This window comes from Heterocephalus glaber, unplaced genomic scaffold, assembly GCF_053883595.1.
Source record: "Heterocephalus glaber isolate CG9 unplaced genomic scaffold, H.glaber_assembly_v1.0 deba00001444, whole genome shotgun sequence".
Taxonomy (NCBI): domain Eukaryota; kingdom Metazoa; phylum Chordata; class Mammalia; order Rodentia; family Bathyergidae; genus Heterocephalus; species Heterocephalus glaber.
In genome coordinates, this window is record NW_028258297.1 from 1650897 (window position 1) to 1721704 (window position 70808).

At 49.2% G+C, this 70808-nt stretch overlaps 1 long non-coding RNA gene across 1 annotated transcript; it reads left to right on the forward strand.

Moving 5' to 3' along the window:
* The first annotated feature begins 45900 nt into the window (after positions 1-45900).
* On the forward strand, positions 45901-58578 carry LOC147827436 (uncharacterized). The gene is made up of 3 exons (XR_015452188.1): positions 45901-46097; positions 56916-56978; positions 58359-58578. It is a non-coding gene; the product is annotated as an uncharacterized LOC147827436 (long non-coding RNA).
* Positions 58579-70808: the final 12230 nt, after the last annotated feature.

Sequence of the window (70808 nt, forward strand, 5' to 3'; positions counted from 1 at the left end):
CAAGTGCTGCCATTCCCATAAGGTTGCTAATAGTGTTGATTTAGCTACTCTGCATAATGCATCGACCTGGGCGCACAATTCTCAATCATTGTTGTGTGGATGGACGAGGATACGGAGGGATGCATGACAGAGAGTGAGAGGGAGGACAGATAGTAGGTGGATGGATGGGTGGGAGTGTGAAAGGATGGATAGATGGATGGAGGATGAACAGGTGGGTGGATGAGAAAGTGAATGAATGGATGGTTGGATGGGTGAATAGATGGATGGGTGTGGATAGGTGGATGGGTAGATGGATAGAGGATGAGTGGGTGAAAGGATGGATGAGTGGATAGACGGATGGATGGATGGGAGGATGGACGAACAGGTGAATGAGTAGGTGGATGGCTGAGTTGGTGGATGTCTACTATGGAAGTTTTTCCTGCAATATGCTAAAACTGACAAAGTCTCAATCCTCCTGGTGTTTACAGTATAGCAGGATAAATGGACGTTATTCAAATAAACCCAGGAACAAATGGAACATTGCAACTGTGATGTGTGCTGTACCCAATTCTTTGTAGCTCTGTCCCAGGGCACTGCACCTAGTGTAAAAGCCAGAAAGTCTTCATGCCAAGACAACTTTCAAAGTTGAAGGGTGGGTAGACAAAAAGGAGAGATGTGAGGTATGCCTTCAGGCAGGCACCCTAGAATCGCATGCAGGAGCAGAGCAGGGTGCTGGCTGAGAACGATTCCAGGCTCTGAGAGATGGCCAGGACCAAGTCGGATGAGCATGGCACTAACTGGAGACAGGAAGGGACTGAGAGGCATTGGGGAGGTTCTTGGATTTCAGGCACCATCTCCAGGGCAGTGGTGGTGACTCCTTGAATGAAGGGAGGAGTCTCGAGCTGGGATTGGACTTGAGCCAGGCGCCTTGAGGCATTCATAGGAGGTGCCGGCAATGGGCAGATGCAGGGGGAGTTGGAGCTGGAGGAGGAAGGTGGGTGTCTGCTTGTGGTCCACACCTGGAGCTGCAGATAGAATGAGATCATCTGTACAGAATGCAGGGAATGTGAGCAGATGTCACTTTGGCCTGAGGAGCTCCTCACATAGTGACTGGCCAAAGCCTGAGCCACACCAGAGAGAAGGTGCATGGGACAGGAGGAGGCAGGAGGGCGGTGGGGAGTGGCCGGCAAGAGGACAGGGCTACAGGGACGACTGCCCTACAGGGCAGAAGCAGGAGAGATGGCAGCAGCGAGCAGGAGACAGGAGCTGTGGTGATGTCTTCAGACCCTGCTCTTCTCAGACTCACTTCTGACTGAGGCCACCTTCCAAGTTGATCATGCCAAGCATGCCAGAGCCTTCTCTGCCACCGTTTGTGCAGCTCTGGCCTGGAGGCAGCTGGAGCCTGGAGGGGAGGCCGGTCCTGCTCTCATTTCTCTTGCCGTCTTCTCTTGTGGCAGCATTCCTGTTCACACACATGAGTGCACACACACACGCACACACTGTTGTTTAGTTTGGTAGAGTTCCTCACTTAAAAACTGTATTTCAATTTCTTTCAAATTGATCTATTGCCAAAAATCCTCTAACTTGCTATTACAAAAATAATCATTATAATCTTCATAAATCATAAACGTAGAATGATTATGGTAATCAGGGACGGAATGGTTGTTCTGCTGAGATGGATGGCCTCCCAATCACTCCCCTTCATTAGTGTCTCGGCCGTGACTCTGCGAGGCCTCCCTCCATCCCATCCAGTGCCAAGGCCATCTCTCCCCCTTGATGACACCGTGGCTGGAGCAAGGTCCCTTCCCTACCTCTCCCCACAGCCACACCAGCTACCTCAGCCATCTGCCCCTCCCACAGGCTTGTGCCCCCAGTTTGTACCCAGGATGTCTGCGAATGTGCATTCCATTCACCATGCATTAGCATCCTTTCATCTATCCACACACCAATGCCAGTGCCCCAGGACAGGGCAGAGGAGATAGTTCCAACGTGCCCCACCATCTTTACAGTGAGCAGGTGCCAGGGCAGGATAGCCACCTCCTCCTGAGGGTTGTAGCTGGAGCCAACCCTGCCCAACAGGGCAGCTGTGGAGGGGGAAGCTGTGTGGTCACAAGGGCCTCATGCCATGTGTGCCTGAAGCAAGGGCCAAGGGTGCTTGTCTCCTGAGAGAGTCACCCTCCACATCCTGGTTCTACACGGTGGATCCAATCAACCTCAGGTAGCAATATCCAAAGCATGCTGCTGATGTGTACGATGTGGTCAGGGCCACGATGGCTGTGTCTGTCCTGAGAGGCATATTCTCCTCATCACTATTCGCTGAGCCACAGAGTATGACAAGTGTTTACACAGTGTTCACACTGGGGTAGATGCTGTAGGTCATCAAAAGATGATGTGTAAGTTATATGCAGATACTGTCCATTTTATACAAGAGATTTGAACGTCCTTGGATTTTGATATCCACAAGGTCCTGAAGCCCATGACCCAGAGTAACACATACACACATACCCTCCCCAGAATAAGAGGCCCTCTGTGTGGCCTCACGAAGGCTAAGATAACAAGGAAGGCAGTTTCCAGGACATGGTGACTGGAAGCCAACTTTGGATTGCCACCTCCCTGCCTCTGACTTGGTGACAGCTTATCTTCAGCATAGCCCAGCATCCACTTGTAGGACCCACCCTGCTGGCACAAGTCTTAGTTGGGCACTGGCTGACCTTGGAGCCAGGTCCCCATGCAACTCTCCTGGTGAGTCCAGGTGCCCTGTACCCTGATCCATGGAATCCCAGCCCCCATCACAAGACCATGGGAGATCACAGAGGGTGGGATCCTTTCTTCCTCCATTCCTGTGGCATCTCCAAGACTCTGAAACAATGCCTGGCTAGAGCAGAGGGATAAATAAAGAATGGATGGGTGGCTGAATAGATGGAGAGATGGATGGATGGATGGATCGAAGGCTAAATGGAAGGAAAGATGTATGGGTGGCTGGATGAATGAATAATGGCTAGATGATAGACTGATAAATGGGTGGTTGGGTAGATGGATGGCTGATGAATGATCGATGGATGATGAATGGGTGGATGGGTTGGTGGGTGGATGGGACAATGGATGGATGGATAGATGGGTGATGGATAGGTGAATGAATGGATGAGTATGAGGATGGATGGAGGGAGGGATAATAAGTGGATGATTTTTTGATGGATAGATGATGGGTGAATGAGTGAGTGGGTGAATTGATGGATAGATGATGGGTAGATGGATGAATGAATGGGTGGATGGATGATGGCTAGGTGGATGGATGAATGGATAGGTATGTGGATAGATGGACAGAGGGAGGGATGCTAGCTGGATGGATTTTTGATGGATGGCTGATGGGTGAATGAGTGAATGAGTGGATGGGTGGGAGGAGAGATGAGTGGATGGAAGATGGATGGATGGATGGATGGATGGACAGATGTGCAGACAGGTAGGTGGATGCTTTCCTTCAATACCTTATAGGAAGCAGAATATGGGACATTCAACCTACAGAGAATGAGCACACAGGTGTCCTGGGAGTGGCATGACTACATCATGAGGCCTGGACCCATGGGTCCTTTGGGGCATAGAGATCCCTGGATGTGCCAGTTCTTGGGAACACAGAAAGAATGCCTCCTGTTCCTCCCCCTAGAGCCCACCTCCCTGAGGAAAACTCCCCATTCTCATGTTCTCTTGTAAGAGCCCGAGCAGGACAGGAACTCTGCTATATGTCCAGAAAACAGCTCAGTCATGGTCGCCGTGGATGCTGTGCACAGGGCCAGCAAAGATGGGAACTGGCATGGGGGCCTGAGACCACCTGGCAATCATGATCCCACCCACACATTCTGTGGACTCAGCCCCAAAACTCAGATGACCAAAAGGACAACAAGGCTGTAATTTGGATGCTTCATCGTATTAAAACCCCCATAACTTTATAAATCTAGCTCCAACATAAATGCCTACTCCCTGGGCCAACACAGCCAGTTCCGTCTCTGAGGAACTCATAGGCAGAGAACGGCCCTTCCTGGGAGGTGAGTGGGATTCTAAGGGGGATGTGGTTTTTCCTCCCTCCTCCGATACGGAGCATCTAAGATGACTGGAGTGGACAGTATGGGGGGCACAGGCTGAGGCAGATCCCAGGCTGCAGATTGGGTCAGCAGGGCCACAGAGATGCCAAAGCCAGAGAACTAAATGGACCCAGACTGACACTGTCCTCGCAGTGACTGCAAGCTCAGTGACAAGCAGCAGGTTCTGTGTGTGACTCTGGCTCAGCACTGTGTGGTGAGCAGGTGCCCCCACGGAGGGCGGGAGAGAGCACGGGCCCAGCGGAGCCACCTCTAAGGACCCGGACCCCACTGTACTGCTCTCCTGGACTCATGCCACACCATGCAAGCCACTCTGGCCTCCACTGTGCTCACCCAGAGCTCTCCTCTCTCTCCCCCTCGCTGAGTGCATCAAGCTGCTGTTGCTGCCATTCAGCAGCTAGGAGCCTGCACTCAGCTCCCACAACCTCCTCCCCTGGCCTGCAGCCCCGACCCCACCCATCCTAGTGACCTTTCATGAAGACCAGCTGCTGATTTCACTAACTCACAGGCCCCAAGTGCTGCGCATCAAGCCCACCCTCCTTAGCACAACCACAGAGGCCTTAACTGATTCATCCACTCCCACCTCGTCTGCCGCTGCCCACTCCCTCTGCTGACTCCGACCTGACCACAAGTCCAGGCCCCAAGTCCTGGCAGCCTCGCTCCAGAGAATTTCCTGCCCCTTCCCAGGCTTCCTCTCATCCTTAGGGTCTCAGACTCAGCAGAGTGGGAGCCAAGGGGCCACGTACCCCCAAGCTCACCAGCCCTGCGGTGCAGTGTCAGCTCCCAGCAACGTGGCCCCAGAGCCAGTGCCCAGTATGAGTTCAGAGCCAGAGGAGGCTGCAGTCAGTCATAACCCAGAGCCCTGTTCTTGTCTCTCTTCCATCCTCTGTTCCACCTGGTGTCCACTGGGCTCACTGTGACGACAGCCACACCCTGGGGTGAGGGAGACCTTGAACCTCCATTCTCTTAAAGGAAAAGGGGTCACTGGCTCACAACAACCAGGGCAGAGCAGAGCAGAGCTTAGCCGGCCAGCCTCCCCACACAATGCTCATTTCTGTCTACCCCCGGGTTCATTTTCCACACTGGCTGTCTCAGAGCCACGAGCTTACATGGCTTTTCAGAGATTCTTTGATGTCAGAGGCTGGGGAGCCCCATGCCTGGGTAGGCATGCAATGGGCCAGGCCTAGGCCACCTGGGGGTGCTCCTGAGGTCCTGGGAGGACATGTGCTCTCTGGGATGAAGTGGGTAGCACAAGTGGGACCACTGGGCAGTAGCTGCAAGCAAGCAGTGCCCACGTCACCTCCAATGGCCTGAGCTGTGGCACCTTGCCTGAGTGGCTGGCGGACAGCTGGTGGGGTCATTCCAGCAGCCTGTGGTGGGTCCGACTAGGTAGGCCACACTCCTGGGCCAGTGCTGGTCTCCTTTGCGCATGCTTGGGCTTGGACACCAGGCCCCTCTGTGCCCACACAACTGTGGTAGGAAGACAGGAGCAGTGAGGCCCAAGGACCTCCTTATCTCCATGTGCCTCTGAAGGGGTTCAGACTGCAGGAAGTCTTCTCTGGGTCAGTGCTGCAGATCTCCTCGGGTTTGGGAGGTCTGTAGATGAGAGAAAGGCTTTGTTCTTGTGCACACCTCAGAAAAAGCTGTTGACCATGGATCTCAGCCCTGGTTGACAGGGGTTGGGAGAGGAAGGAGCGTTCCAAATGTCAGAGGTGTTTCTAGGACCCCACACCTATACCCCAGTACTGCTGGGACCCCCACTATGCCACTTACCTCTGCTCTCATGCACAGTGATGCTCACAAAGTCCAAGCCAGGCCATACTGCAATCATTACAGTCTTTGGCTGTTGGCATCTCCCTCTGCCTTGGCTGTGCTGGGAAAGATGTGGGCCAGGCCAGTGGCTCCAAAGGCAGAGCCAGGGATGAATCTCAGCAACAGCAAGAACCCTGCCTTCCACGCAGGGTTCATCGCGCTCCTCAAAGCTCAGGTGTCCTCTATGAGGCAGACAGAAGGACTTGCACCAGGACGGAGAGGGATTGCACCAGGTGGGGATGTGGGGTGACTCCTTCATCTCTCCCAGTCCGCAGGGCCAGCTTCCCCTGGGGCTCGCTGGTCATTTCAGGCAGAAGAGCTGATGAATCTGGAGAAATTTTCCCACCTGACAAGGGCCTGGGACTGCCTGCTCCTTCGTGGACCCGCATCACACAGACAGATAATGATGGGAGGGACGCATTGATTTCTGTGGAAAGGAACACTGAAATTTATTGATCCTGGATTTCCTATTGATTCTCGTGGAAGCAAGGTCAGTATGGGCCTCCCAGGGTAATGGCCACTCCCAAGTAAGAGTCAATATTTGCTCTTTTCAAAGTGTCAATCAGGGGCTTGCCACACTGTCCATGCTCAAGGTTAGTCCAGTCCAGAGCTGGGGGAGGACAGAGTGACACAGAAGACAGCATGGTTCTGAGCTACAAACTTGCAGGGTGAGCTGACAGCACCGGGTTGGCACCCAGGACAGCGCTGTCCAGGTGGACTACCAGGGCAGGTGCACATCCCTCCTAGGGGCCAGTCAAGACCTGTGGTCCTGGTTCTGCCGCCTCCCCCTGCCAGTGAGGTACATGCACCTCTGGGCACCTCAGCCCTCTTGTTTCCATTTTCCTCTGCGGGTCTAAGGCCCTCCTGTGCTCTCCCTCTGCTGGAGCCCTGGGTTTGCCTTTGCGGCCTTCCCACCTTCCTGACGCAAACACATCAGGCTCCCTGGGACTCTTCCTCCCTGCCCACTCTCTGCCTGGGTGGTCTCGAGAACTGTCCAGTCCATGACAATCTCCAGAGCCTGGGCAGCCAGTGAGCTGTGTACTGGGGAAGTTCCTTGCTTGGCAATGTTCATACCTCCTCTCCTGCTTTTCTCTTCTGCCATCTTTCTTACCATGACAAAGGCACATCTCTCCCACAGGGATCATGGGTACCTGGAAACTGGTTTCCTCCGTTCTCTGTCCCTTCCTGCCTCTCCCACCTCCTTATCTCTCCCTCTCCCTGTGTTCCTCCCTGCCTCTTGTTTTCTCTGTCCTCTCAGTGGCTCTTCCCATCCCTACTTCCTCAGACTCTCTCCTGCCCTTCCCTCATCCCTCTCTCTTGGCCCAGTGCTCTCCGTACCCCTTTCCATGTTTGAATGCAAGCATCTTCACGACTACCCCGAGGTGGTGGGTGCCATCCTACTGAAAACATTTGAGCATAGCTGTGAAATCACCTCCTCCCGTGGCTGTGCCCTTGACCCTACCTCCCTGGCCTGAGATTGTTCTGCAGGGCATGCTCCTCTGGATGAGGGCTAAATCTACCCAGCCGCTTGGGTCTGCCACAAATGCATCCTGTGCTCACACTATGGCCTACTAACATCTGCCCAAAGACCCCACTCTGTGGGAAAAATTATCTCACATAAGGCTCACCCAGGACCCACTCCCACTGCCTGCCCAGGAGAGATGGGGAAGTTGGAGACCCCACCTGCAGGACCAGCTGTTACAGGCTCTCCAAGGATGGTCCCAGACTAGTGACTAGTGCAGGAGCTGCTCAGATCCCAGGAGAGGGCCCTGGGCTTAAGGCTTTGTTTTTTATTTCTTATCTGTATTTTTTAGCACTGTTGAGAGGCAGGTGCAGAAGTCTTCTGTGCACCTCCTACCCTACACACACACACACACACACACACACACACACACACCTTCATCAAGCAGCTTCCCCCAAGGGTGATACACTTCTCACAATGTCTGAACTGTACCATTGTCATCAAAGCCCACAGCTTACATGGGAGGTCACACTTGGTTTGCAGAGATCATGCTGAGGGTCTGCATAGGTTACAGTGACATGGGTCTGTCTTTGGCATGTCACACCCTAAGTATCCTCTGAGTTTTGTTTATTCATCCTTGTAACTCCTGGAAAACAAGGATTTTGGGCATCTATAATTTTTACCTTTTCCTGAGTGCCATATTGTTGGAATCACACATTCTGTGGCCTTTTTAGATTACTGTCTTTCACTTAGCAAGATGCATTTAAAGTTTCTCCCTGTCTTACCATGGCTTGACAGCTCATTTCTGTCCAGAGCTGGATAATATCCCATAGTCAGGATGCATCATTTATCCACTCACCTACTGAAGGTTGCTTTCAAGTAGTGACAATTATGAATAAAGCTGCTGTGCAATCTCTGTGTATTTTTGACATAAGTTTTCAGCTTCTCTGCATTAGTACCCAGGAGCATGATTGCTGGGTCACATTGTAAGAGTGTGTTGAATTTAGTAAGGGACTGCCCAAGTGTCTTCCAAGGTGGCTGTGTCTGTCACATTCCCACCAGCAGTGAGGGAGCGTTCCAGTTGACCCCCATCCTCACCAGTGTCTGGCATGGTTCATGTTCTGAATATTACATGTGTGGTATCTCATTGCTGCTCTGGCCTGTTTTTCAGAGCAAATTGGGCTAAATAGTACAGAAAGTGACTGTAAAGCTCACATTCTGAAGCCCTAGTTTCACTGAACGACAGAGAGGGGATTGCACAACCATAACATCCCGTTTCCTAGTCTTTACCATCACATCACCAAAGACCTATCTATGACAGTTCCTTTTATCTGTACATCATGACTAGCTGTCAAGAAAAGAAATTGCAAGACATACTAAAGGGCAAAAAAATGTAAAGACACAGAGCAAATATCAGAACCAGATATTGAGAAGAGGTTGGGATTATCAGACAGGGAATTTGAAACAATGATTAACATGCTAGGGACCCTAATGGATAAAGTAAACATCATGCAAGAACAGATGAGTAATGTTAGCAGAAAGACAGAAATCTCATAAAAGAACCCAAAGGAAATTGTAAAATCAAAAGACCATGACAGACATGAAGAATGTCTGATGTGCTCATCAGTAGCCTGGACCCTGCTGCAGAAAGAATCTCTGAACTTGAGGATATCTAAATAGAAACCTTCAAAACTTATTTTTTTTTAAAGGGAGCAAAACCTGAAATAATAGAAGAGAATGTCCAAGGGCTGTGAGACAACCACAGAAGGGGTAAACATAAATAAAGGTAAATCTAGGAGAAAAATGAGAGTAAAGAACATTGTAAATGTTTGAAATAATAATGAGTATAAAATTCCCCCAAATTAATGGCAGGCACCAATCCACAGATCCAGGAATTTCCAAAACCGCCAAGAAGAATTAGTGTTTCAAAATACTCCCAAAGCGCTACACCTAGGAATATCCAGATTTTATAAAATCAGAAATGAGGAAAAAACAAATGTCTTGGTTAGTTTCCTTGTCACTGGAACAAAATACTCAATGCTTACAACTTAAAGTAGAGGTTTATTTAGGCTCACATTTGAAGGCCATGGTTGGCCAGCTCTAAGGTAGGAAGGCATGGTGGAAAGGTCTGGAGGAGAGCTGCTCACCTCATGGTGTTCAAGAAGCAGAGAGATAGAAGAGGAGCTGCAAAGGGAGCCAGACGCCCCCAGATCACACCCCAGTGACCCACCTCTTCTGACCAGATGCCACCTCCCAACAGCAAGGCAGCTCTGAAGCCCCCATAATCCAGTCACTTTACAAACACATGAGGCTTTGGGGACCCTTTTACATCTAAACCATAACACCAGATGAGTACACAACTTACCTATAGGAAAAATGAAAACAACATCTAGCTTCTCCTTAGGAGTCATGCTTGCAGGAAGGGGCTGGAGGAAAAAAACCCCCACCAATCTAGAGCTCTGCGCTCTGCAAAACTATCTCTGAAGAGTGAAGAAGAAATATATTTAATTTCAAAAGTTTGTATGAATTTTTCTAAAACGTCCCTTGCCATGCCCTGGAAGGTGAGAACACTTCTCAATTCATTTTCTGGGGTCAGCATTATCCGGAAACCAAAGCCAGGTAAAGACTTTCCAGAAAAAAGAAATTGCAGACCAACATTCCTTACGAACATTGGAGTAAAAATCCCCAACAAAACACTAGCAAGCAGAATTCAGCATTATATTAAGAGAATTATACACTCTGGCCAAGCAGGATTTATTCCTGGAACTCCAGGGTATTTCAACATCAGAAAATCAATCACTGTTTGCACCACCTTAACAGACTGAAGGATAAACATACATGACCATGTGGATTGATGCAGGAAAAACATTTGGTACAATTCACTACCCTCTCACAATAAAGACACTCAACAAACTAGAAATAGAAGAACACTAGCTCAACATAATAAAAAAATGCATAATGGGCCTACAAAAAAACATCACAGTAGATGGCGAAATGTTGCTTCTTTTCGCTTGAGTTCAAGAGCAAGGTGGGATACCGCTTTCTCTACTTCTTACAATGCAGTCAGTCCTGGATGTTCTAGCCAAAGCTATTGGGCAAGAAAAAGAAATAAGAGACAGCTAAACCGTGAAGAAAGAGGTAAAATCATTTTTGTTCACAGATTTTTATGCCAGTACATGTAGAGAATTCTAAAAATTCTACCCTCCCCAAAAAATCCAAATTCTAAAAAGTGAATTTATCAAAGTAATAGGATACAAAGTTGATAAGTAATATTCAGTTGTGTTTGTATATGCTAATAATGAATACTCTAAAAGGGAGATTATGAAGTAATTCCAAATACAATAGCATCAAAACGAGTAAAATACTTGGGAATTAATTTAACCAGAGAAGCAAAAGACTTAAAAATGAAAACTACAAAATCAAACTGAAAGAAATTAAAGAAGACTTTAATAAATGCAAACATATCTCAAGTTCATGGATTAAAAGACTCAAAATTGATACATTGTCCAATACCACTCCAAGCAACTTCAGAGTCAATCTAATCCTTATCAAAATCTCAAAGGCAATTATTGTGTGAGTAGAAAATCCATCCTAAAATTCGTATGGAATCTCAAAGGTCCTTGAATAGCCAAAACCATCACCAAAAAGAAGAAAGTTATTTGGAAATTTAATACAAAGCCACCAAAGTTGAAACAGTGAGGAACTTGTATAAAAATAGAATATAGACAAATGACACAGAATGGGAAGCCTGGAAAGAAACCTCCATGGAACTGCTCAGATGGCCTTTGATAAAGGGCTACAGCCGCTCAGTGAGCAATGGTCAGTCTGTGGCAAATGGTACCAGGAAAGTAGGGCATCTACACGCCAGGGGATGAACTTGGACCTTTATCTAACACCATATACAGAAGTCAACAAAGAATAACAACATGGAAATTCTAAAACCAGTAAACAAGACAACTAAGTGTTGTCTTACAGTGAAGGAAAAATAAAAACTTTCTCAGATGAACAAAAACTGAGGAACTTTGTTGCTGGTAGACTTGCCTTGAAAGAAATGTTGAAAGGAATCCTTTAAAGGGAAGTAAAATGGTGAAAGCAGCACTCTGATCTACATCAGGGAAGGAAGGACATCAGAGGAGGGATCAGCAAGGGCAAAATGAAAAGATTCATTTTTATTATTCTTAATTAACTTGACAGATAATGATGTGCTCAAAATGACAGCAGCAAGAATGTATCCAAATGCATATGCTGATAGATGGAGACATAAGTGATGGATAGGTAGCTGATATATAGACAGAGAGGTATGGATCGATGATGGATAGATAGATGTTAATAGACATAGATGATAGATAACAGATACATTCTAGAAAGATAGATAAATGATACATGACTGATGGAAAGATAGAAGATAGATACAATGATGACAGATAATAAGAAATAGGTAAGTAAATGACAGATGGTAGATAAATGAAAGATAGGCAATAGGAAAATAGAAAATAAGGAGCTAGATGCTAGGTACATACATACGTACGTGCAGATAGATCTCTACAGCCTGTCCCTGCGGGGAGCGGAGCCTACGAGGAGAGCGGTGCCGCCTGTCACTGCTTTTGTTAAGGCGGCGCGTGTGGGTGGGCAGTTACCAGCTGCGGAGAGAGTGGAAAGGCCACGCTGTGGGTCCGCTCCATCTCTTCCCGTCCCACATCCACCCTTCACCCAGAAATGGGTCTTCAGACAATACGGGAGTGAAATGCAGTTCATCTGGGGAGATGCGCCTTAGAGTGCATGGAAGCCCTCTGGGATCCTGCATCAGAATAGTCCTGTTCTGGGCGGGGCCTCTGTCCTCAGACACCCAGGGCTGTGTGCCCATAGGGGAGGGTGACATGCATGCCCACAGCCTGACTCTGGGGCAGCAGGGACACCAGAAGGCACTACAGGAGGAAGGGATGGGACACGGACACCAGAAGAAGACTGCAGGGTGGGCTAGGAAGCCACCAGACAGCAGAGCGTGGTGACAGGAGAGGGGAAAGCCTGTGGCACCCTCTGCTCCTCTCTGAGCGCTCTGTGGCTCAAGGAGGCCCTGGTGACAGCAGTGGGCGGTAGAGGCCAGAGTGCACTGAGCCTGGGGTGGGCACAGCCAGGCCTTCTCAGAGCCCCAGCAAGGAGTGAGCCTGGGGATGTCCCCAGCTCTAGCAGGTGTCTCTCACCACATGGCGAAGTCCCTACAACTCAGCATCTCAAAACCATACCAGGGTCTCAGAGAGAACCTGGCTCCGCCACAGAGCTGGGGCTCTGCTCCGGCCCCTCCAGAGGTCAGGCTAGGGCCCCTGCTTCAGCTGAACCCTGTGCCTCATGGGCTGCCACCATGGCTTCCTCTGTTCCCCACCTTGTAGCCCCCAGAGGCAGCACACTGAAGGCTCCAAGAGAGTAGGCATTGGACACAGGGCAGGGGGAGGTGAGTGGCAGTGACCTGAGACCTGCCCTCTCTCCCATGACTTCTGTTAGATGTGACGCCTGAGGTTTGTTCCACACTCTAGAGAAGGACATAGGCACAAGAGCTGGGGATCCTAGTAGTCCTGAAAGAGGCTTCCCCACTGCCAGCCTCAGGGAGGACAGCCTGAGACTGCCCAAGACAGGCAGCCCCACCTGAGTCAATCAGAGGAAATACTGCAGCACCTCTGTCATGGATCAAGGAGCTACGCCTGCCTCAGGAGCTCAGGCTCGCAGGGCTTCCTGGGTAACAGCCCCTGAACAAGCCTGCCTGGCCAGGGCACAACGGACTCAACTCTAAGTGGGTGGATCAGGCAGGGTCCATCTTGGGAGGTTAGGGGAGGCCTCTGGGGAACAGGAGGCCAGATGCAGACCATGGGAAATGAAGCTGAATGCTCACATCTTCCAAGACCCTGAAATGAGATGGAAAAGCAGCAGCTGCTCTGGGCTGGGGTAGAGGTAGTGAGGAAGGGGATTCCTGAGCCCATCCTTCTCCCAGGAAGCTGGGCAGCCGTGGGGAAAAGCCAGGGGGAAATGGGCCAGAATTGGATTTTCTGCTTGCTCTTACTTTTGAGCAAAGAAACAAGCTATGGAGAATGCATGACGGACTGCATTGGATGGGAGGCAGATGAATCGGGAACATCATGGGTTAAGTGGGATAAATAACTCCTGCTTGCTTACAGCTGCTCAGTCTCATGCTGGAGGCAACCAAATGGGAACAGCAGAGGCAGAGACCCACAGCATGTTCCTGCTGGCCTCAGAGCCAGGGAGGTCCTGTACCACGCTCATTGTGAAGCTAGCACTGCACAAAGGCTTCTGTGGCCATGAGGCAAGCCATTCCCTCGGGACAGTGCCCACCCTAATGTCCCCAGGCTCCCCTTCCAGCTGGGCACTGGGCACTGGCAGCAGAGGCAGTGTGTCCCAATTCTAGGTCCTTAGAGGGCCAGGAGCCAAAGCCTGTGGGACGCTGGTCCCTCCTCAGCTCATTCCTAGGCGGCTTGGACCCATGTGGTACCAAGACCATGGAGGCCACAGCAAGAAGTCACAGGAGCAAACATGGCCATCAATGAGCCAACAGCCGCTTCCACAGGGGACAGTGTCACATTCACGGACTGTCCACCAAGGCCCTAGCTCCAGGACCATTTGCCAAATGGGCTGTCATCATCTGTCCAAATAGCCCCCTCCTGCCCAGCCTGCTGGTCCCAGGTCCCAGGAGCACCTCCCTCCTCTTTATGCACGCCCCGATTCTCCCAGGATATGGAGAGGTGCAGAATGCTACGGAAGAGGACAGAGGAATGAGTGGCCACAGCCATCCTGGGAGGTAGAGAACTGCAAGCATGCATATACACAAGCACTTTGCACATGCACAGTCAGATACATCCCCACAAATGCACACACATGCACACAGGCATGAGTACACACCTTTAGCACACTTGCACTCATGTGCAGCCCATGTAAACAAGCACACACACAAGAACACTCGGTTATGAGCACACATGTGTACAGAGGCACATGTGTGCACACTTGGGCATGCACACCTTTGCACACACAGAAAAGCACACATGTGCACCCAAGGCTGGACCGCAGGAGAGGAGAAGATCTGGGCAGAGCCATCACTAGAAGTGAGACACTGCTGGGCAGGCATCCACATAGCGTTCTGGCCCATCAGGAACCAGCCCTGAAATCCTGGTGACCCGCTGAACCCCTCTGTACTCTTGTTTCTGCTCCTCCTCAATAAGGTGAACACAGCAAGTCCTGCCCCATGGACAGAGGCATCCAGCATGGTAAAGGAGGAGGGGACAGGGAGGTTGCCAAGCCCTCTGCTTGCCCTCAGCTTTTCTCCATCCTGAGTGGCTTGAGCTCAGGGATGTTCACCCAGGCGCCACAGAACAGCTGCATTCAGGACACGGAGGCTCCCGTGGTGCCCTCCTCTTCTGGGTACACACCTCTCCCCCTGGTTCCAGCGATTTCCAAAGCAGAACCCCACAAGAGCCAAGGGAGAGATGGGACTCTGTCAAAGCCTTCTCTCTGGCACCATCTCTAGTGCATCTCAGAACTGGTCATTGTCCCAGGGTCCAAGCAGGACAAGCCTGGGTCATGGTCACAGGACCTCCTCAGTCTCTGTCCTGGGCACAGTGCTCTGGACTTGTCCCTCCCCTGCAGGGTTCCCTGGGTCAGCCCCATGCCCTCGTGTGTGCCCTGGCATGGCTTCACACCTCCGGTGCATCAGGAGCCCGTGAGCAGTGAGTGTGGCACCTACACAGGGCTGGACGCGTGGCTGTGATTGTGACACTGAGGGTGGACAGGTTCCAGCCTGTTGCCCAAGATCCACGCTCTCTGTTCCTAATCCACTTCCAAAGCAATTTTCTCTATTAGGGCAAGACTTTCAGCCAGACAGTAGGGGGATTTGAGGAGGATGGAGCCAGTGGTCTTTGCTTTTTAAAGAAATCTAATCTCAAAGCTGAATGGGGCCCACGCCGAAAGCCTACGCCTGGAGACAGAACTTGATAATGCACAACAGCCCGTTAGAAGACACAGTGGGAGGCCAGATCCCACTTACAGCAGCAACAAAGGAGACGAAATGCCCATGAATAAATTTGACAAGAGATGTGCAAGAGCTACATGAGGACGACTTTCAGAGGCTCACGAGAGAAACCCGAAGTAAATTCGAGCAAACGGGATTCACACGGTCAGGGGAGCAGCACTGCAAAGATGGCCTTTCTGAGGTAATCTGTGGATTTAACTCAATCACAATAGAAGAACAGATGGGTTGCCTTCTCCGGGTCAAGATGATTTCAACTTCAGATGGAAAAATAAAAGCAAAGGCAGCCAGGGAAGCAGGAGAGAAGGTGGGCAGGGGCTCGCTCCAGCCCACGGGTCAGCAATAGGGTTGCTTGCTCCTTGGGCCTGATGCCACCAGACTCACAGAATGGATGGAGGAGCCACAGCAAGGCAGGAGGTGCCCACAGGAAGGCCCAAGCTGACCAGAGCCTGGGAAGGGCCCTCGGCCTGAACCCAGAACAGGGCAGGGTGGAGCTGGTGGCAGGAGGCAGGGGCTCAGGATGCTTCTCCCTCCCCAGGGGCCGTGTGAGTGCGTGCACATGTGCGTGTGTGAGGGCATGCATGTGTGGGTGTGCACATGTGTAACTGTGTGAGTGCGAAGGTATGCATGTGTGCAGTGTGTGGGTGGATGCATACAGACATAAGTATGAAGGTGTGCGTGTGTGTCCACACATGAGTGCATGTGTGAGAGTGTGTATGTATGCATTCATGATGTGTAGCTTATTCCAATATATTCACATGTATGAGCTGCACCTATGCAAAGGGATTCACATGCATGTGCATGTACAGTGTGTGTGCCTCACACACATGTGTGTACCCACGAGCATGTCCCAGGCTGCTCAGGGTGCAGGGAAGTGGCCTTGCTCCAGCTGCCATTTCCCCCTGAGGACAGAGTTATCTCCACACCCCCAGGAGTCACTCCCTGGCTCCACGTGCCACCCAGGACCCTCTGCAGGGGACCAGAGCAGGGGCCTCCCCATTGCAGGGTTTGGAGGGTGACCTAGTGATTCCAGTACAGACCACCAAGGAAGGCAGCAGGCATGGTGGTCTCCAGGGGGCCATGATGACCATTCTCCCATCCCCGCATTTCCCTGCACAATATGGGGACAGCCCTGAACACCCAAGAGACCTGGACTCCCTCAGAGAGCACAGGATGGATGCTCCAGGCACTGAGAGTTGAAACGGAGGACTGAAAAGCCAGCAGGGGAGCCCAGAGGCCTGAGCAGGGCCAGCTAGGAGCTCTGGCCAGAGCCAGGGTGGTGCTGGAGGCCCAGACGGTGGGGGAGCACAGGGAGATGTGAGCAGTGTGCAGGGCGGGGTGAAGCGGCAGGTCCGGCTGGACAGACATGGCCTTGTCACCATCGCAGTTTCCAGCAATCAGAACTAAGGAAAACTTATAAATAAAAGAGAGCACAAAGCCCCTCCTTTCCCCTGTGCCCACCTGTCATTCTTTCCTGCCACCCCTTTCTGGGGTTCTCAGCATCACCCAGGGGCCTGCAGGCTGTGGGCCACCTCTGCCCAGGCAGAACTGTCTGTCCAGTTCAGCGGGCTGCATGGCAGAGGTGGCCATCCCTGCCACTGCTGAGGAGCCCCTGGCTCCAAGAAAAGCACCGATCCCCTGGAAGTGGGGACATAATGGGGGAGATCCCAAGGCAGGAAGGATTCAGTAAAATGCCACTTCCCGCCCCCCCCCCCCAGGCCTGACCATAAGGGAGGGACCTGGAGTTTATATTTGTTTTTCTTTTTTTCATTAAGTTTATTGGTACATTTTAGGTATACTACACAGTTACATTCATCATTGGGAACTTGTACCTTTACATGATGTATTTTTCCCCATTCTCCTGCCCTCCCTGGTGTCCAAACTTCCTGGTCTGCCATAGCGCTCCCCAGAGGGTATGAGCAACGCAATTGTATCCCCCAGCCCTCGACTTCAAGAGCTGAGACAGAGGAATGCAGGTGTAAGTGCCTCTGAGAGCTTCTGGTGGCCCCGGGTGCTCCCTGGCCTGGAGATGAGCCCTCCAGCCCTGCCTGTCTCCATGCAGCTCCTCCTGTGTCTCTGTCTCCTCTCCCCTCTCTTGTGAGGATGATGGGGACATGGGCCCCTCCTGAATAATCCAGGACAATCCTTTCCTCCTAAGAATTAATTTCATCAGCAAAGACCTTGGTGCCAACCAAACTCACACTCGGATTTCCAGTCAGGAGTCACACAAATCTTTTAGGGACATCAACCAGCCCAGGAGTCAAATACAGGGTTGCTGACAGCCCGTCTGTCATAGGGGCATGAACTGGAAGCCAGGGGATCAGGGGGCATTCAGAGCAGCTGGGGCCCACAGAGCAGGCTTGGAGTAGGGAACCCCTTCCAGGGTCATAGCGTATCCACCAGTGAGGAAGTCCATGAGAGCCCCAAAGGGGAGAGGTCAGGGGTGGAGCGCTCATAGGAATAAGGCTGCTGAGCCAAAGGGCATGAGGGTGAGAAAGACAGAGGGTCAGAAGTTCTCAGTGGATCACCTTGTGTTGTGCCCCAAAGTGCCTCATGCTAGCAGGAGAAGGTCAGTAAGGTGCTGCTACTGTGGAGAGCAGTGTGAAAGGGAGCACCTACAGCCCATGGTGTCAGCAGGACATACACACCCCAGCTCCTCGGCAGCATGACATGGGATCAGCCAAGTGCACAGCCACAGTGGACAGGACAGAAAATGTGGTGCCTGGACACACCAGGCTCTGGTCAGCCCCAAAGAAGGAAATGCAGCTGTTAGGGATCACTTGGGTGAGTCTGTAGCATTGTGCTACAGGAAATCAGCCAGGCCCAGGATCCTAGACAACTGCAGCTGTTGCTCACATGTGGGATGCAATGCTGTCAACCCACAGGAGCAGAGGGCAGTGCTGAGGTGACCAGATCCTGGGGGTGATGGTGTGAAGTTTCAGTCATGCATGCAGAGTCCTGGAGACTTGCTACACAGCACACTGCCACTGGCTGCCCCTGCGTGCCCACTCTGCCAGCATGCGGGCACCTAGTCCTCCCACTCAGTGACAAGCAGAAATCAGGAACCAAAACAAGAGCATAAGAACAACTTTGGAGGTGGGGACAGTGTGTGCACCAATGGTGCGTGCACACATGGAGCTTCCCCGAGTGCACACAGTGCACATGGGACTCTCTGTGCACACAGACAGCACCTCGGTGGGGCTGCCCACACTGGAGAAACCAAATTTTGGTGAGGAGCATGAGAGATCATGGAGGTGCAGAGGAGACCTGAATTTCACACTTTCAAAACCAGCAGGGACTCCAAGGGCCCTAGTCTGGGCCAGCGCTGCTTGACGTGGCCTCAAAACTTCTAAGCAGGATGCACATCTTCCTCCTGGGCCCTCTGTCCTCAGAGGACAATGGGATCTGTTGAAAGCCTGTCCATATGGGCCTGCTGGACCTGCCATCTGCCGGCTGGAAATGCCACTTCTTCGGGCTCGTGGGGGAGTCGATTCCTCCTGGGACATGCTACTTTGAGTAGAACAGGAATCTGCAGGTTGGGCCAAAAGGGCCCTGGACCTTGGGGCTTTGGAGAACTTGGGCAGGACCCAGCCCACCTGAGCTGAGTAGGTGGAGAGGACGGGAAGACTTGAGCTCTGACCCAAGGGCGCTGCTGCAGCCAGGAGACCAAGATCGCTCCCCACATGCTGTGCCTGGGGAAAGTGGGATCCCAGCCTTGCAGATCACGGAAAGGCACTGAGCTTCACTCCAGACCTGACTGTGCAAGGCCAGGCGGAACCCGTTGTTCAGTTACCTCCCTGGTTCCTTCCTGTGCACACAGCATTCACAGGAGTCCGGCACCTCACCTGATTCTCATGTGCTCACTCATCTATAAGGGAGGGGCCTGAGCCCTACAGCTAATGCCTGGCAGAACCCTCAATGTCCAGACACCTACGCCCCAAACTAAACAAGTTCTGGAAAACAAGGAGAGAAGAGATAACCTGTTTTTGACTTGGCCTTTTACTTTGGAGGGTCTAAGTTATTTTAGTTCTTCATTCTAGATTATTAGTCCTCTGTCCAAGGAATAGTTGCCAAAACTTCTTCCCATTCTCTAGATTGTTCCTTCACTGTGTTGGTTTTTTCCTTTCTTTTTTTTTTTAATTAAATTCTTTTATTGGTACATTGTAGGTATACAAAACAATTACATTTCTCACTGGGAATTGTACCTTTACATAATGCATCTTGGTTCTTATTTTTTCCCCATTCCTAGCCCTCCCTTCACGCCCTCCACCCTTCCCTATTTACAAAGACTTTGTTTCCATTTTTTCCATTTCTCATCATTTTTCCTTTCCTTTCTTTCCTTTCCCCTGCCCCTCCCACTACCCCTACCCCTTTGGACCTTTTCTTCCTATTTTGCATTACCGATTATTCATTCTAATCATTGGTACATTTTAGGTATACAATATAATGACATTCATCATTGGAAATTTGCACCTTTACATAGTCTCTCTTGGTTCTTTCCTTTTTAATTTGATGTGATTCTATTTATTGATTCTTGATGTCAATTTTTGTGCAATCGGCATCCTGTTCAGAAAGTGCTTGCCTATGTCTACGATTTCCAGAATTTTACTTCCCAGCAGGCTAAGGGTTTCTGTTTTAACGTTAAAATGTAGGGGGATTGATCTTTTGTGAATGGAAAGAGGACCAAGTGATGGGGGGAGGGGGAGAGGGGACATGAAAGGAGTTAATATGTGTTGTGTACGTGCACCAATTCCCCATGATGAGTGTAATCATTATGTACTGCAAACATGCAGTAATAAAAACAAAAACAAAAATCAAAAGAGAAAGATAACCCATGCTCCAGCCAGGGCCTGAGGAGAGGAGCAAGTGCAGCCAGGCTTCTGGAAGCCCATGGAGGTCCCTCTACAGGGTCTTCTGCTAATGGTAAGGCAGAGCCAGCTGCGGGCACTGGTGGTCTCCATCAGAGTGGCTGCACCTGCTGCCTCTGACCCTGCCACCCTGACCGTGGTGGGAGCTCCTGTCCTCTCCCATGAGCTCAGCCTCTTGCTCCTTTCACGGTGCCTGTTGCCACCTGAATGTCCCGTGAGGACACGGAGCCGCAGTGGAAAGACCTCATTCTCTCATCACATTTGTGTTCTGAGCAATCCCAACGAGGAGATCTTTAAAGGCATGTGTGCATTCTTAGTAACTGGCCCTTATGCGTTGTCCTTCAACATGTGTGTGGAAAGTGGGGAGGAGCTGATAAAACTTCTCTTAAAGGGTCTCGGGGAAGGAATATAACACCCTTGTTTGTGGAGTGGAATTAATATCTCACTGATAGCATTTGCTACTGTGTATCTGTCTCTCTCAATCTAGCTGCAGGAGGTGACCTCCAAATAAAGTTAATTTAATCTGCAGAAATAACCTCGCAATTGACTTTCCCGAAACTGATATTAGATGAAATCTCTGTTCCGCTGAGTCTGCCTGTCATTAGCTATTCCCCGTGAAAGGCCTAATGTACAGCATTTAAAAATCTCCTCTGATGTTGTCAGGTTTCATAAACGTACTCTTTTATTAAGGAATTAGCAGCAGCATGGGGTGTGGGCTTGGTCAGTGTGGGCAGAGAAGCAGGACCTGCCCTGGGTACATAGGACTGCCTTTAGCGGCCTCAGCAGAGGCACCAGTGCCCCCCCACCCCCAGAGCCCCAAGAGAGCAGAGGGGGAGAGCTGCCTCCCCTGAACTGTGGGTATGCACTGCTGTGTCAGGCTCTGCTGGGGCTCAGGTCACCACAGTCCCAGGCACTTGTCCCCTGGGAGCACAGGACACACACTACCTGCATCAGCCCATCCTCCACCAGCTTCCTTCTGGCCAAGCTTCATCAGATGTCCATTTCACCAGATGGGCAATGTGGCAGGTAGCAGGCCCTGGTACCTCCCAGATATGCTCTCATTCCACCTTGCAGAGCCACAGTGCCCAGTGCCACTCTCAGGGGACTCTGGGCATGTTTGTTCCAGGTTCTGGGGATGGGTTTACCCCCTGAGTCCAGGCACACAACCCTCCCTCCCTCCTAGTGGGAATGAGGGAGCCTGGAGTAGGGCTGGCTTTGACCTGGTTCTGTCCCTCCCTCCCTCCTCAACTTTGAGGCAGTGTCTCCCACCTCTGTAAAACAAGTGGTGTGACAGCCCCATGAGAATGTTAGGGTTCAATGTGGCCACATTGCAAAGAGATGAGACACAGGATGCTTGGAGGAAGGTTCCAGAAGGCTCTTGTTGCCCTCTCATATTATCCACAAGATGTCTAAGGCATGAGCTTGTCCAGGACCCTGCCACTCACTGACACCTGAGGGCACTTGACAGGAACCCACTGGTTCCCAGCCCAGCCCAGTGTCCAGAATAATTTCCACCCACACTTTTGACTTTACCTCTGGAACAATATCCTCGTCACCGTGGAAGGATAACAGAAAGACAGTCAACACTCTTCAGTATGCGCCTTATTACATCTTATCACTAGAACAATAATATAGGGCTTTTTTAATTTTGTAAGACAATTTAGTATTAAATTATATGCAACATAGACATTAAATTCTTGTTGCTTTGATTAGCACTTCTTGCATACTTTTAAAATATACTAGGAACACAGAATAAAATCTTTGTGCTCTAGGGCCAAGTAAAGAAGTCTATAAATGTCAATGGTCAAAATACATCTGTTAAAAGACAGCTTGTCGGAGTGGATTAAAATAAGACCCAAGTCCAGGTTGGCTGCAAGGAAAGCACTTTAGATGTGGAGAAACCTGGGTTAAAAGTGAAGGCTAGAAAAACATCTGCTATGCCAGTTAACACTGGTCAGAAAAACATGGAGAAGCTATAATGATGTCACACGCAGGAGACCTCAGGGCAAGGCACATTGTCAGGGATAAGTAGGGCACTACATAGTGACAAAGGGGTTGTGACAATTAATCTCAATTGTCAGCTTGCCTGGATTAAGAGTCTTCCAGTGGATTAGTAAAGCACCCTCTGGGTGTATCTGGGTGTATCTGGGTGTGACCTTCGGCGTAACATCCGGTCCCTGGCCCTTTCCCTCTGGCTTCTTCACCCTGTGCTCTGCTTTCTGGCCACTGTGAACTTAGCAGATTTGCTCCACCACACCCTTCCCCTATGATGTGTCTGGTTTGCTGCCAGCCACTCAGACTGAAACCTCGGAAAGTACAAGCCAAAACACACCTCTTCTCCTTAAATTGGGAGAGGGGCGTATTTTTTTCCTAGCAACTGAAAAGCTGAGAAACACAGGAGTGAAGAGTCAACTTTGGACATGTAAGTGTTTAACTAACAGCAAAATACACAAGACAGAGGCTGATAGAACTTCAAGGAGACATAAGTGAACCCACTGTTACCATTGAAGATTTTAACATCCTCTATCAGAAATAGACAGATCCAGCTGGCAGAAAATCAGTAAGGACGTAATTGAAACTAACACCACCGTCAGTAGATTGGACATAATTGACATCTGTGGACTGCTTCATCCAATAACACCATCATATGTTGTCTTCTCCTGCATACATGGCACATTCACAAAGATAGACCACATCCTGAGTTATGAAACACCTTAAGAAAAAAAAAAGAAATCACAAATGTCTGCTTTTAGACAAGAGTAGAATTTTTAGACTACTAGTAATTAGTTACAGAGAGATAATTGGAAAATCCCCAAATAGTGGAGATGAAACAACATACTTTTCAACAAAATATGTGTAAAGTAAGAAATATCAAGAGAAATTTTAAATCTTATAAATTAAATGAAAATAAAGATTTAAAATTTGTGGTATGCAGTGAAAGCCATGCTTAGACTGAAATTTATAGCACCGATGCACATATGAGACAAGAATAAAGATCTAAAATCAATAATCTCAGCTTCTACCTAGGAAGTTAGGAAAACAAATCTAAATGAAGCAAAATTAAACAAATAATAAAAATTGGGATGGAGATCAATGAAAACAGGAAATCAGCAAGGCTAATAAGAAAAAAGAAAGATACAAATTACTAACATCTGAATGAAGGGACATCACTACAGATTCATGGACAATGAAAGAGCAATAAGGGAACATTATGAGCAGTTATATATCCCAATTTGACAACCTAGATGAACAGTATCAATCTCCTGAAAGAAAAAATCTGCCAAAATTCACATAAGAAGAAATAAATTATCTGTATAGCCCTGCACCTATTACACAGTTGCATCAATAATTAATTGCCTTTTGAAACAGCAAGAACCAAACCCAAATGGGTTCACTGTTAAGTTCTACAAAATATTTAAGAAAAAAAAATGATGCCAATTTCCTAGAGTCTGGGCCCTTCTATGTATCAGCCATAAACAAGTGGAATTTGAAATTTAAAACAATATCTTTTATTTTAGCAATCTAAAAACAAAACATTTAGGTATAAATCTAACAAAATACATGTGAGATTAATAAGAAGAAAACTCCAAAGCTCTGATGAAAGATGTAAAAGAACTAAATACATGGACAGCTATCCCATGTTCATGGATAGGAAGAGTCAATATTGTCAAGTTATCAATCTCTTCCAACTTGATCTAGTCAATGGACCCCTAATCAAAATCCCAGAAATGTATTCTGTAAGTATTGAAAAATTGACTAACACTTACATATAGTTGACTAACACTTATATGGAGAAGGAAAAATCAAACACAGAGCAGCCCACTCAATAGTGATGAAGAACAAAGTGGGAGAACTGACACTACCTGATTCAGGACTTGCTATAAAGCTGTAGTAACTAGGGCTGCATGGTATTGATGAAAGAAGAGACAAATAGCCCAGGGGACATAACTAAGAGCCCATAATGAACCCACATGAATACAATCAACCAATCTCTTAAAAAGGAGCAAAAGTAACACAACCAAGCAAAGATCATCTTTTCAACAAATAGAGCTGAAACAACTCCACACTCATAGACAAAAGAATGAACCAGAGCTTAGATTGTCACAGAAATGAACTCCAAGTGATCAACTCCAATCATGGGCATAAAAATGTAAAACAATGAAAGTCTTCAAATATGGGAGAAAATCAAAGTGACCTTAAGTATGTTGATGACATTTTAGATATTCTGACAGCAAAGGCACAGTCCATAAAATAATTTAGGGTTGACTTTATTAAATTTAAAAAATAATTTCTTCTGTGAAAGACACTGCCATGAGAATGAGAGAAGAAGAAAAGGCCTGGGAGAAAAACATTTGTAAAATATGCATCCGTTATCTAAAATATACCAATTATCTGAAATACATCTAAACTCAACAGTATGTGGGGAGAGAAGATTAACAGTAGACAAAAGATGAAAACACAAACCTTACCAAAGAAGATATACAGATAGCAAATAATCATATGAAGAAATATTTGATATTATGTATGTCAAGAGGAAATTACAAATTAAAGCAAGATACTGGTACACACCCATTAATGTGGCCGAAATCCAAACCACTGACAACTCTGAATGTTGGCAAAGTGTGAAGCAAGCAGATCTGTGAGGCACTGGTCTGGAGGGAATGCAGCATGGCAGGGCCACCATGAGGGATAGTTTAGTCATCTCTAGCAAGATTAATCACACTCATCACACTATCCAGCAGTTGTGCACTTTGTCCTGCACCCTTGTCCACACATAAACCTGCTCACAGATGTTGGTAACACCTTTGCGAAAGATTGCTAAAACTCGGAAGCAACCAAAATCATTAACTGAACAGCTGAACTGTGGTACATCTTGACATGGAACTTTAATCAGTACTATGAAAGTGAACTGTCAAACCATGAAAAGCCAGGGAGGAACTTCAATTGCATATTATAAAGTGAAAGAAACCAATGTGAAGAGTCTAGGCACTGCGGAATACCAACCATATGGCATTCTGGACAAGGAAAACCTACGGATTCAGTGAAAAGTCCAGCACTGCCCAGGAGTGGGGGAATGGGACTAAGGCAGCAGGGGATTGAGGGCAGTGGATGGCTCTGTGTGACTCTGCTGTGGTGGACTCATGTTATCACATATGTGTACAAATATAGGGAATGGACAACAAGTGGACCCCATGGGAACTGCGGACACGGGATGACAGTGACACAGCCGCGCAGGTTCTGCACTTGTGACAATGGCCCCGTGTCCCCGCCTCGGCGACAAAGGTTAGGGGAAACCTCTGAACATTCCAATCCATTGATCTGTGAACCTAAAACTGCTCTTAAAATAAAATTTTTAAACAAAAATGTGCAAGATACTTCCCATTATTGTCAAAAAACATTACTCAGCAGATTGAAGGAGACAATGAGATTTAAACCCGGACACACAAAAGTAGAAACTGCTGAAAACCAAAGGCACCAAAGAAACATACATTTTGTTAGAGAAAAATGACAGCTGACCTTTAGAAATAGAGACAAAAACTCAGCTGATTCCCAACAGAGTAATGACAAGGAGAAAGCTGTGCAGTGACACCTTCAGGGTGTCTGAAGAACATGGGTTCTGTACCTGGGAGAAGCATCCTTCAAGAATAAGAAAGAGATAAAGTCATGTTCAGACCAAAAAGAAGAGTGGAGTATGGGAGCTACTTCGGCGAAGTGCATTTTGTTACTTTGTTGCTTGTCTAATTCTTTAAAAATGATCCAAAGAGGAAGCTAGAGATGCATGAAGGAATAAAAACAGTGAAAAGTGTAAATATGAAGGCAAATCTAAATGTATATTGATCTTATAGGACACGACCATATTTCTGAGCTGTCTAAAATAAGAATTCAAATACATGGCAATATAGACATAGAAGTTGTAAGCTCCCACAGTTATTAGGGATGAGGATAAGGATGGTCATCACTATTAGACACCCTGGAGCCCAAGCACAAGTTGTTAACATCCATGATGTGTAACAGGATGACGCTAAAGCATTCTACAACTTTCACATCAGAGGAGAAAACTGGAATAATGAAATAACCAACCCAAAATTCAAGAAATGAATGGAAATAGGAACACAGAGCAGGTGAGTCACATATATGATTGCATAATTAATCCCTAATATACCCTTAATTATATCAAATGAAAAGAATCAAATGCTTCACTTACCAGGCAATTAATGTTCTAACTGGATAAAATTGTAACTCCCATATGTGGAGCGTTTACAAGATAAACATCTAAAATGAGAGGAAATTTTAAAGGAAATTTTACAGGTGGAAAATGATAAGCTGTATAAAACACTCAGCAAAATAAAGCTGGGGTAGTTCTGTTGGTATTTATAAAATAGTACTTTGGACAAAAAGGTGTACTAGACACAGAGACAGCTTTCATTGTGATATGAGGCTCAACTTGCTGCTAGATACAACAATTCTAATTCATTGGTATCTATCAGTCAATCAAGGCAAATTTCTATTTCCCTAAAATAAAGGAGAGATTGATCATGATGTCATTCAAAAGCTGTGGGACAAAAAAAAGAAAACTTACACACAAACTCAGAGTAAGTAGCAGAAAACTTCTCAAGATGACAAATGGTGTCTTCAATAACAATGAGAAGATGAAATGAGCAATGTGAATACAGTAAACAGTAAGCATCATCAACGATAGAGATATTTTAAAAGCTTTCTCTCTGAAGCTGGAGACACAGAAAGGAAACCCCCCATCACCTCTCACCCAACAGTGCAGGAGGACAAACAGCAGCAAGTCAAGAAAGATAAAATCTGTAGAGATTGAAAGGGAAGGAATGAAACTCATTATATACACACTATATGATTGTATATATAGAACCTAAGAAATTAACACAAATATTTCTTAGAAGCAATGTGTAAATTTAGCAATGTTGTTGGATAAAAGTAAATATAAATTAAATCAATTATATTTCTATATACTATAATCAGAAAATTTTTAAAAACATAAAATTTACAAAAATATAGAAATACAAGAGATGCAAGATCCCTACACAGAAAATCATGAAACATCAATGATAAAAATTAAAGTTGACCGAAATAAATAGGGAGACATATCATATTATAGATGATCAAAATTACTTCTGCAAATGTTCATCTGATATTATGGAGCCAATTCACTTCCAATTAACTTTCTGGCAAAATTTTGTTTTATTTCTTGTAGAAGTCAAATGTTGATTGTCTATGGAAATGCAGAGTTTAAAATAGGTGAGAAATTCCTGGAAAAGGACAGAGTGGTCAGACTTTTCCACTGGATATCTGGATTTTTTACGAAGCTACAATAATTAGGGGAGTGTTGTTTTAAAACAAGAACAGTCAAATAGAAATTGCAATGGAACAGAGTCCAGAAGCACGTACTCCAGGGAGCTAGGAAAAGGGTGTTTTCAATAAATATGCTGGAGTAATTGGTTTGACCCTTTGCTTGCTCCACACATTACAATTAAATACAGGTGCATATAAACCTACAGTGACAAACAAAACAGTGAGTCCCTGAGATGATAACAGGGAAACACTGGAGCTTCATGACTGATCAGAGAGAGACTTTGTAGACACAAAAGCCAAAACACCCAGACACGATGGAATGAAGTAACTGGCTACAGCACACAGCAACCCAAATTTACTTGATGCTGCAAACCTGAGGACCTCACAGACACACAGTGTGCAGAAGAAGACCATGTGACTGCATGATTTCTGGATGAGTACTGTGCCAGCCTGCAGGGTGCTGCACAGGTGGACAGTGTAGAGGATCCACACGATGTCAGAGCACGGGATCTTCCTGGGAGGACTGGGCAGCTGGGCTCAGGTGGGCCATCTGGGGCACTAGGGCAGGAGCCAGGTCCTCTGTGATCTAGTGTTTATTGCTCATTTGATGAAATTTAGTTAAGATGCATGTTACATTTTATATTTTGTGGCTTTTGATGTATTATTCTTCACAGTAAAATATTTAAATGGTCCCCCATGTAAAAATGTTATTTCCTTTGCATTGTAAATATTGAAACAAAACTATTACATCATCGTTTAAAATGTTTACAATGAAACATAAGGTTTCATCTCATCAATACAATGTATCTTTTTTTCTAGCTGGGTATCACACTCAGGGCCATGCATATACTAAGAAAGCACCCTACTGCTGAGCTACATTCTCAGCCCCTGCATCATGTTTTGTTTTTTTTTAATTGAGTTAAATTCTTACTTTACAATTGAAATTGAAACCAACACACTTATTTTTAAACTTCAGCTCATATTTCTACCACAGTCCTGCACAAAATTATACCCTAAGATAATATAATTTATGTTTCAAAGATTTTCATGGACAGTCTCATCATAATTCCTTATCATAAAATCCACAAATATATATACAAATTGGTATTTTAGTAATTTCCAGCTGCCACTGGGAAGAAATTTCTTCTAGTCTGAATTATTGTTTCAATTATTATTAGCAACACTAGATTAAAACCACAGAAATGTATTATATATTTTAATGAATAATTAGTAAACAGAAGTTATTTTAATGCATCTGATATATGATGAACAAGGCTTCTCCTCACATTTAAATCATGCTTCCTCAGATGCATGTAATAGCTAAAGTGAGACAGGCATTTGGCACCAGTTTTATTCTTAATTTTAAATTTATTTTTTAATCTACTGGAGAAAGTATCCCTGTAAGTAATAGGGGAATGGAAGGAAGTTTTAAATGTGCAGATCCATTGGCACTGGAGGTGGGTGCATACCACGCCCAATGAGGGCTGTCCTCACCTTGGGGTGTGGCTTCCTCTAGGGACTGTGGGGTGTGGGCTATCACCCTCAGTGTTTGCGGGCCTGGGGCCACAGCAGCAGGATGTTTGTGACCTCCAGGCCAGGGCACAGAGGCGATGCGGACTCCACACCCATGAGGATGGCTCATGTAGTAACATAAACAGAAACCAAAATCTGAAAATAACGAATGTTGATGAAGATGCTGAGACATTAGAATCTATGTTCGTGGACAATGAGAATGTAAAATAGTGTGGGAAACATGGTGGAGGTTTCTGGAAATTGAAAGCAGAATTTCCAGGCTATCTAGGAATCCGACTTCGGGGTACAACAGAATCAAAATCAGGGTCAAGGGGAGGTTTGCAGGCTCAGGCTCCTAGCCATACCATTCACACTATGGAGGTCGTGATGGGTGAACGTACCCTGGACCATCCTCTCCATGAGCGTCACTCAGCCTTACAAGGAGGTTGGGACCCACTGCCACCAGGCAAGTGAACCCTAAAGATGTGACCTGTGGGCAGTCAGCCACACACAAAAGGGAACCCTGGAGAGTCCCACTAGCCTGAGGAGCCCTGGCACTGGAATGCAGAGGGACACAGTCACCGGCACCACTGCTCAGGGCCAAAGTGTGGGAGATGGAGCATCTGGAGGGGTTGAAGTGGATGGCCACACAGGCGTGACTGCACCCTGCGCTCAGCTGCGTGCTCAGGAATGGCAGAGACTGCAAGGCTCATACTGTATGTCTCCATCTGCAATTAAACTGCAACTTCTAGATTAAAATTTTTAAAACCAAAGAAAGATTCATAAAATAAATCTGTCTCTTCATAGGTGTGGTTTGTACCCAGTCACTGCACTGGAAGGAGGCCACGGAGGGGTTCTGAGGACAGCCTGTCTGCCACCTTCAGTCACCAGACCGGCCTGCGGGCACAGCCTCAGGGGTCACCAGCACTGGCCACACAGCTGTCTGCAGTGAGGGCCACCAAGCCCAGCAGCTGGGAGAGCGAGTCTCAGGCCTGTGGGCAACTCAGACAACTGTCCACAGCCTGATCGGTAAAATCCACAGGCTCTGTCCAGTAGAATTTCAATGATTATGATGACAAAACTAAAATGGAAATTGCAACTACAGTGCTTTGAAATTTTTGTAATTTATGGGACAGTGGGTTTTGTTCAAAGGGAATAATTAGAACCTCCCCTGCATTTGCAAAATTATTTGTTACTTAATCATTTGAAATTCTTGTTTTTCTTCCCTAAATCAACAATATTTTGAATTGTCCTTTGGTTTGAGCCTCAGCATTTTAGAACAGGTGTCAGAAAATGAGCCTGCCTTTTTATGGATGGCCAGGGGAAGTGGATTTTACCTTTTAAAGGGTTACGTCTACAACAACAGCATGGGTGACAGAGGCTATGTGGCCCACAAAGCCCCAAAGACCTGAGGCCTGGCCTTGACAGAAGCCTGTGTCCACAGCCCTGCCTGGAAAACCCTCTGCCAGCCTCTCGCAGCAAGGCTTCTGTTCTGCCCGGACAGGTTCTGCTCCTCTTTACCTCAAAGGCTGCTGGACATCTCCCCAGAGCCCTGCCCAGCCCTGCAGTGACCCCTTGGCCATCTCACAAGGTGGCTCTTCTCTCTGGCTGCTCTGAGCCCCCTGTCTGTGGCTGGGATGCTCCGTGCCCACCTCAGTGCAGAGCTCTTCTTTATACTCTGCTATTCTGGCTGTCCTCAGCTTGAGGGTCCTACAGGGGCATCTGCTGTCTATGTGTGCTGCGTCTCCCAGGGGACACTGACTCGGCTCTCACTGCTGTTTCTGCCAATTCTGTTTCCTGTGGTGGTTTATTTCAAGTCTCAGTTTCTGTTTCTTTACTTTTCAGACATCCTGGGCACTTCTGATTTCAGTATTTTTCTGGGTCTGTATCTATGCTTTTGAATCCCCTTTTATGTTCAAACTCCATCACCTACTGTGGGCAGGGCCACATGTTGCTGGTGACATCCCAATGTGGCCTCCATCCCTACACCTACTACTGCCCCTGGGCCTGGGTTTCTTCCACCCTTTGGGCTCTACCCTCTCCCATCCTGAAGTATAACAGGACCCTGGGTGGGATGGGAGGTGGAGGGAAGGACGCACTGACCCCAAGGCCCTGCTGAGTCGTGGACTCTTCTCCTCATGCCTGCCCCACCCTCCCACTCATCTTAAAATCCCAGGCCCATGCTGCAGAGGTTCAAAGGGGTTCGGCCCTGTCCAGAGCCACCAGGCAGAGATAAGGGAGGACACAGGGAAGTTGGATCCCCAACCTGTCCCTGCCAGACACTGCGGTGGGCTAAGATCCACACTTCCTAGCCACCCCCCACCCCGAAAACAAATCTACCAGTCTGGCAGGCGCTCAGGGACAGGATTCTACTCCCTGTTCAATAACTCACTCAGACACCAAACACCAGCAGAGATGTTCAGACAGCTGAAAAAGAACAAGGGATTCACTGGGGTAAAGGCTGAGGGATGGGAGACTCTTGTTCTTCTCAAATTCTCCAGTCTGGGTGGCTCTGCAAACACCAGACCATTTTGGCAGCCTGTGGACTGCAGAGGACACACAAGTGAGAGGAGATTTCTGAGGGCACAGAGGGGTTAATAAAACTGTCAGCACACGCCTTCTTCCAGCGACCCCCTCCTCATTTCTTTCTTGACTCCAGGACCCAATTCTCAGCAACTGATTGCTTGATCCCTTAATCTCTGGGCGTTTAAGCCCTGAACCAAGCTGGCACCAGCTGAGCAGAAGCTGCAGGTGCAGATGAGGTAGAAATGGACAAGAGCCCAGACCAGGGCCATTCCAGCAACTCAATTCCAGAGCAGTCCTGTGCACCCCGGTCTGCTCACTGATGTTGACATCCCAGGGCCATGGCCATGGTGGGGCCTGTACCTCCTCCTTTATGGGAGAGGAGACAGCACCAACCTCCCGGTCCAGCTTCTGACTTCAGGGGACCCTGCAGCAGGTCCTGCCCACTGCTGCCCACCTTTCCTTGTCCAGCACAAGATTACTGTCCTCCAGGTCTGCCAGGTGCTGGAGACCAGGCAGGAAGGCTGCTGCCCACTGCCCTAGGGTGTCCAGCAGTCAGGAGATCCAGGCTCTGGTGGGGCCTCTCCTAGGGACAGGGCCCAAGCAGGACAGGAGGGGAGGACAGAGAAGCTGGCCCCTGGCCAGGGTGTGAGCTTGACAGGAAAATGGCGAGGTAGCTGCTGGGCAGATGCTGTAGGACTCTCACCTGGGTCAGGTCTGGAGGAAGCTTGAGGAGGAGCCCTGATAGGGCTGCATGCCCAGGGGAGGAAGAGGACAAGGAACATACCACCCTGCACAGACCGCTGTGTGGCCTGCAGCGTTGGAATCACCTGCAGTGCTGGAACCACAGGCCTTTCCTGCAGGCCCAGTGAGCTGGAGCATTTCTGGTGAAGGGTGGAGACCGTGGGCCTGGATGCAAAAGCATCAGCCCATGGCACATGTGGGAGGGAAAGGACAGACGGTGTAGACGTTCAAGGCCCTGTGGCGCTTCCCTGCTGCCCCTGCAGCTGGGCACGTCTGCCCAGCCCCTGCCCATGCAAACGGCCATCAGGACAGCTCAGTCCTGCCCTTCCCACACTTTCTGCCAGGTAGCTGTGGGGCTCGCCCAACATCTGCAGTGGAGTCTGTAGGTTCTCCGCATAGAAGCTGGGGTAGCCCTTGGGAAGTGAGGACCACCATGAGCACCCCCAGCCAGCACATGCAGTGCCTCTCTCTCCCATGAGGAAGCCCAGCATGCCCATCACGGTCTCAGGACCCCTTCGTCCTGTACCCACACCCTCCAGGCCAGTGACCTCCTCACCTTGGGAAGCACCAAGCCCTCAGAGCTCCTGGGCTGCTTCTCTCATTTGTCCCCGACTGGCTCCCTACTTCCCTCTGGACTCCGAAGTGCCACCTCCTCAATGTTACAACAGCCTCCCTCACCATGGCCAGTCCCCTCCTCTGAGCCTGTCTCAGTGGCACCTTTCACATTGTCCCTTGTTTGTCCTTGCCCACACGGTCCCCTGCCTCCCTCTGCTCTGTACGCTGCAGGAGCGAAGAGTGTGTCTGTCTCCCCTCTGCTCCGTGGAGTCAGGAGGAAGTGCTGCATGCTCACTTTCTGAATGAAGGAGGCGAGCACCTCCCCTGGGCTGGCATCAGGCTGCACTGTGGCACTGAATCATGCCAGGAACCTTGAGCCCATTGCTGTCCCCCTGTGCCCCTGAGAGCTCAGGGCACAGGGGGACCCAGGAGCCGCCCCACCCAGCACAAGCCAGAGAAGCCTCAGGACCTGCTGGAGGGAGGTGAGGAGCATGGGCTGGGTGACGGTGTCCCGTGGCACATCTGTCTTTGTGTCACTTTGCCTCTGACAGTGGGCCCCAGTGCCCACGGTGTCGATACCGAGTCGGAATGCAAACACAGTGCCACGCTGTAATTGCTCCATGAAATCAGTATCCGCTCCCTGACATGCATTTTACCCACTCGACTAATCATTAACTGATAGTTTGCTGCACGGAGATAATATTTCTAATATGTAATGCAATTTGCAGAGTATAGAAAGTGCTTACAGTACAAAGCTGCTATGAGGGGTCAGCGACCTGCATGGAGATTGATGGAGAAACGGCCTGGTGCAGCCAAGCTCAGAGCAGTCCGGACGGTGGTGTTTATCTATGCTGGGGACGTATTTGTGAATCAAGGGGAAAAGAAAATCAATGAATTTGCATCTTTTCTCTCTCAAAAGCCCATTAGATGTACTTTATTTAATGCAAGGCTCATTTGTCGTCCATCACTTAGGGTGATGTGCACGGGTCAGGACCTACCAATAATTTTAATCTCCTAAAAGCACATTTCTATGCTAATTTTTAATTACAATTAGTGCCAATGTCAGCTGTTAGCTTTGGTGGCTGACTTAATGATCTGCCTGTATTATACCTCTGATGTGAGACAGAGAGAGGTCGCTGGGCAAGGAGTGAGCCAGATGACCAGGAAAATTATCTGAGACTGCACTGGTGGAGCCCACATGAAGGATGAGGACCCATCTGCAGGGAAGCCCATGGAGTTTGGTGTGTGCTTTCTCCTTAGTGCTCCATGGGTGCTGACCTTCACCTCTGCCCTCTCCCCGCTGGCCTGCCTGTCCTGTCCCAGTCTACCTGCAGGAACTCAGGGCCCCCCAGACACAGGAGTAGGGACTTGACAACACTGACCACAGTAGAAACTTGGCTACATCTCAGCTTTGTTCTGGTCTCTGGGGTTGGGCTGCCCCCAAGACCCCTCATTTCATCCTGGGCTGATCCTATGATCAGCCCGCGTGATCTCCACAGCCAGAGTAGGAAGGTAGAGGACTTCAGCCTGCCCTGATCTTCACAGAGAAATCCAGAAACAAGTTTGTTCCCAGCTGCTCAGAAGAGGACCAGAAGCCCCAGCCCTGAGAATGTTGAGGACTTGTGAATTTGCATGCGGCTGATGGCCTTTAACAGACTTCCTATTAAGCACAGAGGAAGAGTCAGACCCCCCAAGCCAGAGAAAGTGGGGGTTCCAGAAGCAGCAGGTAACTTTCGTGCAGCCCTGCCTTGGGAAGTGACACGGAGTGTCTTGGGGCCTTTATGGACCCTGTAAGAGTCACTCTTTGGAAAGCCCCATTTGAGAGCTGTATTCCGGACGAAGTGTTGCCAGCTGGGTCTAGGAGAGCAGGAGACTCTGCAGAGTGCGCTGTGGCCAGCCAGCCTCGGAGACCCTGGGGGCAGGATGCCACTGGGGATGAGACACCATAGCACACTGGCCCCTGCAGAGACAGCAGGGACATTGCCAGGCAGAGTCCAGAGCTGGGACAGAGCTGCACACTGCTGGCCACTAGGCTGGGATGGTGGTGGACAAGCTTGCTCTGTGGAGGCCCAGACAGAAAACATTTCAGGCCTTGCTGGCTATGGAGGCTCTGTCACAACTGTGAACACCGCCAGTATGTCACCAGAGCAGCCAGAGACAAGAATGTTGCCATGTTCCAATAAAACTTTATTTACAAAATAGGTGGAGGGCCAGCCTAGGCCCAGGGCTGTCACGGGCTGACCGCTGGATTAAGGGACAGTTTCATGAGAAGAGAACCAGACCCAAGGCACCCTCAGAGACTGGCTGTGGTGTGCATGGCAGACTGGATTCACAGCTGCCCTCAGACACTGTGTGGTTTTTATTCAGATGCCCCCCCCAAAACCTCATGCACCCAAAGACGGGCTTTTGAATAGTGATTGGATTATGGCGGTATAAAAGCTAACTGTGATGTTAAAAGGCAGGGCCTTGTGGGAAGAGCTGGGTCAGTGTGGATGTGAGCTGGAAGAGTCTCTCATCTTCCTGTCCTCCATACTGTGAGCCATGTACTCATCATGCAAAGACTGAAACTTCTCAAATGTGAGCCAAAATAAACCTCTCCTTCTCTAAGTCACGGGTGTCAGGCATTGTATCCAAGTGACGAAGAAAGTGACTCAGACAAAGGCATTGGCAGCATGACAGTGGCTTAGCTGCCTTCCTGACTGCCCAACCGGGGCAGGAGTGGCTGGAGTGGAGACAGCACCGTGTGTCACTTGTGTGCTGGGCTGGGGTCCTCAGATCAAGAGCAGCCACACAATACCAGACCACCAGCCCATCCATGACTGAAGGAGACTTTGGGGATTTGAAGGGCAGATACCTCACCCACAGACTGACAGGGAAAAGGGCATGTTGCACATTGGCCAGTTCTCTCACAGATGGTGGCCTGTGACACTGCTTCTCCACCCAGCACAGCCTCTCTCTCCCAGCATCAGGAATAGCCTGTGACTTGACTGCCCACCGAGAAGAGGTGGGACGGAGGCTCTGTATACTCTGGAGCTGAGCTATTGGAACCATGAGAGGCCCAGGGATGCCTTGGAAGCCAACTCCAGGCCTGCAAGGCAACTCTACACCATCAGAAGGCAGAAGACATTTGGAGGAGATCAGAGCCCTCTTGTCCTCTCTCCAATGGCCAGGGGGCCATGCCAGTGCTCTCCTGGGGAGGCTTTTCAGGCATTCCAGATTGTCTCCACTGAAGTGGGGTGTGGGCGAGGCCCAAAGAGGAGCACTGTGAGATCAGTCCAGCAGAAGAACAGCCTGGCCAGTCTGTGTGCAGGTTGGAGGGAGGACCCATGCAGAGCCTGGTTTCTCACCCAGCTTCACTTTTGCTCAAGCCCCTGCAGAGATGGGCAGGAAACCCTGTAAGAGAAGAAGCTCCTGGACAGCAGGACAAGGAGGAAAATAGCTCACTGTCCACAGGACCTGGAGCTGCAGGAGGGGCGCTGGCCTTGGGGACAGGACCTGAGGCCAGGGCAGGCAGGAGAGAGAGGGGTCCCTCAGAGCATGGAGGGGCTTGGTCCAGCAGAGCCTCCCATCTTCCTTGGGGCCACAGGGCCTCCTGCCCCTGCCCATCCCTTCTGTATCAGCAGCTCCCCTTCATAATGGAAGCTGATAGAATGCAAATGAGCTTCTGAGGGAACCAGCAAAAGTGGCAATTTTTCTCATTTCATGTTCAGATAAGCTGTCTGTCTCCTGAGTGCACAGTCTCATTAGAATTCAGAGACTACTTTTGTCCATCAATATGAGATTATTGGTTTGAGTAAGGTTTGGAGGGCATCTCTGGAGCGGGAGGACTCGCACACTGGAGGCTCTGACCCAGCAGAGACAACCTGGGCTCTCGGTGCAGTCAGAGGCCTTGGCTGCAGCTCGGCTTCTGCCAAAGAGAAGAGGCCACCTCCTGTGTCTTCTTCAGTGACTGCACACAGCTGAGGCCCGCAGTGGTCTAAAGGCACCAGAGAAAAGAGAAAGTGCTGGGTTCCTTTTGGCCAACTTGTGGCTCCCAGGAGCAGTGGAGATCTCCAGGTGTCCTGAGCCAGGAGTGGCAGCCTTAGCCATTGGTGCTGTGTGGCTCCCCTGAGCATAGCAGGATGCCCTTGTCTCACTCCCTCCTTGCAAAACCCTTCTGAAGATAAACCCCTCTGAAGGACACTTTAACTCCATTTCACAGGGGGAATATGAACTCCCGAAGTGGCTACCCCAGGGCACAAGGGCACATGGCCAATCTGAGCCAGGCTTTGAACCCAGATCTGTTTGGTCCCAATTTCCCACAGCTCCTGGCCACCCCCAGGGACTGTGCTGGAGCTCTCAGGAGGAAGAAAGCTCAGGAGAAGATGATCTTTGGGCAAAGCCCGGTGCAGCAGGGTATGGGGCACAGCAGGGTAGAAGGGCACAGTAGGTGTAGAGTGTGAGCTTGCAAGTTGGTGGATGAGCTGGTTCCTCCTCCTCCTCCTCTTCCTCCTCCTCCTGCTCCTCCTCCTCCTTGTCTGCCCCATGTCCCTGACTCATGGGCTCCAGGGGAGAAGTGACACGAGGGAGCCAGGTGAAGATGTGGGAGGAAGGAGCTGAACTCCCCACCTTGTGCAGCACCCTGCGCCCTCCCCTCCCCAGCCTCCACCTGTGAGTCTAGTGGAGCTGCACCTGCACCCTCGCTGTGCCACACTACAGGCAGAGAGGTGCCGACAGATGTCTCCCACCTGGAGGAGCGTGGGAGAGCAGCTGTGTGGGTGTGGTGAAAGTGACAAAGATCCAAGGGAAGAAGCCAGAGCCAGAAAGGCTCCTAGTGGTGCTGCAAAAGCAGTCAGAATAGAACTGCAGAGTACTGAAGTGGGAATAGCCAGTGTTTCTGTGCACTTGCCATGCTCCTTGGGGGTCCTCCCTGTGTGGGAGTCTTCTCAAGCCATGCTCCCTCAGGGTCCCTCCAGCCAGGGCAAATGCCCATCATGCTCCCTACTCTACAGAGGGAGAAAAGTCCCTGAAAGTCACTGTGAACTGCTCCCTGCTGTCTGGCTCCTAACGGGAAACACCAAGCAAGAGCCCCATTGCTCTAAGCAGAGCCTCAGCCACTTCCTCAGTGGGATGCCTTGGGAGGGTGGAACTGGGGACATCGCAGGGAGCCAGCAGGTCACATACAGTGGCAGGAATCTCCCTTTTCATGAATATGAAAAACCAGACCTGCTCAGTCTCACTCTACAGCCCCGAGATGCACCAGGCAGAGCCAGCGTCGCAGCAAGAGCTGGAGTGAAATCCCAAGGCCAAGGCAGGATCATGGGTAGTGCTGCTTGGTCACCTCTCCACCTGCTACTGACAAAGTCCCTGGACAGCATCTTCTGCAAAACCACTCGCCCAGGTGTCCTCAGCACCCAGAACGCGGGCAGTGGGTGGCAGGCCCTGGGGGTCATAGCCAGGTGGAGGCGGAAGAGAAGGGGAACCCATGTCTGCTAAGAGGCATGGTAAAGAAACACCCACCCACCCTCCCCAGAGCAGGCACCTCAGAGAGGCCACCTGAGGACCCCGGATCCGGGCTCGGTGATCACAAGAGACTACAGGACTGTGGCAAGAAGACAGGTGACTGGGCCAACCAAAATGTCTCTGCCAAGGTCACCTCCTGAAGGACAAACACACCCCCCAAGAAATACTTCTGGGGAGAGACCCCCAATCACAAAGGGCAGGAACATGGTGGGGAGTAGAGAGGAGACAGCGTACAGGGCCAGGTCACAGCACTGTGCCTGGGCTGCAGAGGTGACTGGACCCAGAGGTAGCACCGTCAATGGCTTTTGATGACAGCAGAAGAAGGGACCCTGCTCCACAAGTCATAGGGGTGGGAAAACTGCCCAGGCCCATCCACACCCTTACATACACACCTCCTGTAAAATATAGGAATGCAGATGTCTTTCAACAGTGAGCAAGGGAAAAGGGTGGTAGGAAATTCCATACAAAGATCCCTTGTGAAACTCAAGTGAAAATGCACACTGAGTAATGCCCGTGATGAGGAGGCTCTGGGAAACATGGGATCCAGGCAGGTGTCAACGGGACCCTGAGCACTACATGAGCCACATGCAACTGGTTAGGGAAGGGAACACGATGGTGAAGGATAGCAAAACACAAACAAGGCAGCCAGACCAGGAGTGTGCAGACCCACAGAAAGAGCCCACAAAGTAACAGAGAAAAAAGCTTATTTCAGAAATAAGAATTTCACCAGCACACAACCGTCCACAAAGATAAGTCAAATTACTGGGTAAAAGGAAAGAGAATATGGGAGAAACTATAAAAGAAAGATTCTAGAGGAAAGTATAGCCACATAGTGGATCCAAGATAATGCAGTGATCGCAATATACTGTGAATATTTACATTTAAAAACATTTATTTCAGCAAAATTGCAATGAATCCCCTGCAAAATACCCCCTCCCTTGGAGCACTCTGATCCCATCCTTCTAGCCACTCTCTGCAGCAGCTCTGAAGTCCTCTCTCCAAGTGTCTTTAGTACCACTGTCATGTCTGCCTCGATGTCCTGAATTGATACAAAACATTTCTCTTTCATGGTCTTTTTGACTTTGGGGAAGAGCTAGAAGTCACATGGTGCCAGATCCAGTGACTAAGGTGGATGAGGACACAGTGTCATGCTTTTACAAGCCTGCCTTTCCTTTGGATGGTGCTCAGCAGCAGCATTCAATGTATTTGTTTTAATCACACCTTGTAAAGACGCTTGGGAAAGAGGACTTCCAGAACTGCTGCAGAAGGTGCCAAGAACGATGATGGGGTGAGTGTGTTTGAAATGAGGGGAGGATTTGGAGGGCATTAATGGCAATGTGCCTTTTACTGTCATGAAGTTTTAATTTTTATTTAAGCATTAACTCTATATTTTGATCACCAGAATCCAAAAGTGGCACTGGAAGAACAGAGTTGAACCCAGGCTACTGGTGCTCAGGACACCAGCCATCCTGACACAAAGAAGGGGCCCGTAGGGAATCCAGGGCCATCCAGCATGACCATGTCGAGCAGAGTCTATATGACCAGTGGACTTGGAAGGAGTCATCTGCCAGGGCAATGGTTAGTAGGGTGACAATAATCTATCGTGCAGTGAGGACCAGGGACACTTGCTTGTCTGGAAATGTACAGGCCACAGGCCAAGCAGGCTAACCTTGGGCAGGTGAGGACACACAGGTACTGCACATAAGAGAGGATGGCAATGAGATCACTGCTGAGCCAAGCCCCTGCAAGACCCTGCTCCACAAGATGACAGGTAACAACAAAGGACAAACCCAGGGGGTCTGCAGCCCACCTGAGCTTCAGCTATGCAGGCCAAAGAAGGCAGTGGGAACAGGTAAGAACTCAAGCCCTGGCTTTCCTGTGTGTCCTTCCTGGGAACCAGCATGGAGCAGGAGGGTCTGCAGATGACAGCCAAGAAGGCACAGAAGGACCTACCCAGTGCAGACCTGAAAGAGTGTGTTGGTAGATCTAACTGGAGAGCTGACCCTCCATAACAAGTATGTAGGTAACAGTGTGACATTACAATAACTGTAATGAACTAATTTGTGGGAAAGTCAGAATAGATGAAAAGTGGAATTGCACTCTGACTGTCTCATGGGTCCTGATGCAAAGTAGAGAGACAGGACTGACAGAAATACTGGAGAAAAGGTGGGGAGAGAGAAGAGGTTGCTGGCTAATTTCACCACTGCTCATTAGGTAAGCATGAGGATAGAGGTCGTAGAACAAATACACGTGTCTTCCCAAACACCAGGCATATGCAAAAAATCCAACTGCTAAAAGTAACAGAATGTCATGGTGGTACAGAGTCCAACTGTGTGATCGGTGCCAGTGTGTAAACTTAGGGTTACAACTGCCCAGGCCAGGTCGAGACAGGAAAGCTCACCGATCGTGTGCAGCTGGTGTTCACTGTGACAGAGGGATTCATGCAGATGTAAATGGAGGCATGAGCCAAGACACAAGCACGAGGGGAGAGAGAGCAGGGGTGGTGGGAATTCGACCAACAGCATTAAAGTAGGGAGGGACAGAAGTCACAAGGGGAGGGTGACATTTTTAATATCACCGCACTCAAAAACCTTACCAAAGAGAAGCCACAAAGTATTAAAACTTTGACAAATACAAACCACAAATCTTTGATAGAGGCCACAAAACATAAAAACTTTGATGAGTACAAAATACAAAATCTTTAATACAGAGAAACTGCAAAATGATCAGCACACACTGAGCAGTGGTAGTGACAGGCCGATTGGCTGACACATCCATTGCAGACAGAAGATTTAAGCTGGGTGGAAACATTAAGACAGCCCCCGTGTGGGTAGCAACCCAGAATTGCTATGCTGAGTGCAGTCTGGGGCAGGGATGGTCCCCCGAGGCCCCTTCACGTCCACGTGTCCCCCCCCGGTCTTGGCTCAGGGATGGACAGGCACCGTGGGCCCCACAGGGTCACAGTGACCACTGGAGAGTTGCAGAGGCCTCCACAGGGGATGTCTGTGTGCACCTGAAAGCCCAGGCCTGGGGCAGAGGCTGCCGGTGTCCCCTCCTCCTGCTGACCGCGACACGACACCGCTGTTCCTCACCACTGACTCGGGTTTTGTTTCCTGCTTCTTATCACTGCGCCTCTCTCCCACCCAGGGCTGCGCTAAGAGCACTAACGGGCACTAATGGGTGCTCTGAGGGGAGATAATCCTTTAATGTTCTCCCCGAGGCCTCGGTGGACACAGGCTTGGAGAGCACACCTGACAACCAAATCCTGGCTTAGCCTCCACTTAGGCAGGTGCTGATGAGGCGGCCTCTCAGCAGCTAGCAGGGAGTCTGGCGGGGCTGGGCCCAGCTCTGGGGCTGGGATCTTGTGACTGGAGATCTGGAAGCCAAGGCCCCCACTGAGCACAGGACTCCCTGGAGTGGGGAGGGACTGAGTCTTAGTGGGCATAGGCCAGGGCCAGATGCCCGGCAAAGTGGGGTGAGGACCCAGGGCTCCCCTGGGCTGGTTGCACGGCCCATGTCCCCACCTCTCCTCCTTCAGCCTGCAGACCTTGATGTACCCACTGTCAGGGGGCAGGGGTGTGGGTGCACTGCTGGGGAGATGCCAGGTGACAGACGTGAATCCCTGTGTGAGCACAGCTGCACCACTCACCTGCACTGTCCACAGGACTGATTCAGAACCTCCCCCTGGGGGTGCTGGAAAAAGCAGCCCAGCTGGAAAAGGCGGTCCCCAGCTTGGGCCTTCAGGGGCTCTGTCTCTCACTGCTCTGCCCCCACGCTCTGATCCCCAGATGCCATGAAGTGGTTAGCCTTGCTCTACTTCACCTTTCTGCCATGAGCCTTGGAGCCAGCTGGTCATGGGCTAAACCCCTAAAACCAAGAGCCAGATTAAACCCCTCCTCCTTCAAGTAGCAGGTGTTGGGTATTGTACCCCAGTGACAGGAAAACTGATTGATATACAGGCCCTTTCTAGCCCCAGGCTGACCTGGGGGACCAAGGACTCAGGGCATTAACTCAGGGCATTGACTCTTGGGCCAAGTGCCACAGGGACACAGGCTGCCCTCTCCTGGGTTGGCATGTACTTGGCTCCATCCTGGACAAAGACACCAGCCCCTCTTACCTTGCCCAGGAAGCAGGCCTGGCAGTCCACCTCCTAGACAGGTTCACTGGTCACTCAGGGCGTTATCACTGGCCCGCCCTATTGAACAGGGTCCCTGTGCAGGCTGGGCTTTGAGGCGTCAGGAGGGGTCTGATCAGCCCCTCTGGTTGTCTGGGCCTTGGCATTCCTGTGGGTGTCCCTGGAGAGTTTTGAATCCCGTGTGTCCCCAAGCAATGTGCTCCTACTGCTGGTCAAACTTTCTTCTTCCCAGCAGAGGGAAAGCAGTCTGCCAGCTTCCTGAGCCTGTCTGTGACTCCCTGGCCTGTGGCCCTCAGGAGCATTCATCAGTCTGCCTGGGCTGAAAGGGGACAGGTGCATCTGTGGACCAAGTGCTGACCCAACCATAGAAGGACTGGGTCTGAGGGGTGTCCTCAGCCCTTGGCACTGCTGTATGGCTTAAACACTTTAGAAAAACCACCTTCTTTGGCTTTTGCGGGTCCCAAGGGGTGCAGGGAGGAGCCACCCACCTGGTGTCAAGTTGAGGCCACTGTCTCAAGGCCTCTCTCAGCTGCTGGTCACACACTGAGATGTCTACGGCATAGGTCTGCATCCTTGTGAGCCTGTACATCTCTGCCAGGTGCCTGCTCAGTGTTGCTGGTGGAGCCAGAACAGGAGGTTACAGGGTCTGCTGCTCCCAGAGCCTTGGTGCTCCTGGCAGGGGCAGGTGAGACCACTGCAAAGCAGAGCTACCTGGGCCTCACGAGGTAAGGTGGAGCAGTGCATATGGAAGGAGAAGGAGGGTTAGAAGGTCAGGCTGGGGAGATATGGGCATGGTGAAGTGAACTCACCTGGAAGGGACAGGGAAGGACAAGGGACATCTGGCCCTGTGCTTGGCACCCTTTACCTGCCCCATAGAGGAGCCCCTGCCTCTTGTCCATCCTCACACTTAGGAAGCCATGCTCCCCTGGGGAGACAGCATCCTTTGCCCTGGAGGGTGACCCCAGGGTAGGATCCAGCAGTGTGGAAGGAGGGTCCTGAGGGCCAGAGCAAAGCCTAGCACCTGGAGCACCCCACCCACCACCCACGGCCCCAGGGATGTACTTCAGTTAGCAAGACTCCCATGCCTCCCTTAGGGAAGCTCACAGGGAAGTTCAAAAGGCAGTAGACAGTTCCCCATGGTGGCTCTGGAGGACAGTGCTGACATTCAGTGTCCGCATCTAGTCCCAGGAGGAGATGGCACTGCTTAGTCCAGTCTTCACGGGCTTAAGAAATAAAACTGTAACTCTCCATGTCCCTAACCTCTGAGATCAGATTGTACTGCAAGTGTTATTGGTCCTTTTTTTCACACATTTAAAAAATCAACTGTAAGGGCTTCCTTAAGGAGAGTCTTAACGAATGCTAAAGGCCAGGGGAGAGTGGCCATCTTCCCCTGAAGGTCAGGACCATTAAGCTGCTCTCTTTTCAGTGTGAGGCTGCCATGCCACGGATGGGTGTGCAGACACCACGTGGAGGAAATGAGTGTCATCCTTTCGAGGTGCTGTCTCCAGGCTTGTCCTTCGTGGCACCCTAGAAAGGTGGGTCCATGGCTCCATCAGCCAGTGTCTAAGATATGGTAACGTGATGGAGCTGGGACCCTCAGGCCAGATCTCTGAGGCTGCCGCATGTGATGTAAAGGGCTTTTCCATGGTGGGACCCTGGACAGGCTGTCATGGGCACAAAATCAAACCCACAAATAGATCTGTCATGGGTTCTGGGCAAGAGTGGTCACTGTCTTTTCAGCCACCAAGGTGTCAGTGCCCTTGGGGGACAACCCATGCACAGGCTCCTGCTGGCCTCTGGATGGCCAGGGCCAGGGCCAGGGCCAGGGCAGTGTGGTGAGTGGGATGACGCAGGCTGAAAGCTACATACAGCCTGAACCCTGTACCAATATGACTCTGACCTGGGCCCTGGTGCCAGCACAGTGCAGAAGCCAACTGGCCAAACCACTGTGTTTGGATGTGTCTCCTACGCGGTGGCACAGCACACTAGACAAAGATATCTCCACTCTCACAACCCACCCTCACCCCCAACTCTGGACTTCCTCATCTCAAACCTCCATTGTGTGTGCTTCTGAGCCTCTGCCCAGCCAGCTAAGCCTTTTGTCTGTGGGTTTTCCTCTCTTCTCACCCAGGCTACTGCTCCTGCCGCTGGGAGACCTCGGGGAGCTGCATTCCCCAGCACTTCCTGCACATCATCTACCCAAGTGGAGATGTAGTGCAGCAACAGCTGCACGCAAACCTCATCTCTGCGAGGGAAAAGCTCAGCCTCTATCCCCTCCATCAGCTGGTCACACAGTCAGCACAGGTGGCTGCAGGAGGTCAGGCAGGTGTGAGGCAGCTCCCTGTCCCCTGGCCGGACAAACCTCTTCTGGGTTGCGGTGCGCTCCACACTGGTGGAAATGGCAGCCTGGAACCCATGGAAGATGTGGCCAAGCAGGCATTCACGAAACAACCCCACACTCACTTCTCAGCCCCAGCTGCTCACACTGGCCCGGTCTGCGATACTTCAGGTGCTCTGGACATCAGCATTGCTGTTCTCACTGACCAGGGGTCACCCTGGCTTCACGAGCACTGTTTCCTGGAGCCCTGACGCAGTTCACTTAATCCCTTACACCCTGGGATTGTGCCCCCATGTGAACAATCCCGAAGTCTCCCCCTTGGACCTCCTCCACACATGGCCTCCGGTTCTGGGTGCCTGTCTCTAGTCTCTGTCACGTGGACTTCCCTCTCTCAGCAGGCCAGCCCTTCCCTGGGTGTGTGGTCACTCAAGGAAAGGGATCGGTCCTGGGGTGAACACACATTGCCTTTGAGGTAGGGCCTCTGTGTCCCCTTTAATCCAAGGTGGAGCCCTAGCCTTTCAGTCTCATAACTCAGGGAGTAGATAGTTAAGCAAACCCCTAATTCCCAGGGGTGTCAGTGCCCCAGCTGGGAGAGGCTCGGGTCCTGTGGGGAAGTGGGGGTTAGGCCTTCTACTCCCTGCGCTCCCTCCATGGGTCACTGGGGATGCTCGGTTTCCCTCATTACATCAAAGCCTCCCCAAGGTGTCTGTTGTCACCAGGGTCCCTCTCCATCCCAGATAACATGGGTGACGCCTGGCAGTGATGGGGGCCCCTCCCTCTGGAAGCCTCACACGTTGCACCCCGCTAAGCACAGACCCTGGTATGTATCCCCAGCAGCCTCCCTGTGTCCTTCCCATGGTTTTCTGACCTCCTAGCGCAGAGCAAAGCTGCTGTTTTCTCTGCTCAGCAGCTCGAGCCCAGGCCCCTAATCCACTCAATCCTTTCCCTGAATTCCAAGCAGACCATGGCACAGACTCACACACAGCCATCTGTTGGTGGCTGGCAACAGTGGAGAAATGATTACCAGGAACTGCTCAGAATAAAGAGACCGGCAGCCTCCCTGATGGCATTAGAGGGATGGGAAATGGCAGTTTTCCCACCGCAGTGCAGCTTGCAGTGTGTTCGGCACCGGCTTTGCCCGCGTGGAGGGACCCACGTCTCACTCAGAGGGTTCCCGGAACCATGGACAGCGCCTCCCCTCTGAAACTTACCAGACCCCCTGAGGAGGTAAGGAGAAAAAACATTTAGTCTATTTTTATTGTTCTTCTCGTGTTTGCTGATTTTTAGAGAGTAGTGCCTTGGCAGCAGTGGCCACCTGGAGCTTCTCGTGCACATGTGTATACAGGAAGCAGGCACCTGCCAATCCCAGACAGCAGCCCTGAGCTCACTCCAGGCCACCCCAGCTCTGGGAACAGCCACTGCGGCTTCCAGCCCTGAAGGCTACTACTGGGTATTCTTGAACCTCATGAGTACATGCATCGCCCAAAAAGAACACGGAGCTGGTGCTCCTGGCAGCTGCTCCTAACTGGTCAAAACTCATCTATGAGTGTGCTGGTCCCAGAGAAAGGAAAAGGACAGGCATGCATCAGGGCTATCTGAGGACGAAATCCTGGATGCTGAATCAGAAGCCCTGGGATCTGGGCGTGGTAGTTAGCTTAGATGTCCCCACTTGATCGACTTGAGAACCATCGAGGGCATTAGCTGAGCACACTTCTGGGTGAGTGTCGGTGGGTATGGAGGTATGGCCTTGGATGCTATGTCTGGTCGCTGACCCCTTTCTTTCTAGGGCTTTTCTCTTGCTCTGCTTCTTGGCTACCACGAAGTGAGCAGCTTTGCTCTCCCACACCCTCCCGCCATATTGCTCTTGCCTTGGAGCCAGCCAACCATGGACTGAATCTCCTGAAACCATGAGCTAAGATAAACCTCCTCTCCTTTATGCTGTGAGTGTTGGGTACTGTGTCCAGCAATGGGAAGGCTGACTCATACTTTGGGTGTGGCCTTTTATGGGAGACAACTGAAAACCACACAATAAGTGGCAACAACATAGCTGAAGGGCAGGGAAAGGAGACAAGTGCACATGCTCACATGGCCCCAGGACAGCACCACAGAAAGCAAGCTCAGGGAAGAGATGCAGAGATGCAAGTGGTCCAGCCCCCCCCCCCCCCCGCCGACACAGCTGTGCAGCTCTGGTGAGAGCTGGCTGTGGCAGGTGCACAGTGAGCACATCCTGGAGCTGCTGGACTTTGCTTAGGAGACTATGGGCACCCATCCAGCTGTTCCTGGATGGTGTGCATTCAGATGAAGCCCACGTGAGGTGCCTCTTGGGGCAGAGTGAAATGCGGTATGTCCAAATCTCACTCAACAGGACCTGGGAAAGCTCTTGCTTCCAACAGGATTGGGAGGCTGTGACGGGCTTTTCTTTGACAGAAGCCACAAAATGAGAAGAATCTTTGTCCCTGGGTCCTCTTGACGCAATTACGCAGCTGCCGCTAACTGACATGTGTGGTGTTTAATCCAGACATTGTGTTGAGCAGCTCTGGACCCTTGGTAAGAAACGGTGACTGGTTGGCTGGGCAACCATGGGACCCACACTGGGCTTCCATGGAAGAGAAAAGCTCCAGGGCCCAGGAGCAGCCAGTCCCATGCCCATCGCTGCCAATTCCTCACAGTCCCAAGGCCAAGGGCAGCACTGATGGACGGCCTGTGTTGCAGTTGGGGCATGAGGTGTGTGTTGCAGGTGTGCAGTGACTGGGGACATGCCTGGACCCCCACCAGGGCCACTGGACTGGCTTCCCTCATGGGTGGGCAGCCAGGCAGTGAGGGTGTACCAGCAAGGCACATGCACTTGTGCCCCCCCGCCAAAAACAGCCTGGGAGCTGTTAATCGCTTGTCCTCCAGATCCCCTTAATGTTTTGCCATGTTTTCTGAAGAGAAAAATAAACATTTGCCTTACCTCATGGAGCTCGTTGGAGGGGACGATAACGGATTAGAGGCTCTTTGCAGTAACAGACTCCAGTGCATTTATTCCATTAATGTTTGATTTAATAGTCTCTTATGGGCAGGAGAGGTGGGAAAATGGCCCTCACCATCATGGCCCATCCGTTCTCCCACAGCTCCGGGAGATGGAGTAGCTGCCCGCTCTCCTCCAGCCCCACCCAGGACCCAGCTCCAGTGCTGTCTGTCTGTCCCTGCCTGGGTTCCTGCTGCCCCCATTTCCTTGTCCTCCCCTACCCCAGAGCACCTCTGCCTGGCATCCTCACTCTGCTTGGAGAACCTACAGCTTCTGCTGTGCACTGTGAGCTCCACTCCTCACAGAACAGACCTGGGCCAGGTGCCGGGCACCAGGCCCGTCTGGGCTGTCTATTCCCTGCATCTGCAGGGACCTGCAGAAGTAAAGAACAGCCCTCCTGAGGCTCCTAGGGCCCAATGCCTCCTGTTGAGGCTTTTGTTCTGATATCTCCATGTTGAAATTCCAGCCCCTGGAGCTCTGAATGTGAACTCATTTGGAAATAGAGTTCAAGTAGATGTAATTAGTGAAGACCCAGGGGTGGAACTGGACCCCAACCCAAAGATAGGTGCCCTTAAGAAAGGCCCTTAGATTTGGACACAGATACACAAACAGTGAGCATAGGATATACAAACAAAGTTGGAAACCAGGACAATACTGCCACATGCCAAGGGGCACCAAAGATCACAGAATATCAGACAGGCAGGGAGCCTAGGGCAGACCTTGCCTCTTGTGTCAGAGGGAGGCAAGGGACCCTGACTTCAGAACTGTGGTCCAGTGCTGGAAACAATAAATTTCCGTTGGTGAATCTGCTTGGTTCCCTCATACTTCCTATTGGCATCTTTGGGAAGCTAGTAGACAGGTTCCTCTGTGCCAGAGGGGACCCAGGGCTGAGCTCATGCTGGGAGCACAGCTGTCATCCTCTTGAAGGACTGTATTCCTGGAAGTACAAAGCATCCCATTCCCTCAGGAGCCCTCTGCAACCCTGCTTCAAGGCTCCAGCAGAGGACATGGTGCGTGTCCAGAACACACAGCCACCAATGCCTGGCCAAGGCCAGCAGCACAGGAGCTAGGGCCCTGGAGCTGGGGTGATGGAGACCAACTCCTGGAGCAGACAGGCAGACAGATAAAGCAGATGGGCATGGAGACAGAGAGGTGATAGATGACTGGTAACTACATAGATAGATGGATAGATAGATAGATAGATAAAATAGAATTAAGCAGATAGCACAGTTAATTAAAATAGAAAACCCCAGCCCTGGGAGCCTCCTCAAAAGCCTTCATCCTATAGATGTATGGGCTACCTCCTCCCCTGTCTGCTTCTGTGGTTCTGACCCTGAGCCTGGGGTTTGGACCTGGTGTTTGGGGCGCAGTTGCAGGCTGGTCATGTCCTCCATCCTGTTGCTTTAGCTCTGTCTTGCTGAGACCTCTCTGGCACTGCCACATCATCCCAAGACAGGCTTTTCCCAATTCAGAGTGTCTTCCCATGAGGATAAGTTGGGGTGAGGGTTTGCGACCAGTGGATAAAGGAACAGAACCCGTCTTCCATTTTTGCTGGAAAGAGATGGATTCAGGTCATCACCCTTCCGCACAGTGAGAACAGGTAGAGCACCTCGGTGGGGAAGCTGGGGTTTCCAGGATGGCCTGCCAGCGCTCTCCTGTCTGGCTGAGGCCTCCTGGTGCCCTCGCCAGAGAGAAAGGAGGAGAGAAGGGTAGTTTGCTGGCCTGGAAGGCACCAACTTCCAGGCGTACAGATGAGGGAAGTTGCTCACTTCTAGGCAAAAGCTTCTCTCTCGTCCCCTTCTCTGAGTCAAGAACAGCTCAGACCTCTCTCCTAAGCTCCAGAATATTTTAAATTACATTCAAAAGATAATAAAATGATACTCTAAGAATGGTATGACAATAACTTTAATAATCTTAATGACATGGAAAAATTTCTGGGATAATAATTTCTCAAATTTGACATACCAAGAGATGGAAAATCCAAATTATCTTATATTTCTTAAAGGGATTACATTCATATAGAAAAAAATCCTACAAAACGTTTCAGGCTTTGCTCGGAAAATATGTCACAAATAAGGTAGCGCTCAAAGGCCTCACAGAATCTCTTGCAGAACAAAGTGAGAGGGTGCGCGGCCTTGCTCTGTGCACGGGACTCCCAGAAGCAGAGCGTACATTCTCTCTCTCCTAGTGGCCAGGCTCTTGCCCATTACACCGCTTAGAAATCAAACCAAAGTAGAAAGTGAAAATTCAGAAAACTTCCAGAAGAAAACATGGGAGAAAGTTTAGATAGCTCTGATTAGGAGATGAGTTGTTAGACATAGCACTGAAGTCACCATCCATAAAGGAAAATAAGTTGTAGATTGCATTCAAATTAAAAAACTTTTTCTCTGCAAAGGACACTGATGAGAGAATCAAAGGCAAGCCACACCCTGAGAGGAAAGGTTTGCAAAACACAGATCTGATAAAGAGCGAGTGCCTACAAAGAATTTTTGAAGTTCTGCAGTAAGAAAGCATCCTGATTAAACTGAATGAAAGAACTCAAGAGTCACCTCACCAAAGATGCGAACAGCTGGCAAATAAGCATATGAAAAGATATCCAATGTTGTTAAGGACAGATGTGATTTCTATTGTAAATACAATTATAAATTAATTAAAACAGCAGTGTGTTAGTTCTGCCCACCCAGAAGGAGGTTAAATCCACAGCACCAGCCGTGGCAGTGCCAGCCAGGACTCCAATGGAGCTATAGGAACTCTCCTTGGTGCTGGTGCAAATCCAAGGTGGTTCAGCCCCTGGGGAAGGCTATTTGGCCATCTCTTCCAAAGCTAAATATAGTCTCACTAAGTGATCCAACAATACACTCCTATGCACTTACCCAAATGACTGGAATAATCATGTCCACATAAAAACCAACATGCAAATATTTATAGCAGCTTTATGCACAATCTCCAAAACCTGGAAGCAACCAAAATGTCATGAAAAGGTGAATGAATAAGCAAGTGACAATGTGTTCACACAGAGATGGCCATGAGCTCTGGAGCCAAAAGACGGGGGGTCAGGCGGGGGCTTATATGCTGAAACAGGAAGAGCATTTCTAAGTGGAAGGAGCCACTACTGTTACCAGGTTCTGGGGTGGTGGTGGTTTCTAGGCACTTTTTGCTCTGAACAAAGACTTGGACAAGTGAAAAACATAATGAGTATTACATTTACTAAGGGCAGGAAAAGAAACATGCTCTGCAGAGTGAGTGCTGGCCAAGTAAAAGTAGGAAAAGAAGTGTACTCTGAAGTGAGAGAGGACCACTGTGAGAAAGAGCACATTTGCAAGAGCTTAATGGAGGCCATATTTGTATCTCCCACTCCTTGGACTGACTTCAGGTCCAGACAGTCCTATCAGAAACCTTCTTGAGCTCTCCTAAGAAGATCTGAAGGTTGCACACTCTGATGGGTCCCACTTGCAGGGCTTCCTTGGGAACAGTTCTGCATATGTGTCCTTGGAACTCCATGATCGACAGGTCATGCCCACTTGCGTGGCCACTTTGCATGCCCTAATCTACAGTATGGATGGTTGGTTGCCAAGGATTGGAAGGGAAGGGAGGAGAGAGAATGGATCAACACAGAGGACTGTGTAGGGCAGGGAGCTGTGATGTGGGACGTGGCATCGTGCATCTGTAAAATTCGTATAATCCATTCACAGCCTTGGGAAAGAAACTTAATGTATGCAATTTTAAAATGTTTCATTCTATCGAATATTGGCAAATTATAATTTCATACAGTTATGGGGTACATGTGTGTGTTGTGATACACACACATTGTGGAATGACTGAATCCATCTAATTAAGGCATCCATTAATTTAAATACTTATTATTTATGACTCCTTTCTCATTGAAACTTTTTACCTTCTAACCATCACCTACCCCATTGCCTCACCCCAGCCTCTACTGCATTCCTGATCTCTGAATCTGTGGGTTTGATTATTTCCAATTCCACCCATAAGTGGGAACATGTGGTATTTGTCTTTCTGTTTCTGGCTTGATTCACTTAACTCATGCCCTGCAGGTTCATACACGTTGTCACAAATGGCAGTTTCCTCTTGTTAAGGGTTTGTAGTATCCCACTGTAGACACACAGGGAGACAGCCATATGCTCCCAACCATTCACCCATGGATGGACTGTTACATCCACTCCATTACTTGACCTTTGTGAAAAATGCTACCAAAAAAGCCAGCAAATACAAACAAAAACAAATGGGATTAAGCCAAATCAAAAATCTGCCTAGCAAGAGAAACAATGGAGTGAAGAGGCAGTCTATGAATGGGGAGAAAGTATTTGCCAATCTTAATTCTGATAAGAGATCAGTATTCAACATATATAGAAACTCAACTTGGTAGCAAGAAAGCAAATAACCTGATTTAAGAATGGGGCAAATATTAGAATACACATTTCTTAAAATATATAAATGACTAACAGATATATGAAGAAAATATGCAATATCTATAAACATTAAGAAAATGAAATTAAAACAACATTTAGATACCACTTCACATCAGTCAGAATGGCTCCCACCAAAAAGACAAAAGATAACAACTGTTGCTGGGAGTGTGGAGAAAAGAGAACTCTTGTGCTCTGTGGGTGGGAATGTAAATGATACCGCCACTAGGGAAAACGGTATGGAGACTCCTCCAAAATCTATAAATAGAGCTACCATATGATCCAGCACTCCTACTTCTGGGTGTAGATCCAAAGGGCTTGAAATCAGCATGTTAAAGAAATGTATGCAAAACTTTGAAAACCCATTGAAGTGATTAGGGGATTTCAGGTTACACAGCTGAGAAAGGGAAAGAGAACAGCCATGGGGGGACACCTGACAAGCCCTACCTGGACCAGGTGAGAAGCTGATGCTGGACAAGGAATCATGTTGACACAGCGTGGTGGTAATGGTCTCTTTCCAAAACCAAGTCCATGAGCAAAATACCAGATATATCTCAAGAGACTGCTGTCCCACAAAATACTGACCTGCACACCTGAGGACCTTTTAAGGCCACCAAGAAGAGCAGAGTCTGAAGATGTGTGACGGCTAGAGAAGCCCCGAAGGGACATGAGGACCAAATGTTGTGTCACATCTGGGCTGTCCTGAGACAGAGGAAAAACATCAGATAAAAACTTGGGAAGCCAGTAATGATGAGAGATCTATGCTGCTTTATCACACAGAGAACAGGGGCTGGCCATGGGGTGTAAAGGAATTCTCTTTACCATCTGCTGATTTTCTGTAAATCTGAAACTATTCAAAAAAATGAAGACTATTTTTTAAATCAAAGCAAAGGCTCAGTATGACAGCGACGTGTAGAATCTGTCTGTTCTGTGTGCTCCTGTGACCACCAGCTTAGCATGGGGCATGGCGTAACTGGGTCAGTCCCCCACCCCCAGCCCTGCCCATCCACAAAGGTCCCGACCCTGCATCTATGCATCCAGACTTGGGTCCCCGCTTCGCTTCCTCTTCTTGGGATCTCAGGCTCCTGTGTCAATTCTGAATTTGCATCTCACTCTTCATCCTTCTTACCCCACATCTCCTTCTGCACGCCTTAGGGTCTGTGGATCTCGGGCCTCAACATTCCCTCTCCTTTGAATTTGGGACCATGCTGCTCCATCTATGGGCTTCTTGTCCCTCCGCTCCTGAGCTGATTCAGTCTCCTCTTGGGTCAGCCCCAGCTTGCTCTCCACTGGGCACCTCTCCAGCAGCCACCAAAAGGTCCACAGCCATCTTGAGCTATGTGTGCTGTGGGCATCTTGTCCCAAGGATGGACTTTCAGTGAAACCTACTGTTCTACCCACAGGGTGACCCCAGGCCCAGTACCAGTGGGTATGTTTCCCAAACAGTAGGTTTGGGGAGCCAGGTTGGCAGAGGGTGCAGGAAAAGCCTTCTGACTGGGATGGTAGCCTGAGGCTCTGCCTACACAGATGGAAATTAACTATGAGCAGCCAAACTTTCCATGTCAGTGCTCCCAGCAGGGAGTGCTCAGAGCTCCTGAGAGCCCTGCACCCTGCCCTGGCCCACACAATGCTGGACTGTCCACAGGGAAGCACAGGCCCAGGACAGTCCTCGGCTGCTCACAGGACCTGAGAATGTGAGGAGCCTGTTTCCCTGCCCTGGCCCTCATCTGGAGGGTCTCACTCTGCTCCTCATCTACGGTGTGTCTGCAGCACCTCTGCAGGACGGCGGTTCCCAGAGACCAGGGCCCTGCCTCTGTGCAGAGGCCCCTGATGTACCTTCTTCATCCAGCCCACACTGTCCCTCTAGCCCAGCTCCCTCTTCCCACTCAGGGGACAAAGGGTTGCCATACATACATGGCAGGAAGCCTCAGCCTTCCAAGCACAGCACAAAAGCACCCAGTGACCATGAGCTGGCCAGGTCCTCTAAGCAATAGCCAAGGAAGAAAGAGGGAGAGAGAGGGAGAGGTGGAGACCTTGGAGCCCACTCAGCCGTGTACACTGCAGAGGGAAGAGGATGGCTGCACAGATGCATACTGGGGGGTGGTTTGAAGTCCAGGGGAGCCAGCTCCGTGGAGCAGAGGACATCGCAGCTCCAGGCCCTCGAGCCCTTGGGCTCTCGCACACTAGGTACAGCTGTGGTAGTGGTGGAGCTGCAGACCGAGGAGGCCAAGGCACAGGGACACGGTGGTTACGAGTGGACCAGGCGGGTCGCCCTGTGCCCACCCATACTTCACACCCCCCCACACCCCGCCCCCATGTCCTGGCACTGTGGGAAGCTTGGACCCCGCCCCCTGGACCTGGATGAGCATTCCTATCAGCCTGACCACACGGACTTGGGTCAGAACTTAGACCACAGTGTAGAAAATAAGGACAACTGTGTCTCCTCTGGGAATTACAGCAGAGCGGAGAGGGCTGCACATGTCAGGGGCTCACCCTGACCAGGAAGATGAGGGCCCGTCTCCCAGCCCCGGGCCCAGGTGCACACTCCAGGGCACGTGCCGGGACCTGCCAGGCAGAGGGCAGGGCTGCTGTGAATGTGAGCCATTTCAGGGCTGGCTTCTTGTGACAGCTCCCAGAAGGGCAGGACAGGCCATCGAATGATGCCTGGTGCCTCCGGCTTGAGAGTCTGAGCAGCCTCCTCTCAGGCTAACCTAGTGACTGAAGAACACTGGAAATCTCTGGAGTTGGGGTCCCATCCCCCAGATCCCCCTGACTGGCCTCAGATGAAGGGATGAGGGTGGGGAGCGTGGACAGCATCTTGTCCTCTCAGGGTCGGAGAGCCATGGGCCTGGGGGAAGGGCCTTATTTATAGCAGTATAGTCCATAATAGCTAAGTCTCAGAAGCAGCCTGCATGTCCATCAACAGATGAATGGATAAAGAAAACATGATATTTACACACAAGGGAGCACTACTCTGCCATAAAGAAGGATAAACCGGAGTCACTTGTAGGACAATGGAAGGCAGCTATGCTCACCACTATACCACCAATACTGCACTTTTTTTTTTTTTTGGTCCAGGGATCAAATTTAGGGCTTTGCACTTTTGAGGCAGGCAGCAGCACCACTGAGCTAAATGCCCAGCCCTACTTTGTAGGAAAACGAACGCACCTCGAGAACATAATTAAGTGAAGTAAGTCAGACACACAAGCTTCAATTTCACATGGTTTCTCTTGCATGAGAAACCTGAAGTATAAATAAAGAATGAAATAAAGGATAGATAATAGGAAGCAGGGAGATGGATCTTATACAAATGGGAAGGAAGCCAAGAAATGGAGGGAGAGGGAGAGAAAGGGATGTAAAAAGAGCTAAGATGTGTTGTGTCCACGTGGCAACTCCCCACCATGAATACAACCATCACATATTGCAATACAGCATGCACTACCAAAAAAATAGGCAAATTCTTATCTATGAAGAAAAGCCTGTTGTGACCATCATCCTGGGCTCCTCCTTCAGGACCAACCTGGCCAGGGCCAGCATGGGGTGAGCAGCAGGATCAGGGCAGCTGGGTGCTCAAGTCCTCTCCAAAGCTGAGAGAACCTCCCTCGAAAACTGTAAACAGGAAGCACATCTGGTGCAGGCTCCTCACTGGGTTCTGCGGGAGCTGGGGGTGTCAGGCCAACCTGGAGCCAGCGTCCAACCTGGTTAATTAAGGCCAGAAGCAGGGCTCACTAATTATTCACAAGCACAGGAGATGCTGTCTCGCAGAATAAAAGTGCTTGAGATGGATTTTCCGTAATTGCAAGTTGGCAGGCCTCGTCTGGGTCTGGAACTGAAGGCGAGCCATTGGCAGGAAGTTTGGCCTGCGGATCCCCGTCCTGGTGAGCGCCTCTAGAAAGATTCATCTTTTCTCTCCCCCTCCTCTGTGGCCCACTTAGCAACGTAAATGGCCAGTGTAAGTTAGCTGTGCTGGACAGCTTCGCAGCCCTGATGGCAGGGTCTGACCTGCATCCGTGACAGGAGGTGGGGGCTGTGCGTAGGCCCCGGAGGGGTGACAGGACCTCTCCCTGCCAGGAACTGGCTGCTGCTGGGGCAATGTCTTCCAGATGCAGCTGAACCAAGCACAGAGCATTAGTTAGGGTTCTCTAGAGGAGCAGATCAATAGAAAACGTATGTGTGATTAAGCAAGGGGATTTATTAAGTAGCTCACAGGATCAAAGGCCAAGGAGTTCCGAGCTGGAGGATCCAGTGCTGCCCAACACAAGAAGACAGGAGCTGCTGGACAAGAGGCAGCAAGGACAGAGCTCCAGTCCAAAGTCAAAGTCTGGAAGCTCCCTGGAGGTTCGCTGGGTGAGGGCCAAGAGGGAGCCAGTTCCAGCCACCGGGGAAAGGATGCTGTGTCCTGAGCTGGGGAGCTGGGGTGTCTGGGCAGGGAGGGCGGGTCTCGTTCCTTGCTGTCCTTGAGTCCAGGGAGGCAGCTGGTCAGCACTTTCCAGGGAGGGAGACTGAGGCATGGAGAGGACCCGTGCAGAAGAACTGAGCCCCCAGCTGTACACATGCCCCTGCCCCACCCCAGGAGGACGTGACTGCCACCGAGCTTGCTCCCAGCAGGTCTGGCTTGGAGCCACAGCCAAGGTGTCTGCACACCCAGCATGAGCACAGCTTGGACTCCAGGTGAGTGTAGGTCTCAGACCACAGAGTAAGGGCTATGTGAAACACAGAAACCCTTATTTCCTATGCTTCAGTCTAAGTTCTGACCTGAGTCCGTGTTGTCAGGCTGTTAGGAATGCTCATCCTGTGTCCAGGGGCGGGGCCCAAGCTTCCCACAGTGCCAGGACATGGGGCCGGTGGGGTGTGCGGCATGGGTAGACACGGGATGACCAGCCGTGGCCTCAGCTTTGGTCTGACCCCGGGATGAAGGTCCACCTGGTGTTCATCGCTGCTCACCACCTGTGGCCCTAGGAGTCTGTCCTGGGTCAGGAGCTCTCTGAACCTGCAAGTCCACTTTTCTGGCCCCCAAGCAGGCTCTGCAGATCCCTACCTGGGGAGCCCTGAGTCTGCTGAGGGCAGGGTCAGATCCCAAGGGATGGAGTCTGAGCTCCAAGTCCCCCTGTTATAAAATCTCCATCACTGGACACTTGAAGAGTTTTATGAACAGACAATGAATTTCATCACCAAGATTATTATTTTTTTTAATTTTGAAATTAATAAGCCAAGATTCCTCTACATATTTTATGAAAAACTCTACCTTCCATTTAATGAGCTAATCAGAAAATAAAACATGTGAGGTAGACAATCAGCATGAGGAATGGAGGTGAGGGTGAACCCCACACTCAGCTGGCGATGCCCTGCTGGTGCTGACCGTGGGGACACTAGGACAGGGTCGGCCTTTGGGAAGGGCAGAAGGCAGGCACGGTGGCCCCAATGCTGGCCCAGACACCCTGCCCCGAAGCACACCCCCGGGAGGGGTGGCAGGTGACCCGCCTTGGCCTTGAGCAGAATGCACAGAAATTGTCCACTTCGCCCACTTGCTGGTCCGCCAACTTCAAAGAACCACACAGCCATGCACCAAACACCGGGATGGGCCAGGAGTCTCCACCCCGACCCCAGAGTGCGCTCCCTTGTGGAGACCAGGTGGGAGCACAGGGGACCATACAGGCCAAGCTCTCGCCTCCATGTTTGTTGATCACTGATTTAACAGGAAAGACTGCAAACGTTCATATGGAAGTCTCTAATTCCTTAGCATGGAGCAGAAATTCCTGTGGAAATGCAAGTTTCTGGGAGCCAGGTCTCCCTAAGCAGCCCCACTGTATCCTGCCTGAGGTCTGAGAGGCCCAGAGAGAAGAGCCAGGCAGGCTGGGTGTCCTGAGGGGAGGGCTGCTGGGCCAGCTGCTGGTGGCTTCCCTGAGGCCGGGCCCAGGGTTCTAAGGGCTTCATAAATGTGCAGGGCCTCTTTACATACATGGCCTGCGAACACTAGAAACTGTTCAAACACAAGTCATCAAAGACATGCGAATTAAAACCACACACTGATTGATACTTTTTTCTGTTTAGCAAACTGGAAAAGATTACAGAGGACAATCGTCCCTGCCTGGGTGCCCTGCAGGAGCCAGCTGGGGAGCCCGCCAAGGTGTGTGTCTTCCTGGAGAGAGCCTTGGCAGCCTGCAGCCCGGGTTAAAAAGCATGGGCCTTTGTGTCTTCACTGAGGGCTTAGCATGCAGCCATCCTCATCCGTCACAGCAGAGAAGGATCCCTGAGTATCAATAAAAAGAAGGCTGGCCCTCGACCTCCTCCTCCATGTTTTAAGTCACAGGGTGCATTTCTGGGTGTTGAGCCTGAGCAGCAGCACCACAGAGCTGACTGGGGAAGCGGGGTGAACCTCAGTGCATGGAATTCACCTGGTCATCCGGCAGCTGTGGGGAGGGCACCCACCTTGTGCTTCAGGACCGCAGTGTGAGGATCCAGCTCTTAACCCACAGCAGCCTGTGTGCCCCTGAGGAGCTGCTGCATGGGACGTGGCTCTAGTGCCCCTGTGCCCTGGGGAATTCACACCCCAAAATCCATTCTCTCCCTCTCCAGAACCTGGAAGTCCGAGGTGAAGGTGTCTCAGGGCCCCACCCTTCCAAGGTTCTGGCTCCTTTCAGCCTCTTTCACCTCTGGTGTCCTTGGGGTGGGGGGATTCACTCCTGCGTCAGCCTCCTCCTCTGTTTCTGTGACCCTAAAAGTCCCTCTCCTCACAAGAACACCAGCGTCAGCCTTAGGATCCATCCTAACCTAGTGTGACCTCATCCTTACCTAGCAACACCTGCGAAGAACCCATTTCCAATCAAGGCCACATTCATGGGAGCCAGGGAACACAGCTCAACCTGCACTGGACAGTACTGGAGGCTTCCAAGCACCTGCTGTGAATGGCCCTGCATGTGGGGATCCTGACCATATGTCACAACCATTTGGGGAGCAGCAGGAGCCAGAACCACTCACAGGCAGGGAGCTGGACAGGAAGGTCCGTGAGTCACCTCCCAACATGCAGAGCCCACAGTGGGCAGGGAGGGGTTCCACCCCCAGTCCCGAAGACAGGATAGAGTTGGGTTCAGGATGGGTAGGGACACCCTACCGACCTGTACCTCTCCCCCTCCCCCCGCCCCTCTACCCGGAGGATGTTCTGGCTGTTTACTTTCCAGCCATGATTTTGTTTTTCTTCATAGCCTCATGGCTCACATTTAGATGCCTGGACAGTAGGGCATGGTTTCATCTCTTGTGAACTTCATAAGAACAGACTATTTTATGTAGGCTTTGCTTCCTTCACTCCACAGTGGCTTTAGGACTAATCTCTTTTCCCTGGATCTGTGGTTAATTCACTTCTGTTGTTGCTGGATGCATCACAACATGCATCGCAACTTACGGATTCATCTTGCTGTGGATCTGCCTCAGGCTTGTCCCAGCTTGGCCGAGGTTGGAATCGGGGTCATGGCAGTCACAGCCTTGACTTCCTACGTGAGGCTAGGCGGGCTCTGGGCCTACACTAACTTCCCCCACTTCTCTGCTCTCAGCCATACAGATCGCTTCTGTATCTTGGCACCGATTCCACACAGGGACCCCCTTCACCCCATCCAAGTTTTGTTTTTTGAGGTTTTAGTTCCCCGTGGGCAAGCCTCATTTTAAGATATTAAGTGGAAAATTGAAGAAATAATTCATGTTTAAATACCTTTTATTACAGTGTATTTTAGCCATTCTGTCTTACTATTGGTTATTATTGTTCCTTGCTGTACCTAATTTATAAATTAAACTTCATCACATGTATGTAAGTGTAGGAAAGGGACAGGACACATGGGGCTCAGTATGGTATCCCCTGGGGGTCTTGGGTCGTGTCCTATGCATCGGGGGTTGACTGTAATCTCTCCACTTTGGACTAAGCTAAGACAGAAGAGATCTGTAGTAGGGGCCCAGGCTGGAAGACTCAGACCCATGGCCACACACACAGCCTGTCCAGTCCCCATGACCGTGGGCATCAGGGTCACCTCTGGGACCCAAGTCCCCCAGGGCCTGCAGATGAACAGGGAGGGGTATGGGAGCCCACTGGGTGTGGGTCTGCTGTGATTGCTTTTTCCAGAAAAACAAAAGCTCTTATTTTGAAAAAATAATGAAGTCACAGTGAAGAGGAGATGGGCAGAGGACCCTCAGGGGACAGCCCTGATCCTTCACCTTGAGGACCTCAGGGCCTGCGGGCACAGGGTGTGACAAGTGAAGTGAGCCATGGAGACCACTCGGTCAGAGCCAGGTAGGGCCCCACAGTAAGGCCTCCAGGGGACGGTGTTGGCAGAGCGGCCATCTGTCCTTTACACCCTGCTTTGAGTTCACCTGTCCCTTCTTGACCTCAGGTCCTGGGGAAGAGATTGTGCAGAGTGGGGTCTTACAGTGGCAACGCAGTTAAACCAGGACGGTAGGGTGGCTCCGACCCAGTGGGACCGTGTCCTTGTCAGAAGAGGAAATGAGACGCACATGCAGAGGGACACGTGAGAGGACACAGGGAGAAGGCAGAGTCTGCACTCCCAGGAGAGGCTCAGGGAGCCATGGTCAGCTGGCCCCTGTAAGCTGCTCCTGCGTCAGTCAAGCATAGGTGATTCTTCTACTTGCATCTTTTTTTCAAACTCCTGGCTCAAGCAGTCCTCCTGCCTCAGCCTCCTTGGGGGCTATGAGGACAGGCTTCACTATGCCCAGCTTTGGCTTCCCGTTTTCTTCTGCTCTTTCTTTTTCTCCTTGAATCCCAGATGCTCTCTGCAGATGCTCAGTGGTTGAGCCCCACATGAAGCTTTGTCCCTTGGGGGCAGGCAGGGCCTGCATGGGCCTCAGGATCAGCTCAGCAGACACCACTACATGACCCTGTAGCTGGGCAGCCTGCTGTATGTCCACCCAGCCCCAAGAACAGTGTCTGCCAGTGGCTTCTGCTCCGTGAAAGGGACAGAGCAGCACCTGGTTTTGGTGAAATCAGCACAAGATGGCGCACACAGCACAGCAGGCTAGGCAGAGTTTCCCACAATTTAGAGGCTAGGAAGGAAGGCAAGATGCAGCCACCAGGCCCCTCCCCAGTTGACTCCCTATGGGACCCACAGCCACAGCTCGCTGGTAGGAAAAGCAGGATCAGACCCACAGGGTCAGTGGAATCTGTTGAGCCAGACACTTCGCTGATGTTCAGTTAAGTTGCAAGCAGTTGCTCAGAGTTCTACAACATCCAAGGTTACAAGAAAATAAAGCCAAATGGTCCATTTTATGATTTTACGTCAGCTACCACCATGCTGGCAAATGGCACCCTGTCATGGAAAGGAGTGGATTCATCTCTTCCTTGTCTCCATGCCTTCTGCTAGGAGCTGGTCCCTGTCTGCTCCCTTCCGGACTCTTCTGGGGCCTGGAGACCCAGGTGCTGGTCCTGAGAGCAAGGCTTCATGCTGGAGAACAGTCTCCCTGGGCATTTGGCAGGTGCACATCAGCCCCCACCTAACCCTGCCCTGGTCCCAGCCTCAGTCTCCTTCAAGCCACAGGGCCCATGGTCCTTGCTTACAATGTGAATGTGTCTCCTCTGTGCTGGCCCAGCATGGTCCTCTCTCTTCCAAGTCAAGCAGTGGTCCCAGCATCCTGGGTCTCAGATGGAAACCCCTCTGGTCTGTGCTTTGGGCTCACAGCCTCCTTGGCCCTCAGGGTCCAAATGCTCACTTCCCTCAGGCCTGTGTTCCAGTTAGTCAGCTTCATGTTATTACAGTGAAGTACTCAGGGCAGCCAACCTTGGTACAGAGAAGAGATTTCCTTAGGTTGCACTTCTGGAGTCTTGAGGGCTGGGTGCTATATCAGCTCATTTCTGGTGGGAAAAGCAAAGAGTCATGGTGAGGAGCAGGTGTCTGGACAAAAGGTTGCAACTTGAGCCAGGAAGCTGTGGGGAGAAGAATGTCTGGGATCCTACAGTCCCTTTACAATCCCTGATGGTACAAAGACCTCCCACAAAGCCCCACTTCCCTCGTGGTACCCTCATCTCTCACAAGTGTGACCATGTGGGCTTCGGGGAAGCACACATCCAGTGCACATCAGGGATTAAATGTCCCCTCTCATGGCCTTCTCTAGCTTCCTACTGGAAAAGGAAGTCCCACTAACCATAGCATGCAAATGCTGCACCCGCCCCTAACCACCCCAATGGAGTATTCTTCCCCCATTATCTCATATCACAGCACCTAGGCCCCAGTATCCTAACCCAGCACTCCAACCTCACACCTATACTCCAGGACCCCATCCCCAGACCCCAACCCAGAAGCCATACCCAGTACCCTTGCTTATTTTCCGTTTCCCATAGTGCTGTTTGCCATCAAACACAGTGAACGGTGGAAGCTTCCAGAAAGAGTGGATCTGAGTGTATTCTGTGCTGCGTCCTCAGATCCCAACCAGGCATGGAAAGATCTAAAACACAAGGACATCAGTTCACAAGTGATAGAACAAATGGACTCTGTGGATGAAAAGCAGCTCTGCATGTACCACTGGCACAAGTGGAGACCAAGTGCCAATCAATCTCGCATCCACACCATGGGCATTCTGCCCAGACACATACACACACACATACACACACACACACACACACACACACACACACACACACCCCTAGATACACAGTTACAGGCACACACAGAGACACATGGGCACCCAAACAGCCACATGCAGGTACACACAGACCCAACCACAGACACATAGAGAAACACACACACACTCACACACACACATACATGTGGACCCTCAGACCCAGCAAGACACACGGAGAAGCACATATAAGCACAGAGACACAAACAGACACACAGACACACACACACTCTAATACACTCATGAACTCTTTAACTTTGACCCAGAGAGAAAAGATGAGCTAGTAGCTGAGTACAAACTTTGGGATCCTTTCTCACATTGCCTTTTTTTTGTACCAGGGATCGAACTTGGGTCCTTGTGGTTGCGAGGCAGGCAGTGGAACCACTGAGCTAAATCCACGGCCCCACATTGCCTTTTTGAACACCTGGCCTGAAAATAGCTCTCCTCATCCAATAAAAATACTAGTAATATGGAAGAGGAACCTAAACATATATAACAGAAAATTTTGTCCAAGAAGACTGAAAAATAGTATATGGATTTAAGGATCCCCATTGAAAAATATTACAATAAATTAGGAAACCAGGGCCTTAAATATTAAGACATATAAATACATCGGTAGTCCCTGCAAAGTAATGGAAGGCCACTAAAGCCATAACAGAAGAGGCCATATTGATGCTTCATAAGGACAGTCATGCCAGGAGGGAAATAAGAATGAAAGATTTGGGAAAATAAAATGATTTAAATTTTCATCTGAAATATAAGAAAGAATGCAATAGTTATTAATGACAAAGATCATATATACATGGGGGGCGGGGGGGTAAAATTGCTAAACCCACTCCCCTACCAAAAGAAATTTAGTCACTTTTAGAGGACAATACTGAGCTGGCCTAATAATTTTATACCCAGCTAAATTATCCTTCAAGTGTAATGTAAGGGGTAGATCTTTTCTCATAGGCAAAAACTCCATGAATTTCTCTGAAGACATCATGAAAAGAAAAAATTCAGCCAGCTAAGAGGTTGGTAGTAAAATAACTGAGAACAAACTTCTTATAAAGCTTCACAAATTAACACTAGGCTTAAAACTAAGGCAAACTATCGAAATGATGGCCAAGGAGAGTCAATAAATGTTCTGAGCTATAATAACGTAGAAATAACAACTGAATAATAGGCAGATGGGAAAGGCAAGTAGAGGTTGAAAGGATGTTGAGCTTGTCATGGTTCTCAGCAGAGGAGGTCAACAAATGTTGTGTGAAGCTCATGACTCAAATAAGAGAAGCATATTTATGTTCTTTAGGCATTAATAGGACCAGTGGCATATATAAGAATAATTCTGAAAAAAAAGAAAAAAAAAAAAAGAATAATTCTGTCAGCAGGGATGTTGAGCATACTCTGCTTGCCCCTCAGACTCCCAGCCCACTGATTTGCAATTGATTTTGGCCAACAGGGAGGAAGACCTAATGAAAAGTCAGAAGTGGAGGAGAGAAAGGCCAGGTGCTGACTCTCCCAAGAGGTTCCTTGAGCTCCTGGTCCTTTAACAAAGTGTCACAGCTCCTTTCAAGGTGGCTGCTGTATCTATCACTTTTAACTTCTAGGTTTCAGTGATGCATTTGGAGTTAGCTTTTTGCTCTTTCTACATGAAATTCAGAGAGAGAGAGAGAGGGAGAGGGAGGGAGAGGGAGAGAGAGAAACAAAGACAGAGAGAGATAGAGACAGAGAGAGAGAGGATAAAGCCAGAAAGGAGGGAAAGAATAAAGAAACTCACATAAGGTAGAAAAAAGCCATATGCATAAAAAGTTGTATACACATAGAGAATATTAAAGTGCAACTAATAATAACCAATGTAATTTTTCTTAAAAAGTCATATGCTATGAGACAGATCTGCAGTATAAGAGTAGACCCTTTTTGAAAGCAAAGGACAGAGTCTTGGAAACATATTAAACCTAAAGCCACATTGATGTAGCTGTAGTAGAGCAGAACAAAAGCTCTAGAGAGAACGAGGTCATTTTACAGTGAAAGAGTTAACTTCCCCAGGGATTATTCTGTATGCACACAACATAGCTCCAACTCTAGAGGTTTTCACAGTGTTTTCTCAGTACATCAAAATGGCAAAAATATTTTAAACATATAAAAATTGAAACAACACAATTACAAGTAGAACAAGTGAAAATAAAGATTGTAGTGTCTTGTATCTCAAAATTTCAGGATAGTCTTACTAAATAGGCATAGAGTACTTATGAAAACTGATCTGTATGACCCCATAAGACAAATTTCAGCCTATTTAAAAATATTATCATGAAACAATATATTTTGTGAACATTGCATTGCAATTAGTGATGAAATAATACCTTCAAGGCTCATGTATGTAGACTGCCTAAGCTGCACTACACCTATCCCATGGAATACTATTCAGCAGTCAAAAGGAACAACATGGAAGTGACAGCTAAGACAAATATCCACAGAATTACGTGGAGCAAAAAAAAAAAGCCGTTCTCAAAAGGCAACAGGCTATATAGTCACATTTATATAAAATTTTTAGATGACAAGTTTTAGAAAGAGAGGACAGGTAAGTGGTTGCCAGGGGCTGGGAGAAGGGGACAGGAGTGGCTGTGACAGAAGAGACAGCAGTAAATATCTTTGAAGCATTGGAACCATGTGGTGTGTTGACTGTGTGGTTGGATGTGTGAACCTATGAAAGAAATACAGTTACATAGAACTGAATGAGTGTGTCTGGGCGAACACAAACACCCACACACACACAGTAGTGCACGTAGATTTAGGGACCTGAGTTCCATCAGCAGATCACATCACTTGGTGTGGCCTTGGAGGATGTTTTACCTAATGTTTGCATGGAGGGAAACAGGGTCAGGATACAAGGGTTCCCTCTGGGTAACTTCTCACAACTGCATATGAAACCACGATTGTTCTCACAAGAATTCAATTAAAATCCCATTATTTGAAACACACCTTAAAGTAGCATGTAGGTTAAAAATCAGCCCCGCGTGGAGAAGAGGCGAAGGAACTGCAGCTCCCTGACACCTATTTCACAAGGGCAGGAATCCTGCTACTGGGGAAGGGCCCACAGGGCTCCATCTCCTCACATAGCCCCGCCTCTTAGTGCCACTGCCTTAGGGTCTGGGCTCCAATATACTGATTTTGGAGGAACATATGACATTACATCCATAGCATTTGGAAAGAAAATGAACAAAATTTCTGAAGCTGAGAAACGTAACAGTGATCTGGATCAAATTATTGAGCTTGAAAAGTGTGAGTCTCCAGCTAGTGAGGAATGTGAGGACAAAACTAGTTTATCTCAGGAAATTCAAAAGTATAAAAGGAAAGGAAGGGAGGAAAGGTGGAAAACAAGAATGGGAGAAAGAAATGAAGGAACTGGCAGCCCAGCAGCTGCCTCCCCAGCCGGGGGTGAGAGCCAAAGGCTCAGGATGTGAACCCACTGGAGATAGGCACAGGAGTCAGATTCCAGCCTTGCTCTCCTCTCTCATGGCTTCTCCTCCATGTGTAGATCTGCTGAAGTCTGGAGATGCATTTTCAATAGATGGCAAAAGTGATGTGTGAGTGTTTTGAGTGTATACAAGCAAAAACTGGCAGCCAAACCTTACTTTTGGGGCAAGGAATGAGAAGACTATTTTCTGGGGCAATGAGGAATCCCAGAAGAAATACCTGGAGAAACGTAGGGCTCAGCCAAGCACCCTGGCATTAACAAAGTGGTGAGGCTTGTCCACATAGACAGAGCTTCCAACCACATCTGCAGACCCCTGCAGCTAATCACCAGCCACCTGCCAAGGACCATCAGTGTAGGGACAGTTTCCAGCAAGGAAGACAGGAGCCAGACCACACAAATGGAGCAGATCACTTGGAGGATATGCACAGGACAGATGGAAGCAACTCTGCAGATGGGTATCCCCTACTCTAGAGACAGCACAAAATGTTTCAGGGACAAAGCAAGCCCAAGAAGCTCTCTACAAAACAAGAGGAACATTTAGAGAAAAATAACACAATAGCTACTGGAAATTAGGTACATGTGACATCTGAAATAAACACTTCTCTGGACAGTCAGTCAGGCAGAGCCAAGATGTCATGGGGGATGATTCTATAGAAAAATCAATGGAGAAAAGTCAGAAGGATGGAAAAGTAGAACCTGAAGACCAGTCGAGAGGGCTTAAGCAGCCCAGCGATCAAGGACCAGAAGAGAACACAGAGAGAGACACAAGGGGGATGATGGTAAAGGCACCAATTATTCAATATGGGAATTGCCCACAGTGAGGCTCATCATGGTAGAACTTCAAACTGGAGCCCAGAGAGAACACGCTAACCTCTTGCATGTAGGAAATATCAGACACAAGGACTGAGGCTCCCCAGGCTTTGGATTTCTCTATAGCAATACAGGAACCACAGCACACTGCCCCCATCACTGGAAGGGAATGGTTTCCAGGCAAAGGTTCTATCCCTAGACAGACCCTCAAATATGTATCAGAGGAAATAAAGTCTACCCTGGAGAGGTAGGGTCCCCCAGATGGCCCCTCTTCACTCTTCCTCCGGAAGCTTCAGAGGATGGGCCCCACCAGGTCCAGTCAGTCCGTAAAGAGGTGAGTCCAGGCTCCATGCCCCAGAGGCCTTATGCAGGGATAGGAGGCTACAGTCCTCATGAGGATGTCGAAGGGACATTCCACATGGACAGTTACACCGGATTCAAAGGTCCTCCCACCAACATTGGAGCATGTCCCAGAAACGGGCATGTTAGGGTCAACCCAGAGCCTCTTACCCTCATACCGTCTTTTTAACTCAAGCACTATGTACCTGACCAAGACTTTCCTGTGGTGTGGTGTGACTGTGTGCTGATGAGACCCCTCTCCTCTCCATGACCAGAAGTGCAAGCCAGCTGAATGGATATGTCTGCAGGATGTGAGCTGGAGGAGAAGCTCATTTCCTATCTGTGTTTCTTCTGGGTACGTGGCTCCTGGTCCACAGGACAGCTCCACCAGGACCCACACCATGACAGCCTTAGGCTCCAGCCTTGAGCCAAGCCACTCATGGAATTCTGCAGGAGGCTCAGATAAACTCTGAGAAGCTGGAACCAGGTTTGTCTTCCCAGCTCTCCTGGCCTGCTTTCCTCAGATTCCTTTAACTACATAGACACATTATCATTTTTCCCTATGAAGCTACTTATAAACTAAATGATACAATGCTTGTGCATGCATCACTAGACCATAACATTATAAAGAGATGTCAAGAAACAATTTGTGAATATTCAGGACAATTATAACTCCGGAGAGAGGGAATCAGAAGATGAGATTGATGTAAGGTCATGGGGGCTTCTAAACTATTGTTAGGATCTGCTTCTTCACACAGGGTGTGGGTAGACGAATTCTTCATTTTTTGCTCCTTTTAAAACTGTTCACATATGATTTTGAATGCATGATGAATTTTATAAGAACAGCCTTAAAGATAAGAGAACTAACCCTACAAGTAAACTTATACCAATACACATGGAAACTTCATTAAACTAGAAATAGTGTTGGAAAATTATAACTTAAAATGACTCAAGAAGAAATAGCAAGCCTAAATAGGCCTATAACCATAAAAGAGATGAGATCGGCATAGTAAAGTCCTTTCATGTTATATTTTCAATTTCCCAAAGCTTGGGTGGTTTTATGGATGACTTCTACCAGTCAATGGACGGATTGTCCCATTTCATAAAGAATTTTCCAGACAATAAAAAATGAAAGAACTGATTTTATGACATGAGTCTAATGTTGATCCCAAACCAGGCAAGGACAGTATAAGAAAGGAAAATTGTAAGTCAGTAGAATTTATGAGCATAGATTTTTATAAAGCATTCATAACATTAACAATTCAAATGCAGTAACATACTAACAAGATTACTTATGACCAAATTGGGCTTTCTTCAGAGTAAAAGGATGTGCAGACACCAGGTGATATAATTCACTCATGAAAATAATACAACTGTTGGGATAGATGAATGAAAATGGTTTCTAAAAATTTCATACCATTCTTAATAAAAGTTCTGAGAAACTATGAGGAGAGAACTTTCTTAACTCGATATAGGTTACCTTTAAAAGTTTAAGCAAGCATCATACTTTAGGGTAATGTTTCAGACACTTTCTCTTAAAATTTGGAACAAGTTAAGGATACTCTAATCCAATGGAGTAAGACAAGAAAAATAAATAAAACCTAAAAGGAAAATAATTGACATTATTTTATTGTCATCAACATTTTTAAATTAATAGAGAGTACCAATGTTTCTGTGTATAAAAACAAAAAGAACAAAACCTTAAGATAGAAAAGTATGTAAATAGAGAAAGCAATAGAATATAACTGAAGAATATGGAGAAGATCTACATAAGTGGAAAGATTTATAATGTTCATATAGGTAAAGTTGCAATGTTTAAAAAGTCAGTTGTCCCCCTTTAGGCCACAGTTTGATAAAATTCTCATCAAAATTCTTATAAGAATTTTCATAGAAACAGGCACCTTGAAATCAAAATGTGCACATTCAGTATGTGCTGTTTACAAGAATCGTGCCTTAAACTTAAAAGCCTGTAAGACTGAGAGTAAAAGGATAGAAACACAACCTATTAGGAAACTGCTAACCTAAAGAAATCTGATGCAACAACTCTAGTAACTTAAATCTTAAGACAAAAATACTGTTCTTGGGCCAGGGATGTAGCCCAGGGCACCGTACCTACCTGGCAAATGCAAGGTCCCAAGTTCAATTCCCTGTACCGAAATTAAAAGATGGTGTTCTTAATGGAGAGAGTTGTGACACAATTCTTTTTAACACAATATAGCAGTATATTTATTCTATAAATCTAAAATTTTTAATAAAGCTTCACTTGAAAAAATACTATTCTTGCCTTTTGAAGAAATCTAGTAGTTAGAACTGATACATATTTAATAACATAACAGAGACAACAAGTCTCAAGACTAAAAATGAAAACAAGCTATAGCAACATTTAACATGCATACTCTTAGTAATCTCCAAATAGATGAATAAATAAATTACCAGACCTACTGGGGAAAATGATCATCCAATATTCTGGCAGAATATTTCAGTGCATTCTGTGTGTAGGAGAAGCAGAAGGAAAATCAGCAGAGATAATTGAAATGCCCTTAATCAGAGTTAGGCAGCCAACAAGTAAGGAACTTTCCTCCAAGCACACATACAAAAAAAGTAAAAAACCAATCATGGAATGGGCTGTAAAGAGGATCTCAGTATATATCTAAACACACACACACAAACACACACACACACCAATATATGTGCATCACCATTCAATTTTTTAAAAAAAGTTAAATACCATCTATGTTTAGAAATTGAAATACCATTCCTAAATAATCTTTGGATGAAAAATAATATCTGAAATGCTAAAGGACCCAGAACAGACTCACAGTGGGAGCTCTGCTTACCATAACTCTGAGCTTGTACTTCTGGCAAGATGGTGGGAGCCTCCACAGTTGCAGACAGAAACTAAAAAGTGTGCAGAATGCAAAACATAGCTACTTAAGTATGTTAAAGAAAAAAGCAAAGCAGTCAGGTCATGGGGTGGCACCAAAAAAAGGAAGGTCAATTGACAAAGGGTGAATTTTTCATGGTTGGGTGGCTTTCCCATGAGTACAGGTCACAGACATGGAGAGCTACACAGCAAGCAGCAGAAACTCTGGACCTAGACCCGAGCGCGGGGGGAATTCAGAGAAATCACCACTGATAAAGAGTGACAGGATAAAAAGGGAGGCGTGAGTGTCAAAGAATGGAAGCCTCTCATTCCATACCTGATCCCCACACACATTTAGGCAGACCCTCCCAGGCTCTCCAACTAGGCAGGCTAAGGACAATCTAAGCAGCACACCAAA